Source organism: Stegodyphus dumicola, chromosome X1 (assembly GCF_044657685.1).
Source record: "Stegodyphus dumicola isolate Sdum_Otavi_A_Nest chromosome X1, ASM4465768v1".
NCBI classification, from domain to species: domain Eukaryota; kingdom Metazoa; phylum Arthropoda; class Arachnida; order Araneae; family Eresidae; genus Stegodyphus; species Stegodyphus dumicola.
The window spans coordinates 52321018-52381965 of NC_140780.1; the positions used below are offsets into that span (position 1 = coordinate 52321018).

The window sequence follows — 60948 nt, forward strand, 5'->3', positions numbered from 1 at the left end:
CTAACGCCGCTTTCAGTGGCTAAAATATAATTTCAAGAGAATAAAAATTCTTTGCGACATCTATTTAAATATCCTGACAAAGGTCAGAAAATACAAGCATTGCTCTGTTCATTTATTGAATAAGCATTTCTGTAATGGCTTGAGCAGTAAAGTTATATTTTTTATTAAATTTGTAAGGTTAGTATCATTATTTTCATTGACCGTTATTATGATTTAGACCTTTGAAAAAACTTTTCCTTTCACTTTCATCACCAGAATGCAAATCAGTTAGAGAGTATGTAAGTCGAGAGTTTTCGATTGTAAGATAGAGCGTGTTTCTGCCCCTCGAGGCCATATTACTAGATTTCGCTAGTTCGGATAAGATTGTAATTTTTGGGCTTTACATTATTGCTACGCCGGGGAGAAGTTTTGAGCCAATTTCACATTAAATCAAATGTGCAGTCTTTAACTACTAGGCTTAGTTTTAAACTTGTATTTAACTGTTACTTTAAGCTTCACCGCCCCAAGCAGTATGTGTTTTGTTAAACACGAGTCGTGCGTTTATGTTAAAATTCTGATTTAATAAAAGGGTTATAAGGTATTTCTCCCGCCTTTTTGGCATGCCTTCGTGGTGTGGTGGTCTGCACGCTGGGCGCGTATTCCAGAGATCTGCTATTCGATTCCCGGAGAAGGTGTTGCTAGTTTTTCACTTCTCCTGCTTCCAAAAAAATCCTAATATCTCTACAGGGTGTTTTAAAATTTTTCAAGACTATGTATTTCTTTTCAGACGAAGCGATAATTCAAGTCCAAGTCTCCAAGTCTTCGCTCCAAGTCTGTTAGGAGTTCGATGCTAGTTTACGCTACCAAAGAAAATTTTCAGAATTGTACAAATTTGAAATATCGAAAGCAATAAAATTTGCATTATATTTACTATACTTTCTTATTCGTAAGTGATGGAACCTAACTTTGCAGCAATTCTCATTAAAGTTACCGGCCAGATACAGTATTAACATTTTCTATCTTGAATATTTAGAAACGGTTATTAAAAGTTGATTAATGTAGTCTAAGGCTTTTAATAGCTTTTCTTTTCAAAATATAAACAGAGCTTAGGCATCTAATGTTAAAATTCAGAAAAACTATGACTTCAGTCTCATTAGCCTGATATTCAGTATCAAAGAAAACTACTTTTAAAGGCATAGCAAGTCATACTTTTAAAGTGCACCCTAAATGCATGCGATTTATTACATAATTAATTAAATGTAATTCATCATTAATTTCATCTGATTATTATGAAATAAGATTATCGTAAGTTTCTGCATGCTTCATTATGATTAATGTTTTATCATATTCCCCCATTCAAGTATTTTTAATCACAACACGTCTTAATGATTGAGACATGTACATTCACAGAAGATCGGTTCGCCACTTTAAGCTGGGCATCTTGATCTAATTATATCTTGTAGACAAGAAGATGTATACGGAAATAAATCCAGTCATTAGTACATTTCTGGTGATAAATAATAAACTCTTATTAAATAAAGTACTCTTAGTTTCGAAGAGTTACTCATTCGCATTGTATCTTAAAGAGGACAAAATGACAAACTTTCTAATATCTAAAAATAATATTAAAACTTTTGTCTCTAAAGAAAATTTTTAATTATATTTATTTCAAGAAAAATAAAGATATTAAAGGCGAGTCAAAAACAATGTCAAAGAATCGCTTCACAAGTATATTCTTAGCGTTCAAGCGTCTTCGTAAACAGGAGGAATAAACTAGAAATAAAATACCGAAGTTATACGGGAAACTGGTAAAACCATACGAGGGGACTTGAAGTCTTGAGAACTTCATGAAATCTTTTATCAAACCTTCTTATCAAAAGGTGTGAACAGTTTCCATAACTTATAAATTAAAAGTGACTTTATATTTTACAACAATGGTGGCCAAGTGAAAAGTTTTCTGCGAAGTTTCCTTTCCTAGAAAAAATAATGTCTCTTGTACCATCTTAGTGCCGCTCTTAATCTGCCACACTATAAGAAATTTTGCACTAATGCACCAAATCTAGCTCATTTGTAATATGTGTAACATTAAAGTGATTATCACTTTGACGTATGGCGACTTACGGAAAATACAAACTTTCTTCCTATTCCTCAGGGAAGAGTCTGAGCTGAAGGTAGGGTTGCAGAATTATTACAAAGAGCGGAAATGATGGAAATGAAAATATTAGAAATTTTCATGCAAACAGTTTTAAAGATATGCTTGTGTTCTTGCGTTAACCAAATTTTAGAGAATCAAAACGAGTAAATAATTTCAGAAATATCGACTAGCCTTTAATTTAACTAATTTTTAACAGTAAGTTAAATTTAAATTATACTTTTCTCACTTTTAATGACTAAGATTCTAAAAAAAATTATTTCTACGAATTTAAAATTATTTTCTAGAAGTTTGAAAGAAATCAAAGAATTTTGAGACCTTTGAACCTTAAGTCCTAACTGTAAAGTCAAAATGTAAGTACATAATCAATAAATGAGAAATTTTCTGAAGTATCTGCCTTTAATTTTCATTTTATAAATCATTTCGTAGCTCATATTTAAACATCTCTATAATATTCTCACCAACTAGTTATTTGCATTTAATAAGAATTCTATTAATTTTTTCAAGTTATTGCTGTCACAAAATCTCATTTGAAACGTTTTTTTACGTTTCTGAGAGCTTAGACCCTAAATTTCCCTTCCCTTGGTTTCAAATTTAACTTCGTAACTCTAATTTAAGTACTTCAGTGGCATGTGAAACACTGAATATTGTAGTAATTTTAAAACACAGTTGCTCCAGAAATGTAACAAATCATTTTTAGAAGTATTATAAATATATATATATTTTTTAAATCAAGCTCCCACTTCTGCTTCTGAGTGCTAAGTATAATGTGTAATTTGAATTTTTAGTCCAAAGGGGCTTTGTCTCTGAAGGACTATTGTTTTCGTTTTGCGATTTTGCGTTGAATCACTGTAAACAGCGAATCCCTTTTCAAACTGTTGCCACCAAATGTTAGAGTCCATAACTTATAACTTATAAATTAAAATCATTGCATATATATTGCATTATATTTGAAGAAATTAAATAATGAAAAATCTGCATAAATGTATGTATATTTCTCGCGTTGTGATAAAACAACGGTACATAGAGCCATCGAATTTTGAATGACGTAATCCTCCTACGAATAGGCGCATGTGACCAATTTTGAAATTTGGAATTTGTTTTATTATCGATTTCGTATTTTCTAAAACTTTAACGAATATTTGAGTAACAAACTCAACGATTTAAAAGAGAGCAATGGCAACACTCTACGGGGGGAAAAAACCTTTTTATCTCCAACGCGCGGAATTGTGTTTCGGAAATTCTAATGGTATACTCATTTTAAAATTATTTTGCGACATTGCTATTGAACTGAATTTTATGGTTTAAGTGCAAAGAACATGATATTTGATAAATAAAGGTAGCACATAAAACGTTAACAAAACGCCCCTTTAGACGTAATTTAAAATCTGAAACCTTTCAGATTTTTTTTCCAGTATTAAGTATTTGAAGAAAATAAAAGATTTCTGCTTTTCCGGCGGAAAGAAATTTCAAATCTTTATGAGAATGATAATATTAAAAAATTCTTACGTTAATAATTATCTGAGGCAATAAAGAACATTATCTAAGTTTTAAAATGGATGGAGTCGGGTAACTTGTTTCAGAGAATAAGCATTTCGAAGGAGTACATTAAACTTCAAGCGGAACTAAGATCCATGTATTTAAAAAAAAACTAAAATAAGCAATAACTCTTTTAAAAAGATCGCTTTTCGTGTTAGGTAGAGAAAGATACTATACCATAGATACAAATTTCGTATTTCATTGCGATTAACTGCGACATCACCAGTGTACTTTAAATGAGATTCGTTCAGTGAGAAGAAAATACAGCTATTTTATTCATCAAGTTACATTTTCTGTTATAACTCTTATTTTCCACTATCTGCATAAGTACATATTGATATAATTTTGTTAAGCAGATTTCAATTATTAATTTTAATTATTAATTTAGATTTAATTTATTAATCATAAGTAATTAAAATTTACTTATAATTAATAGCTTTCGTTTTATTAAACGGCAATAAACGTATTAATTAAGATTAGAATATTTTGATTGAGATCTCATAAGTGGTAAATTTAAGTTATATTTTTCTTATTTATAGAATAAAAGTCTGAAAACTGGCTTATGAGGGAGGTTTTAAAATGAATAAAGGAATTTCGAGACCTCTGAGTTGTAAGCCGAAACTATAAAGCTATAAGTAAATAACTAATTTTGACCATTTATTCTAATAATAAGCATATTATAAAGACGTTTGAAACATAGAATATGGTTAAGAAACTTCAATCTAGAAATATGCATTAGAAACCTCAACACAGAATATTCTCAATCAGACTAGTTTAATCCGCAGTTGGGCAAAATGTGATTGGAATTACAGTTACATTGTAGTTGTAAATGAAGAATGTAATCGCTATTACAGCTTCAGTTACATTGTAACTGTTAATTGGAGAAGAAATTGCAATTACATTGTAATTGTTATTAGGTGTCCAATTACTTTGTAATTGCAATTACAATGTAATTGTTTTTTTTTTTTCGAGTTACAAGTACAATGTTATTGCATTAAATTGTATTTATAATTACGTTGTAATTGTGAAATCTAATTACAATTAGAATGTAATTGCAATTATCATTACAAACTAATTTTATTTCTGTAATTACAATCGCAATGTAATTGCAATTACATTGTAATTGTAATATAATCTAATTACAATTTCATTGTAATTGTAATTGTTAAGGAAGAGCATGGTCTTTTTTTAATAATTAATAAGAAATAAAGCAGGAAATTTTTATTCCTCTCCGTTTAAACAAAGGTATTCGCAATAAGACTAAACTAAGTTACATAAACTCATCCAATTGAATCCCTGATCGCCTTACTAATAGAAAATTTATTCTGATCCATAATCACCATGCTTACTTTCTATGTGTACTGAAATTTTCTTTAATAGTATATATTACGAATTAGTTTATTATTAAATACAACACATATTTTCAATAAATAATTAAGCATTATTTACTTAAAATTGAATACACTTGTATGAATTATTTTCCACAGCTTCAGGTAAAAATAAATAAGCATAATTTTGCTAAGTGTCTATAGATTACCATTCCGGCAGAAGGTTAGGTTAAATGGGTTAGATTGTTGCACACAAATGCTCTCTGTCTAAGCAGAGAGATGCTTTTGTGGAAACTTGTGATGAGAGATGCTTTTGTGAAATTGGCTCGCATTCATATTTCATGTGGGGAAAATCACGAAAAAGCCCTTATAGTCTGCTCGGTTAGCCGAGATTTAAATCCGGGTCAAACTACTAATGTTAGCGATATTAGCGCTCTGTCGCTGGTGGCCGCTGAATACAGACTAATGGCCGTTTATTCCATCCGATATCGTCATATATAATTATTGAATGAACTCCCAACTACAGTAATGATACTTACCATAAAGTAAGCCTTTTTTAAATATAACTCATATTTTCAATAAATATTTAACATACGTAACAGTTTTACGAGTTGATGCACCTGCACGAACTATTTTCATAGCTTCCGGTAGAAGTAAACGAGTATGATATTAAGATTAAAAGTCTGAAGATGATAACTGCCGTCAGAGTAAAAGCATTATTTTCTATCCTATACGATCCTTCTTAATTATTATGTGAACTCTAACGTATAATAATGGTATTAACTACGAATTAAGCTTGTATTAAAATCAAAGCATATTTGCAATAAATAGCTGACGGAAGTTTTGCTTCGCAGAATAGCTGAAGGAAGTTCGCAGAACCACGGACCTCTGCAAGTCAAATCCCAGGGTTCCGAGAGTGAAGATAAAAGTTCGAAAGCTAAATTATACAGCACTTACACTAGCTGACTAGTGTTTCTGAACTAACAAATAAAAAATACATTTAGTTTGTAGAGTCATGAGGTTTTTTCTTATTCTGGAGACGTGAAAAATGCACAACGCCTTTGCTGGGATTCCAACTCCGGACTCCCGTATACGAGAAGAGTCAACACCTGTTAACAGAAGACAGCCAGGACACTGAAGCGACAGGAAGCTCTGACGTCACAGATAGTCGTCTGACCCACCTCGCTCCTTCCAACAAGCTGAAAGCCCCGTAATTGAGGGACGAACATGGAGCGATTATTTCCATAAGTGACAAAGTTTTAATACTGTCTCGTGCTTTTAGAATTTCATAGGATGCCTCACAAATGTGCTGTAGCTACATGTCGTGGGTTGCTGTTCAAGTTCCCAAATGAGCCTGAACTCGGGATAAAATGGATAAGAATTCTACGGCAAAAAGATGTCTTTCAACCTGCTAAACATATCAGAATAAGTTCGCTTTTGCTGCATTTTTTATGTTTTGATTCTTTATCAATTTTTTATTACTTTTATTGATAAGTATGTTATGTTTATGCTTTCGTTATTTTCAATAAATAATTAATAAAATATTGAAAATTAATTTTGATTTGTGGGAAAGAAGTTTATGGTTAAAAGATTTAAATCTTGTCTGTTTAAATCATTGCAAAGAAATATTTTTCTTCAAAGTTAAAAATTTTAATCATGAAAATTGTAATATTAACTTTCTCTTATTCTTCATTTAAATAAAGATAAACACGAATGAAATGAAGTTCTATATAACAGGAAGAATTATAAATTTAGTAGTTACATAAAAGCCAATAATTTGTAAATGCTTTCTAGTATACTGTGTAGGCAGATTTTTGTAATTATTCCAAATTCATCATAATTTTTATGACAAGGAGCTACCAAATAATGATAAAAGGTTTCATTTTAAAATTTTCATAATGATGTATATAAGTTTGGTATTATGTATTTAAGGTAATTAATTATATCCGATTATCAGTGTTTGTTATAACGATTTATCTCAATTATATAAATTTCTTTAAATATAAATAAAACTGTAATCATCAGGGTGAGCATTCTAGACATTACAAATTACTTAAAGAAATTATATATATAATTGAAGTCATATTACTGACTTTTTAATTGGTATTTAGTTACGAAAATACTCATTTAAATCATAGGGCTCATTGACAGCTGTTACTAAATATCAACATACATGTAACTATTGTAATCACAACAAGATAATTTTTGAATATTTTGTTTTATGGGTGTGTGAATTGCATTTTTGAGCGAATGAAATAATAACAGAAATCGAAATGTATGATGAGAAATTAGCAAAGTTAATTAAAGCCCCAATTTCTATGCCACGTCTGAAAAAAGGATGCTTACCTTCTCGATTTCCTGATGGGCCATCTTACATGCCATCAAATTCTGTATCGAGAATGTCACTAGAAAAGAAGAAAGCTGGTTTAGAAGAGAAATACCTGAAGAAAACAATAGAAAAAAGTTTGAAAACGAAAGAAAAGTATGATAATGAGGGATCATTTGAAGTTTAAATGAATTCAATAAGTGCCTAGAACATCAAATTTTAGAAACATTTTGGGCGACTATGTGTACGGAAAATTCAACTATGTTAATTGATATTTTAAGTGACCCAGCTCCAGAAATTCAGAAATCGGAAGTAATAAACGAAGATTTATTAGTATGTATTTATATTAAAAATATCGCTGTAAAGCCTATTTGTAAATTTGTTTTCCCTTTAAAAATTAGTAATATAAATATGTTTCTAGAAGTACTAAAGGAAGTTGAAAGTCTGTCTCATAACTATCAAAATGATGAATATATTAAGAATTCTATACAAATTGTGGATGCTATGCCTTCAAAATTGAAAAGAGTATTACCTGAAAAAGAATCTAAACTAAACTTCCTTTCAGAGCAAGTAAATATACTAAATGTAAACAAAGAGAAATATCGATATACTCCAGATTTACTTATTTTTTGTAGATTTTTAAACTCGATCTCACCACATGCATACAAGGTTTTACGAAATTCAGGTTACACTAGTGTTCCCCACCCTCGTACTATTCGTAGAATTTGTTCAAATTTTTCTGTTAATCCTATTAATGAGCAATTTAATGATGACTTTTTAGGATATGTTAAACAAAAATGCAAGGATTTAGGAGGAAAATGATAGAACTGTAATTATTATGCTGGATGAAGTACGTATGAATTCATGTTTCAATTTTAAAGGAGGAAATTTGTGTGGCATGGCCTGCAACTGTGAAAAAGCTACTACAAGTGCTTATATTTTTACGATTATTATCACCTTTCAAATTATGTGGCACATATATTTGGCCATATTACAAGTTAAATGATTAAATGCTGAGGATCTGTATCATTATCTTAAGTAGTTATTATAATTTTTTGATATGGGCGTGTACTGTTTTATATTCAGATCAATTGAAATATTCATTTCCTTGCATTTAATTTGTTGTTGTGTAAAAAAGTGTCTGGGTTGTGTTTTAAGTAGCCACTACGTTTATCATTTGGATATAATTTAGGTGTTAACACATGGTAAAATATTTTATGAAGGTAGCAATTATGTGTTTTAACATGCCGACAAAAATGACAGATTTGTAATAACTCTTACTATTACACTGGGAATTTGCTTGGATAAGGGGTGTCTCAAGTTACGAACACTCAATTCACAAACATGTATTTTGATATTACCTGTGTCCTATAATTAACACTCAAGGCTTTCTGAAAAAATCGTCTTGATTTTTGTTTTTTTTTCTTTCTTTCTTTGGATGATAGCTTAATAGCAAGTAACTTAGAAGACCCTGATTTTAGCTTGTAAAAATTACAACAAAATTGTGTTACAGGCAGTGACTAGATACTTTCAAATTGGATACTGGTGCATAGGTAAACGTTTTTATTTTTTTCTATATTTAAAACATTAACTGATAGTCCCTTACTTTACATAACATCAATAAATGTTTTTACATATACTGGTGATGCTGATGTCCACTTGCTGTTGAATGTACATCTTTATATGCTTCGTAGATAATACTAAATATAATTAAAATAAAAAAGCCTATAAAATTTATTATCATTTGTGCACCTGAAGGCAATGGACAGTCTTTTCAAGAATTTGACCGATATTTCTTCATATTATGGCAATATCATAATACATTGTGAAACTCTTAACGGCTGTAAGAAAACGTTAATAACGGTGTTTCAAATTGCAAGACAAAATGGATTGAAATTCCACAAATTGAAGCTTCAAGTTGCAGTACCAAAATTTAAATACACTCATGGAAAAAAAAATCAACGCACCAAGAAGGAGTCGTCAAAATGAAACGAAATTTTACATACGTAATGACTACTTTGATATAAGTAAATGATAAAAAAATCAAAGAAAAAGGATAATTTATTTCAGAGAAAAAGGCAAAAGAACGGAGGAGTTAATACTCCGTTGGACTCCCTCTAGCGCGAATGCACGATGCGATACGATCGGGCATTGAGTCATGCAAGTTCTGTATGATGTTTTGAGACATTTCGTTCCATATTTGCTGTAACCTTGCCTCTAGTTCGTTCAAACTCGTGGGATGCCCAACTCGTCGTCCCAAATGATCCCAGATATGCTCGATTGGAGACAAATCTCGGGATCGGGCAGGTCAGGGAAGGATAGTAACAGTGCGGAGACAGTCTTGTGACACCCTTGCCGAAGCCGAGCATTGTCTTGTTGAAAAATGGCTCCTGGGAGCCGTTGCATGAGTGGCAATACATGTGGTTGCAGGAATTCATGAACATACCGCTGGGCTGTTATGGTGCCACGGAACAATACTAGGGGTGACCGTGTATTGTAGGCAAGGGCACCCCATACCATCACACAGCTGTGGGAGCGATGTGTCGCTGTACAGCAAAGGCAGAATTGAGGCGTTCACCACGGGCTCTCCACACACGAACGCGATTGTCATCACTGCCGAGATTGAATCTGGATTCGTCGCTAAAGACGACCTGGTTCCATTCCGCCGCAGTCCAGGTTCATCGTCCTCGACACCACTCCAAACGGAGGCGTCGATGGGTGGGCATCAAGGGCAGCACACGTAATAGGAGCCGCGATACCAACTGTCCTTCAGCCAGGTGCCTTCGTATGGTTCGAGAAGACACAGGAGCCCCTAGTGAAGGTGAGACCTGTGCCCGGATGACGGCCGATGAAGCAGTTTGCTGTACGCGTGCATTTCTTACGATGTGGCGGTCTTCTCGACGACTGGTCTGTCGAGGGCGTCCTGAGCCTGGTCTTCGTGTACATGACATCTCTCGGGTCTACTAGTCCCAACACCTCCTCACAACGGCCTAATTGACGAGCTACTCGCCTAGCTGACCACCCAGTCTCAAACTGCGACAACTGCTCATATTGTCTTCAAACACGACGTAATGGCATGTCTACCTCAGATCTTCATTTGTAAATGATTCAGCACACTCAAACAAGCTTTGGTTACCTGTTTTATACTCCACAGAGTACGACGTTCAACGCCGTCTACCGGCTATACGTAATGCGCAATCATGCTGCATTTCTAATCATTTGCATATCTCCCCGATATGTACCTTCATTGCAAGTTTGGTTACGATCCCGCAATTATTTCTTGGTGCGCTAATTTTTTTGTCCATGAGTGTATTTAGGTCACGTAGTCTCATCTAATTGTTTCTGATGAGAGCCAGGCAACACAAGCAATTTCGAAATTTTCATACCTATTAATAAATAAGAATTGATGAGATTTCTGTGTATGGCAATATGCTTAATGAGATTTCTGTGTATGGCAATATGCTTAATGAGATTTCTGCTTCAATTTTGACAAAAAACTTTTAATAATTTATTGAAAGAAAGAGATCAGCTGATCCTGTTATTTGTATGGTATAACTTGGGTATTACATTGTTATTCTGACTGTTTGCACAAAACTGTAAATAAAAATTTAATATTTTTCACTTGTTAAGCTTTATTTTCAAAGTTCAGATATATAACCAACATAATATAATTAAGTACATATACAACTAATATTATTGGTTCTACGGATTTAAGAAATAATTTTAAATTGCACATTGAAATATTTGCTGAGGAAACCTCTAATACACTAATTTATTTGAAACTTGCAAGATACATAGCGCATTATAGTTAAAATTTAGTACATTTCTATACTATTTTCTTTTACAGAAAAATTACTGATTTGAAGAAAAATGAAATGATAAGTAGTAGTTTGTATGCAGATAATTTGTAAAACCTTTTTATACATGAATATTGGAAAAATATAGGGCAACTTTTAAGAAAGGCAACTTTAAATATTAAATTATGAGGAAAAAGTCAGAAATTCCTTTTTGAGTTAGTATGGTGGATCCTTATCATAGGTATTATAGCACATGGCTTAGCAACGTTTCCTATTTTGAAAAGAATTGAATTTTAACTTTCCTATTCGAGTATAAAGAGTAAGATCTACTTCCAAATGCTAAACAGCTGAAATGCAGAAATCATAACTTAAATTTACGGTGTCTTATAATTTACAGACACGCATTTTTTAATTTGCTTCCATTTTCTTTGTATTTTTCTTATATAGTTAATTTAGGCTTTTAATTCTATACGAAAATTTCATATTCATTTCTTTAATTGATGTCATGTCAGACATAGTAGCAGAGGAGGTTGGTTCGCCACGGACGAAATAATTTGGTGGCGCCATTTTCATGTGAAATAATATCTGATGGAGGTTAGCCCTGTGGTTCGTTCATAAAAGACAATACGATTCTGAATTACCATATGGAATTAAGTTAAGAAGAAAAATAGATTTTTCTGTAAATCAGGTATCCAAAGACATCACCGCGAGATTTCAACAGCTACGCACTTTTATACCAGTTTCATTCCTTCAAAACTTGAATAATGCGAATATCAACTAAATTGTGATCTCGGTGCATTAAACCTTCGAGGGTTGCGAGATTAAGCAATTCTTTCTTTCCAAATACGCGCGATATCTGTCAGACGTAAATTTGTAATACGAGCTGCGTTCGTTTGCGCCCACTGTGATGCGTAACTGGAATATAAGCTGAGCTCGTTGAGGACCTCCAAAAGGTTAATAAGAAAGAATTCCTCGGTTAAAGAGAAGTGTTTCAAAGTTTTATTTCCATTATTATTATTGCTAAAGAAAACGAAACAAGAATGTGGAAAGTGGGTCCTGTTGACGTTTTGCTATTTGTTCTAAAATACAGTTCTTCAGATAATGTAATACTGATGAGAAATTTTTCACAATTGCTGTGCTTCTAGGTATGATAGGAGGTTTTTAAATAAAAATCATTTTAGAAATGCAAATGTTTATTTTTCTACATTTAAGAAACAATCCTGTACTATCAGCACAGTTCTCTGTAATAGGTGGTTTTGCAAAAAAATACAATAATAATAATAATAACAATAATATACTTTTAAAATGATGGAATTAAAATTGCATTCGTGTTTCTCAAAACTTACTCTTATTAAATGCTGCTGTTAAGAGTAAGTTTTGAGAAACATGAATGCAGCCTTTTGTCAATAGATGACGCTGACCGTTGCACTGGATTTCTGACGTCAGAATTACGGTTTGCTACCTTTGGCAGGATCACGGAGTATAATGATATACTCCTTGGATCATTATACTCCGTGGGCAGGATTCTCGCATTTCTTTCCTGTTATTTACTTATGGGCCATTTCGTTTCTCGTTTCTGGAAGCTTGATCGCCCTCTAGCTTGAAGAATTTCGACTTTAATTAACAATTTACTATTTTTCCTTATTTCTTCTTACTTTTGTGGCCACATTTTAACATTTATTGAATTAGCCATTTTTTTCACCCGCGCTCAAATTTATTCAAACTCGTAGAGCAAGACGCCAGCTTGAACAGTTTTTGCATTCTTCAACACATTCCCCCCCCCCCATGTTGTACTAAGTCAGGTTTATGCCAACGGTCAGTCACTTTTCATTGGCTCTTTCCTCATGACGTTTCTTCCCCTTTTTACATCATACTGCCTAGTTGGTTAGCAGCTTACTTGCTCGAGGCTTTCAGCCCCTTTCTGAGTTTGCATTGTTACGGCAATGAAGACATCGACGATCCAGATCTGGTTTTTAAAAAATATTTCTTTCCCTTGTATTGATTTTTGGTCTTAGCAAGACCCTTACAAAAAATTTATTTGGTTTATTATAATTTTAAATTTTAAATTTAATTTTTGGTACTTTCACAAAGTTTAAACTCTATAAGCTAGTAGGTCTTCCCATAAAATCTTGCATATTTTGACTAATAGCAAATCGCTATTTATTTTATTTTGTACATTGGCATTACCAGTCCATTATCTATACTTATTATTACAACTTAACGTGTTTCTTCAAGCGGACGCGTCGGGAAATTGGAACAGAGAATTAAGACTAAAGTTTATGGCGAAGTTTTTTCAATTAATTTATAAAAAGTATTTCGTATACAGTTTAAATTGTCTGTTTCGGCGAAACGCGATATGGAGTTAGCTGGATTCGAAAATCATTTCCCCTGAAGAGCCATAATGAGATTCGAATTGGGCTAATCTACCATTTACCGCTTCTTTGTTTTTGTATTTTTGCTTAAGTCATTTGTCGCACTTAATTCTAATGTTTAAAATATGCCTTACTTTGATCAGCATATTGCTTACAATTAGTACTGAATTTTATTTGTAAATATTCAAGTGTTTATATTGTTTATTTAATCTTTATTACACATTTCATTGCGCTTTATTTTACTTATGTTAATATTTTCACGGAACCACAGTATCTAAGCAACTTTTTAGCGTACGAACTAGGAATTTTCTTTTAACTTTTTTCTAAATTATGTATATATACGTATATATATCACCTTCAATCTCTATACGTATATGTTATATATAAACGTATATATAATATATACGTATATATATACGTATATGTTACCGTCAATGTAAGAAATGCCAGCATTCTATAGAATGCCTGGCGTTTTTATTACCTAGGCATTCTATAGAATGACAAATGCGCTTTAGGTAAAGTATGAAAAAAAGGTCATGGTAAGCTACTATTTAAAAGACGTTCATTCCTGAAAAATACAAATGCTATTTTGGAAAAATAATGAAAGACTGCAATTAAAAAACTTTTACTCTAATTACATAAAAAAAAATTAGTAAGATAAATTTTTATTCTTTATCTTACTGGAAATCAATAATACCTGACTGGAAATCAATAAATCCTGATAACAGGAATTAAGTTCAGAAAAATCATAGGTTTCAGAATCATGCCCTTCTTAATACCTTTTTTTTTCTTGCAGGGCTTACAAAGGTGAGTGTACAGTTCAATATCATTCCGTATAACATTTTTGCATTTGATTTAAAGTTCCTTCAACATTCTGTCACGACCTCTGTGCCTAACAGCCAAATGAATTTCATGAAGTACGGGAAATAGCTGACGCCTCCTTTGACAAGACACATGAGTTTACTTTTGTTTTCCACAAACATCACATCATAGCGATTCTAACATCACATCATAGCGATTCTAACATTACATCATAGCGATTCTAACATCACATCATAGCGATTATTATTTATTTTATTATTTAATGATAATTACAAAGTATGAATGTTTACCCTTTATATTTGGCCAAAGAACTTATAGAAATATTATTTGTTTATTTTCTTAATATATTAAAGTACGAAAAACATAAATCGTACTGTTTATATACAACAAAATTATTGAATCTTTGAATAAAATCCAACCCAAGTATCTATATCAAATAGTGAAAGGAAGGTTAAGTACGGCACTAGCGCGTAGAGTATGGCCGATGCTATTCGCACCAGCGGTGCGATTAGCCGCTTGAGCTATTCGCACCAACATTAACCACGCATGCGCATTAAGTTGTTGGATCCGTCATTTGAACCCAATCGAAAAGAACAGATTCTACTTGCTTGCTTAAATGCTAATTGCTTATGCTTATATTAGCCCAGTTGAGCTTTAATAAGCTATATTGATCTAATCCCCTAAGGACAATCAGAGTGTCAACTATCAGCTAGTTCCCAGACTGAAAATAGGAGCAGGTAAGGAAAAGAAGACCCATCGGCCATAGTGAGAAAAAGTCCGATCATCAAAGTAACTTAACTCTCACCCCTGAAACAAGAGTAATAATCACGTGTAAACAGATTCTACGTACGCGAACTGCCTATAAAAAAGTGAACTGTAGTGAATCTTGTTTTTTTAAAGGTGGGTTATTACTTAACGTAGTTTATCATTTTTTAAGCGTTGGCGACTTTCAAAAGTTTAGAAAGGAAAATGGGTGTCTTTTCTTATATATATATATGTAATAATAAAAGCAAAGGAAATGACGGAACATTAGATGCGTGATTAGACCCATATTGAAGAAGATTTTGATTGCGTAGTATGCTAGTAATCAAACTTGGTAACATCTAAAGAACTTGGCAGTCGAGGCAGTTTTAATTCCATTTTTATTTCCAATTGATATTTGTGGCCACAATCACTTGGCACTCTAGTCGTGCCTTTCCACAGAAGATTTACATTTTTGATATTGTTGGGATAGAAAGCAAGCCAGCGAAATTACACTTTAGCACGGTAGGGAGCAAAAGCTGAAGTGCGTAGTTATGAAAGATGGAAGCACGCGAAGAGAAAAGTTTTGGTTTACAATTCGGTGATTGGTTGTCAAGAGGCATCTGGTATTAACGGTTACGTAAGATCTCATGATTAATTTGCATGACGCAATGCAGATAAGTTATTACGATTTTAGAATAGAAAGGAAGAATTAATGTTTATAGTTATATTATAATTCTGATTCATACATTTTTATCTTACATATTTCCCCCCTTCAAAAAGAAAAAGGCTTAGCGACAGGGAAGCCTTTTTAAAGAGAAAGAGTTAAAGCACTAGCAAATGTAAAAAAATAAAAATAAATCATAAAATTTTTGTCCTGTAAAGTATAATTTATAAATATCAATTTTTTTTAATAAATTTTTAATTTTTAGAATCCTATTGAATTTTTCAACATTTCAGTCCAAAAGTCTTTTTGTTTGAGAGTTCACATAATCATAATTCTTCAGGGAAGGTTCTTGTTATCGCAGAATATCACAAAATAAACTTTTATATAACCATTACTTATAATTAAATGTAATGCACATAAATATTTATGATACTTATTTCTATACTGATAAATTATAATTTAACATCAGATTTTCAGAATTTATGGTTTCACCGTTATCACAAAATAAACTTTTACATAATCATTACTTATAATTAAATGTAATGCACATAAATATTTAAGATACTTATTTCTATACTGATAAGTTATAATTTAACATCAGATTTTCAGAATTTATGGTTTCACCGTTATCATCTTTCATTTACAATTCCTTTATTTTACCATACTGGAAGGCCTCGCAATACTTCTAAACAAACATATCCATCAATAGGGCTGTCCTCTTGAGCCAACCAGTGTGTTCTAGGCACTCGTGGCCCAGGGTGCCTAGGCAGTTACTTGAAAAGGCCTCCGTTCCTTGCATTAAGGTAACTGGCCTTTGAGAACTGCACTAATACATTCCATAATAAAAAATATATAATAATAATAATAATAATAATAATAATATAAAAAATTTACATGCATTCATAAAATGAGAGCCTCCAACATTATCTTGCATGAAGAGGGTACAAGGAACAACTGTACAGAGGTAATTACAGGCCTCTGTTGAAGGAACCAGTACACTCTCATCATACTATACTTAACACACAATAACCCATAAATTTTAACATGCATTTACCATAACTTCATATTACATATTTGTAATAATTTCACTTATTTTTTACACCTTTATTTTTAGAATAATTATAAAATTGGTATTCAAAATTCTCAACAAAATTTCAAAAACATAAAAACTTATCTTAATATCCTTCCCTATGAATAATTTAAATAGCTTAAAATTCGTTACTTAATTTGCTCACACATAATTATGAAAAATTAGAAAAATTAATGAACAAGAATTTCAATAATAATTTTTGAGCTGTTGCAAAAGCGGAAGTGCAAATAATTTTCTGTCGCACATACTTGCAAACACTAACTCAGATCGACCTTGAACCCGCTGTAATGCTTAATTCCTAAACGGTAATTCACTGATGATTTCTTTTTCACTAGGCATTCGAACTTCTCAATTTATTGAGAGATTACTTTCAATCTGTAACCACTACGCGTGATTATTTTTTGAAGCACTTGCAAAACACCACAGCAGAAGAATGATCTGTTATTTTTTTTAAACACTGAAAAAACAAACTTGATGATTCAACTTCTTTCACATTATCTTGGATTTATCACAAAACGATGATTTGAAGAGCTGAATTAAATTTTCCATTGAGGTTTCAGGCTGCAGGAAACTATCCTTACCGGCTTAATTGTCATAATAATAGCAAAGGAAATGACGGAACACTGTAGATGCGTGATTAGACCCATATTGAAGAAGATTTTGATTGCGTAGTATGCTAGTAATCAAACTTGGTAACATCTAAAGAACTTGGCAGTCGAGGCAGTTTTAATTCCATTTTTATTTCCAATTGATATTTGTGGCCACAATCACTTGGCACTCTAGTCGTGCCTTTCCACAGAAGATTTACATTTTTGATATTGTTGGGATAGAAAGCAAGCCAGCGAAATTACACTTTAGCACGGTAGGGAGCAAAAGCTGAAGTGCGTAGTTATGAAAGATGGAAGCACGCGAAGAGAAAAGTTTTGGTTTACAATTCGGTGATTGGTTGTCAAGAGGCATCTGGTATTAACGGTTACGTAAGATCGCATGATTAATTTGCATGACGCAATGCAGATAAGTTATTACGATTTTAGAATAGAAAGAAAGAATTAATGTTTATAGTTATATTATAATTCTGATTCATACATTTTTATCTTACATATATATATATATATATATATATAAAGGAACACATTTCCTTTTATTAAAGTATATATCAAAAAGGGCAGATTTTTAAATTTGGATTGTTTATCGTTTTCCTGAACGGTTGGAATAGTTTAAATGACTGGTTTGGGGGGGGGGAACAAAATCTTGTTTACATTTTTCGTACTTCTTAGAATACATTCAGCTTCAAAGATGTGTTTTGCACAATCAAGACTTTAATTCATTCCTCTTTAAAAATTTTCGTTTGAGAAAAGATAATAAAAATTATACAGGGGATTTTTGTGTAGAAAATTTAGACATGAAATAAGTTAAAAGCGATTAAATCAACTATTAAATGAATAATTAATCATATAATATTGGTTATTAACCAATTTTGTATGCCTGTTTATTTTTTATGGAAATACTTGGCATTTTCAGGACACAAAAAGTATTTCAAAGAACTTTGAAATATTAGTACAAACACATTAATAAATTAAATTGAAATAAGTGATGGGAAATAATTTAATGTAAGAGATTTAGATTTAAAAATTTGCACACACAAATGATTTATCAGAGTTTAGGTTTTATTTCATAAATAACTTTGATTTTGAAATATGGCATTTGAACCTATAAACATGTGTGGATACTGAAAAAGTGATGAATATTATAATTTTCAGTAAGTTTTCTTATTGAATAATAAATTCTGACAGTCCTATGCTATAGACAGCATTAAATCCCTATTTTATCTAATCATTTCTTGAACATTATCATGTATAAAGATTGACCTCGTCTTTGTAGCTGATAATTATTACTTGCAACCCACATAGCACAAAAACATCCTTGGGATATCCTGAGGATGTTTCTCGCGGGATATGCACACATCCTCAGGGCATCCTGGAATATCCCTTGAACCTCCTAAACGCATCCTCCCGAGTGCTTAATGTCACATCCCAATATATCCTCAGGACATCCTAACAAAATCCCACGACAGCGTACGGGATATTATTAGGATCTGAACTCTTACTTATTATATCCTCAGGACATCCCGAGATATCCACTAACCTCCTAAACACATCCCTTTATATCCTAAGAACATCCTATCTATGTCCCATCGACAGCGTGTGAGATGTTATTAGAATTTAAAGTCCTACTTACTACATCCTCAGGACATCCCGTAATATCCCAGTTCCCTCCTAAACTCATCCTCCCGAGTGCTTAATGTCACATCCCAGTATATCCTTAGAACATCCTCTCTATGTCCAACCGACAGCAAATGGGATGTTATCAGTATCTGAGATATTAGTTACAATATCCCTTTAACCTCTTAAATACATACTCTCAACTACTTAATGTTACATCCCAGTATATCCCCAGGAATCTTCTTTATATTCCAGTGAAAGTGTGTGAAGGTGTTGTGATAACCTAAAATCTACTTATTTTCCAGAGACAGTCACAGATCCTCCCTCTATAGTTACTATGGAAAAATAAGAAATTTTAAGACTATTTATACAATTTATTTTTCGAATTTCAATTTCAATTTATTTAATAATTTGTAAATATATCTAAAACTGAGCAAGGGACTTGAAATGAATTATTAATACAAACATTATAAGAGCAAATTTTGCTTTAAAATATTAAAAATCTTACGATCATTTTTAACCATTCAATTGCCCAAAACTGAATTCTTCAATATATTCATAATTAAATCATTCCAGAATTCAGTTCTGATTTCAGTTAATTTGTATTCAAAACACAATAATAAAATTAAGCATTTCTAATAACCTTGAAGTAGTGGACCAGATGTGTGTAAATTTTGAAATTCTGAACTTAAGTCAGTTACGTTGATTGAATCATTATTGATGGCTACAATATGATTGAACAGTTCATGAGTTTGTCTTGCAATTTACTGTAATGGAGCAGAAGATTTTCGAATCATTTTTTATAGGAGACATAGCTTTCAAATTTAAATGCACTGTAATTATCTAACGGCCCAAACATTTTACATCTTCACAAATATGCAGTGGGCAGTGAACATTATGAGAAATATACTGTGTTCCATAATAAAGCACAAAATTTACTACGAAGATATTTAACTGAGACTGTGTGTATTCATGAATTGCCGTCTAATTCTGTATTTTGCATAAAAGTCTAATCGAAATATATGGTAGTAAAAAATGATTATATAGCTTAAAATTATATAGCTAAAAAATAAGTGGGCTAGTGTACAGTAAAAACTGACGGTATTCTGTAGCTTTTCAATGTTTCAATTTTTTTACAGTCCTTGGTTTTCTTGCAGATTCAATTGGTATATAAGGCTTTAAAAACTGGTCAATTTTTTAAAAATTAGTTCAACATTTTTATGTGGTAATTGTGCTTGTAAGCTGCCTCCGCCTATCCAAATAGTAATAATTTTTTGCACTACTCCTAAGCACACAAGAAGCATAAAGTCTAACGGAATATTTATTAGTCCTATATATGGAATATTCCTTAAAATGGGATAATCGTTGTGGCAATCGTCATAAGTCAGTTCTTCTTGAGACATAAACATCGGTATTTTGACGTAGTACACCAACGGATCCTGGAGAACGTATCCTATTGTTAACATACTTTAAAAGGTATTTCCCCCCACCTTCTTGGCATGCCTTCGTGGTGTGGTGGTCTGCACACTAGGCTGGTATTCCAGAGGTCCACAGTTCGATTCCCGGCGAAGGCGGTTGATAATTTTTCATCTTGCCTGCTTCCAAAATAAATCCTAGTGTCTTCATAGTGGCACTCGAACTAAAAGGGTGATGGATGATGATTTCTCCTCACCCAGGATTTGGTGATTGGGTACCCTAGAAACTCCAGTCGCTCTTTAAAAGGGGGTATATATGGTATTTCTCGCACCTTCTTGGTGTGGTGGTCTGCACACTGGGCCAGTATTCCAGAGGTCCGCGTTTCGATTCCCAACGAAGGCTTTGTTAATTTTTCATCTTTCCTGCTTCCAAAAAATGCCCTATGTCTCTAAAACTTAACAACAATATTGCACTTCGAACAACTTCAATATCAAGTATGACCTTTAGTACACAAAATATATGATTTTGCTGACGCGTCACATATAATATATTTCATAGAAAATTTTATTTTATTTTCATTTCCGAAGTTAATACCTTCATTAGATAATTTCACAATTTCCTCGGTAAATTCTTTTAAAAATTCATAATCTTTTGGTTTTGAACTGCTCTAATATGCACCCACGATAAATGCTTTTCTAGTAGAATTCACCAAAATCGGGCAAAGTAAACTATTATTTGATTTGAAAAATATGGATAAACCATCAATATTTATTGCTATTTCTATACACGATAACTGAGGCAAAATTTGAAGGCTACGCAATTTTTTAATTTGATTTTCTAAGCCGAATTTCATTTGCCTTTTCTGTTCGAATGAAATAGATTCAGTACCTGTCTTACCAACTTCAAAACAAGTGTTATAGCTCGAAGTGCAAGGTATATGAATTTCATATTCCGAATCACAGTTTGAAATCGAACTTAAGGAATATGTTCTAGTGCGAAAATTCGGCAAAGGCTTTTTTACATAATTAAATGCTACTTCATCTTCTGACGAATCCGATAATATACGTTGATTTATTCTCCTATAAATCCGTCTTTTAGATAGATAAGATAATTTTTTTTAGTTCTGATCATTTTTGTAGAATAAAGGAAAATTTTTAAACTTACTTTTCGAACTCTTTCAATGTAACGCTTGTTTGTGAAGTCAGTTCTTAACTGGAACAGAATTTGGAACAACGGCAATTCTTCAGCAGAATAGCTGAATTCTAAAAATCAGAAAGTAAGTACGTGTACTTTTCCACTTTGTGCGGTTCTTCAAGGATATCACTATTACGGAGCAGTTAACACCCTTGGTGGTATTCTGCGTCCCTTGTCGTAAAGGGATGTTTCCCTTGTAGGGGAATACGAAAAAGGGAAAGTCTGACACACAAATCTGCCACGTTAACAAAAGGCCCACCAGCGGCCGAGCGGTAACGTCGCTGAACACTGGTAGTTCGGTCCGAGGTTCGAATCCCGCGAACGGGCTGGCTGCATGGGCGCTTTCGTGGTTTTCCCCATGTGTAACGTGTATACGAGCCAGTTTCCTTTAGAAAGTACTCCACAAAGGCTATCCCTTCCTTAAGGCAAATAGCCCTCGAGTGCTTTGCCGTAATCTAATAAAACCGTTAACAAAAGAGAAATCTTCTTGGGGACTCGGCTACAGAAAAAGTGCTTAGAGGTGTTACATTCTGAGCAAAGCTCGGTTTCTCAAAAGCAAAGAAAAGTTGTGTCGCAGTTTTAAGAAAATTGATAGTAATTTGGAAACAAAGATTTAAGATTTTCAACTTCAATTGTTATTTATAGTACAAAATAAAGTAATAAAATTGCTGAGTTTAAAGAATGCGTTTAATTTAAAAATTAAATCTTTTTAATTTAAAGTTTGAACACCTATTTAATCCGTTATCTAATTTTGAGTTTTCATAACAACATTTTACTTTGTGTTATTTCCCTTGAAGAAATGTGTTTACTGCTTCTTCTGGATGTCACAAATAAATTAATAAAGTAGTAATTATTGTTAAATTATGAGGAGTCATGTGCGTAACGTATAAGATTGAAGAGTACTGGATATATTTTTTCGCGCTTTGTTTAGCAAAGACCGGATATTTGTATGGTTAAAGAGCTCTCTGAGTTTTGTGAGGTTTGCAGGGGCGTAACTAGAGGGGGGCAAGGGGGGCACCTGTCCCCGGGCGCAGAATCCAAGGGGCGCCAAACTGATATTACGACATTTTAGAATTAAATATTTTCCATCCTTGGCAAGCAGTAGGGGGCGCGAAATCTTCAGTTGTCCCTGGTCGCTGAAAAGCCTAGCTACGACTCTGGAGGTTTGAGAAGGGTAAGAACTTATTTATATTATATATAGGGTTATTTCTTCCCATTCTTAACCCTCATTCTATTACCTAGAGGTAAAAAATAAGTTACTTCTTACCTCAGTCGCTTTGAAAGACTAATTCTCATTAGAACTTACCAGAAAATGAACGAAGAAACTGCAATGAATTTTTTTGTCCAATAAAATTATTCTTCTATTTATAAATTCAAATTAAAGCAAGTTAAACCTCGTACGGATTAGTTTTTAACTGCGTCTGTAAACAAAAATTTCGTGGATTAAATAAAATTCTTGTTACTATTACTGCACAGAAATAAACATCATTCATTACTAATATAATAGTGTAAGCGATCAAAAAGTATTTTTTTATTTTGCAGTTTCAAACTATAGTTATTTCTATGTCAAGAACTAGCTAATGGGATTATTTTTGGATCTAAACCCTTTCAGTAATAAGTTTTGCTCTAAAATCTTCGATGAATTTAATAGAATACTTTTATAACTTGATTAAATAAGTGCATGGTTCAGCCATGCCTTAATACCCCACATTGCGCCATATTTCCAAGCAACTTAATGCGGCATTATTTCTAATTAGTGCCGCAGAGACGGGAAAGTGGTTAGTGACTGATTGCCGTACCGAAGGGCCCAAGTTCGAATGCCGGAGAAGGCATGGATGTAAATTGTCGATACCCTCATAGGAGACAACGATGGCCCATCTATTACTCTCATAATAAAGTGATCACCGCTTCCGGCCTAAGTGGCCTTTGCCTCTAACGGCTAGTACCGGTCATCGGAATTTTTTTTTTTTTAAATTGATTATCCTGATTTAAGGATCTGTGGCAAAACACTAGAGGGCAGTCTAACAAAGGAAATGAATGTCTTTACTAACGACTTTACTTATCTTTAGTAACTACTTTAAGAGAGATTGGCTCGTTTATACGCTATACATGAAAACTCTCATGCAGCCTGTTCATTTCCCAGGATCTGAATCCTGTCGAACTACCAGAGTTTAGCGGTTTAATTCTCTGCAGCCTAAAGAATTATTTACTTAAAGCATAGTACATCATGCCCCTCTGTTCATAGGATAAATGTCTTCGTGAAAGATTTTCTGAGCGAACCTGTAACGTAAATAATATTTGGATTCAAAGATATTAGCAAAATATCTAAAATAATGTTTGCAAAATATATTATGTAGCAATTAGAATTTAATCTTAAACACACTTTGAATATGAAACTCAAAGCGATTGAAAACGCGTCCCTATTATTTGTAAGAAAGTGCTCTGATCACTAGGCATTGTGAAAGAACAACAAAAATTTGAAAATATTTTGAGTTTTACTTACAGCCAACATATACAAGACAAAAATAAGTGTAAGCATAACAATTAAATTCTTATATGCAGAATATCCATAGCGTAAGATTTCGATTCTTATAATTTGACTTGCGTGTGGTACAAGGTTACTTCACTATAATATTTTCAGATATCACCTTCCATAAGAAGTAAGTGCTGAAGACATCTGAGAAACAACATCCTCAGGAGATCTTATATCCCGGGACATTACAACTTGAACAGGACAATCTTAAGATGTTGATTTACGAAGTCCTCAGGATATCTGAAAATCAACATCCTCAGGAAATCTTCGTATATCCCGGGACACTGAGACTTGAACAAGATATCCTCAGGATGTTGACTTAAGAAGTCCTCAGGATATCTGAGAATCAATATCCTTGGGATATCCTAAGTGTTTCCCGAGACATTGGGACTTAAATAGGATATCCTGAGGATGTCTTGTGTTATGGGGGGCTTGCTGAGTTAGGGTTAACAACCTTCGCTCTCGCTATACTGCCTGCCTTACGGAAATCGGAGTAAAATGCTAATACCTGGGCTGATTGTGCGCATGCGCGAACGTAGGTGGTGTGTCAAGGAGTGAATCAAAGTGGTGTGAATCAAGAACCTCCTTGGTGTGAATAGCCTTTTATCTATTCGCACCTTCGGTGCGATTAGCCACTTCGCGTAGCGTATTTTGTTTTGTTGCTTAGTCGGGGTTTCGACTCAGACAACTACTCGTGACGTCACAAACCAGTGCCCTGGTTCGTTTTCTTCTGTTAAGAGATATTTTCTGGTTGCTCTTTTTCCTAGCGCACTGTCTCTACCTACTAGTAAGGCTCCCGTTGTTGTAAAGGTTACAAATATTAAATATTTTGATGTCGTAAAAAGACACTTACTCTCTTGCAAATGATAACCACAGTTTTCAAGCTATAGTCTCCGTACTTTTCTAGAGACATAACAAGGCATTTTTAATCAGAAGGATAATAAGAACGAAGACAAGCAAATGTGCTCATATTTCTGATTTAGGGTTACAGGTTATGAAGAATAATTTACAGCTGATTAGTAAACAAGCATATTTAAGCATTTATTACGAACAGAACAAAAATTATATGTTTGTGAAAACAACAAGGATGTCAGAAAGACTGAGCTCCTAAAAAAACAGTTCTATTTATTGTTCACCTCAAGAAGGAATGTGTAAATCAGTTTATTTATTAATGCACGATTCTCCTCTTCACATTCTTCGTGAAAAGGTTGACGGATAAATTCTTAGAGTAATTTGGCAACAGTTTACCGCTAATGAAATCAATTTTTTGAGCGCGCAACTGTTATGAGTTATATATTCGGTTTAATAATAATAATGAATTTTAAAGTCCGAAAAGGAACTTCTATGGAGTCTGTAATATCAGTAAATTACTAACTATTCCTGAATATTTCATTTTCCCTTAAATGTAACAATTTTATCATGCACAAATTTTTCGTTGCTATGGTAACGATGCTTGTAACCGATCGAGGACTGAATAATCAGTGAAGGGGAAACGATGTCAAAATTTTGCCCAAACCGGCTTAGAGATAGTTATGGTTATTCTAAATTTCGTAGACGATTGTATGATGTATCATAGAAAATCATCATGTCTAGTCAAAATTTAAAAGTGAAAGGCAAACTTGTAACTCGGTCGTCAAAAAGTCGCATTAGTCATCTGAAAAACAATGATTATGTGCATCAGAATGGAAATATGATGAATTTTCCTGAAGCTAAATGGATTCAGATTTTTGTCAACGGAGACGAACATTTTTCTGGTTATAGATGCCTTGTAAATACTAAGTACTATCGTAATTTTGAAATGTTCTTGAACTATCTAACAGAACGTCTCCAACCTAGTTTTGGTGCTGTTCGAAATATTTACACGCCTGTGAATGGACATTCAATTCTCAGCTTAGATGATCTGGTTCCTAAACAAAAGTATGTTGTTGCTGGTAATGAACGATTCAAAAAATTAGAATCCGGGTAAGATAATGTTTTCAGAGATTATAATAAAAATTTAAATTAAGTTATTTTATTTCAGCTTGCTATTTAGATCAGTTTTTATTTAAAGTCTTTATATTTACTGGAATCCAAGCTGATCATCTTACATAGTAGTATAGTATCATGATACTACTATGTAACATTACGGATACTACATTACGGATAACAGTGCTATGATCTATAGTCAGATCATAGCACTGTTATCCGTAATGTAGTTAGTAATACTGGGTACAGATCATAGTAATATTTCCGTAGTATCTATTTATTTTTATATAAATTCAATTTACATATATGGAGTTGTGTTAATGCTGCTACTTACAGGAGTGCAGATTTGCCACTAGAATATTCTAAGTTTCGTATATTAGCATTAAAAAACTATATTTTCTCGTAGTCTTATACATATATTTATGAATTATTAAATCATCACTTCAGAAGAGGCTATATTGTGTATAAATGTTTCATAGTATATGTAGTTGACTGCCGTAGTCGTGCTGATGGAAATAAGAATTTTTGTATTATCCGTAGCGTGGGGGTTCAGTTCCTTCACACATGTTACTGTCGATCGATGCATAGATGACACCTTTTTATTGTTTGGTTTAACAATAAACTTTAATAAGTAAATTCTTGATTATTATACATTATAGGTACAAGCATGAATAGATAAGTCTCCGCCAGATGAAAAAATAATCTGTGCATAACAAAAAAAAATGGCGATGGCCCTTCAGCCACAAAAAAAAAAAAAAAAAATCGGACCGTCCAGTCCGACATCCAGGGTCAAGAGTTCCCTTTGCCCCACTGGTCTTCTCGTTCCTCCTCTCTACTTTTTTCTTTTTTTTTTTTTTTTTTAATTACTTCTGTCCAGCAAACCACCTGGCATTTTCCTTCTCCTTCTTGGGCTATGTGCATTACAGAAATCATACCCCTTATTGAGACTCATTTGTATCTGAGAAAACACATTTTTTGTTTATTTGTATAATATGCATAAATTATACATTTTTTGTTTACCAACACATTTCGACCAAAAAAAAAAATAATTATTCCTTGTTCATTGCTCCTTTTTCTTTTCTTATATCTTACAACACCTATACATAATATATTGATCACCAAAACATTTCCTCATCCACAGTTATATCCAAAAATATAATATCCTCTAACTGTTTTGAGCAAAATATTTCAACCTATAGTTCGGTTCCATTAAAGACTGTATAATAAAATTCACTTAAGTTTTTACAATTCTTTTCAAGATCATTATCAACATTATTCTTGTTTAATAAATTTTCAGTGTTCAATAAATATCCAAATTTGGAATTAAGATCACTTAGTTGTCTAAATCTTATACTTATTTCCTGCTGCAGATGATCAAGAATGCTTTTCATAACGCAAGAAATTTCACTTTCTGTGGAAAGGCCAATAACTCTAGCCTATTCTCTGAGCATATTTTGTTGTCTTCTAACACAGATTGTTTCATCAATACCCAATTTTTTGCAAAGAGATATTATCTTTTCAAAGATCTTGTCTCGAATTTCTGCAAGTTCAGTTGTTAATAATTCATGGTCATGCAGTGCTTCTCTAAAACTCATTTTAGGATCTTTTAATCTGAGCTGCGTAGGATTAGTTCTCCTCAAGATTTCATGCCAGAAATGGACTTAAATTATGAAATTTAATTTCAGTGTATTTTGCAATAAAATTGTAGCTTCACTTCTGGTATCACTTGGGCAGAACTGGCCTCTGCTAATTTTTTTAGTAGTTTTACTAGTTCTTCTGGTCCATTGAGAGTAACACTAACCGCTTGTGCTCTGGCACTCTGTTTTGTTTCAGATTCATGTTTAACAGTTTTCTTTAAAGCATTTTTTAATTCCCATTGTAATGTCTGTTAATGAAATCTGATCAGAATTTAATTTTTCTAAATTATATTTTCAATTGAGGCTGCATCTGTAGCATGTACCTCAATAAATCCCCCAAAAGATCCTTTGATAGAAACTATTTTAGTACTTTTCCGTTTCGCCAGCACAAATCTTGCAAAGCACACTTTGTTGGCGACAGCATACAGTATAAACATAGAAAAATTTTAGCTCTAAGAATTTTTTATTTTGAAGGCATAAACATATTAATATGATTTAAAATTTTGAAAAAAAAAAAGCCAATAAATTTGTAAAAAGACATTAATTTAAGAATTTACTATGCTTTCATAGTTCAACATCCTGATTCGCCAGTTTGTATCACGTGACCCAAAGAGATCACATCTCACGTAAACTAGGCTACAAAAATATAATTCTCTCAGTAATTATCTACATTAATTTTCAGTTAAATCTTAATTTTGAATACAAGTTTAAATGCAAGAATTATTTCAATTCATACGAATAGCTTACTCAGAAATTATGTAAAACTGCAGTGCTTTACTTCGCTAGTGCATTCTCATTAGAATTGACTAATTTAACCCTTAATTTTGCCTTTCCTATACTTTTGCCTTCGGGTGAGCGGTGTGATTGCATCCTAATTGACTTAATTACCGCAAATGGTCTTAGGTTATAAAATTTAACTATCTTTTGTAAAAATTCTTTGTAATTGTATGCCAGTATTGAAAGAAACACTCAATCTGATAAGAAATGGCTGCGACTTCTTTCGAAAATGAAGCGTAAAAGGTTACCAGTGAAGATATTTCGTTTGGCGTCAGTTGTACCATTATTGCCGACTTTATCGTTTGCGCCGGCAAAACGGAAAAGTATCACTTTTTTGCTTGTAAATTCAATATTTACATACCTAAAGACTTGCAACATTTGTTCTTGATGATTGATATCAGGAGTCAAGCCAAATAAAAGTCCATAATATTAATTTCTTTTGATGTGACTTACTACAGTCAAAAGTCGTTAATTCGGACACCCATAATCCGGACCTCAAAGCTACAAACTTTCTGTGCATGCGTCGTGTTGACGCATGCGCGTAAGACCTTTACGGCTGCAAATATGCTTGGGCACATGCACAAAATATGTTTACGAATGCGCTTTTAATGTATAATGGATGGTATAAGCTAAGCTAAAATTATCTAATTCAGTTAATGTTGCAGATTGCGTTGTTCCTTAATCTTCGAATTGGATCCGGCTTATTATTTTTTGCAGACTGTTAGAGCAATTTTATGAAAGTAAGCTTGAACTTTCGATTATGTCAAATAGAATTTCTGATATATATTTACTAATATGTAAAGGATCTACAAAGCGAAAGTATGTTTCGAAGTTCATTAAACAAAAAGTGGAATTGCTGCAAAAAATGGATAAAGGATAATGGGTTTGTTTATCTAACCATTCCGAAATCTGTTTATCAATTCTGTGGGGGGGGGGGAATGTCGCGGCGCACAATGAACTGGAAGTTGATCTGTCAGCACTATCCTTATCTTCAGGGCAGATGTTTTATTTTATTTGGCATATAATTCCTTACTAAATGTAGTATTTCATCTCAATGTACTCCGTCTTTGATATGATTTAAATCAAATTCCTCGTCATTATAATTCGCTTCCCATAGCGAAGAAAGTGACATAACGAAAGAATTTCAATTGACAAATTAGTCGGTATTTTCGACACAGCAATTATAGGACTTGAACAGCGGAACTTTGTAACTGAACAAGAAATTATGTCTTTTTATAGAATTAAAGAGAAAGTATTATCACATAAAAAACGAAGCAACTTAAACAACTTACATTGAAAGAAATTTTAATAAAGTAAACAAATAAATATTAAGCTTTTTTTTTTTTTTGTAAATTTTGATACCCTTTAGATCATAATTGTTCTTTATTTCATAAATTACGGTTTCATATTTTTAATTTTATAATTTCTGTATGCCATCTTACCAGATTTAAACTGATGATCTATAATCCGGAATCGCTAAAGTCCCGACGAGTCTGGATTAACGACTTTTGACTGTATTTGATTAATATAGTTTAGTGGCCAAATAAATAATATTTCAAGATCGAAGGGCATATAATGTAATAAAAGACTGCAGTGCATTATTTGTCATCATTTTGAAATAAAAAGTTTGAGCTGTGCTTGCATTTCATTTAAAAAAATAAAAATATTTCACTATTTTAGAAAAATAAAGTATTCAGAAAGAAAGAACGTTTTACATAGGGAAATATTTGATATATAAATGTAAACATATATCATAATACTGTAAACATATATCATATAAACATACATTCTTTTGCAAAAAATTAGAAGCACCAAGAAGGACTTTTGAAATCGTGACAAAATTTGGTATGCAAAAACATCTTGATCGAACATGCAAATGATCAAAAGTTTCAAGGTAAATGAACAGGAATTGTGATCATAGTGCACATTTCTAGTGCACAATTTGCAAAGTATAAAACCAGTAACAAAGGCGTAAAATTTATCTTTTTTTGTTGCTGCCATTGTAATTCCGTAAAGAAGCAACTAAAGATGCCATTACAACAATATCAAAAACCTTACAAACAACTAAATGACTTCGAACGTGGTCACATTGTAGGGTTGCGTGAAGCTGGGTGGTCATATCGAGCAATAGGCCGCCACCTGCAGCGTACAGACATTGCTGTGCAAAGATGTTGGCAATAATGGATGCAACAAGGAAATTGCCAATGAAATAAAGTCTCTGGAAGTCCAAGGAGTACAAATGGGAAGCAAGATAGGATGATTGTTCAAAGATGTTGGCAATAGTGGTTGCAACAAGGAAATTGCCAATGAAATAAAGGCTCTGGAAGGCCAAGGAGTACAAATGGGAAGCAAGATAGGATGATTGTTCACCAGGCCCAAACCGCCCCAACGGTATCATTGTTGACTATTCAACGCACTACAGCCACGTCTATATCTCCCATGGTACCGTCCACCATCTCATGACGCTTGTCTGAGGCAATGTTATGCTCACAGAGGCCTTTAAGATGTTTGCCTTTGACCCCACAACATCAGCGGAGTCGTCTGGAGTGGTGTCGCAGCCGATCATCATGGCTGCCATCAGACTGGCTTCGTATAGTGTTCAGCGATGAATCCTGCTTCACTCTTGAAGCAGATGACCACTGTGTTCGTGTCTGGAGAGGATAGAGCCAGCAATCCCATTCAGGCTTTGTATAGGCATACAGGCAATAAACTTCGGTGTGATGGTGTGGGGTGCTATTTCTTATGAGAGCAGGTCATCTTTAGTTGTCCTCCGTACAATTTTAACAGCTCAACAATATGTCGATACCATCCTGCGGCCAGTTGCGTTACGCTTCATGGCACGTCATCCTGGGGCCATTTTCCTACAAGATAATGCCAGGTCAAATACCACCCACATATCTCTGGACTATCTCCATGTGGTTGATACGCTTCTTTGGCCAGCAAGGTCACCAAACCTTTCACCACTCGAGCATGTCTGGGACATGGTGGGCACCACAAAATATCGCAGATCTGGAGCGACAACTGATGAATGCCTGGCAGAATGTGTCACAGGATGACATTAGGAACCTCTACCACTCCTTGGCTGGACGAATTCGAGCATATATTGCTGCCAGGGGCGGTTAGACCAACTATTAATTTGAACACTCATGGGTGATTGTGAGCCGTGAACAGGTACTATGACCTTGATTTTTTTATTTTATTATCTGTATATGAGCTATACACATGTTCAATTTCATCAAAAACAACCACTTCCTTCATGGTGCTTCAATTTTTTTGCAAAAGAGTGTATATAAAATATTTCATCAGACAAACCAAGAAAGGAAATAATTAGTTATATTACAATAATCATTGATTTAAAACATATTTCCCAGAAAGCAATCAAAATAAAAATTGAAATTTTCTGGAAAATTTTGTTAGTCTTGAGGACCATTTGGCATTTGGACTCTGCAATTGGCGCAGGGGCATGACAGATCCCTTGTCCCCCTCTCGCTATGCCACTGACCTGTTTTTCATGTTATTTTTTCAAATCATTATTCATGCATCTATTTAATACTTATTCCAATTTATATTGCATTTTTTAAGGTATATTGATTTTGGAGGGAAAAAAACTAAAAGAACTGGAGTAAAACCCAAAGTAAGTTGTTTTTAAATGCTAATGTAATGCTTATTTCAGGTATAAATTAATTCAAAAATCTTATAGTTATATAAAAGTTGATTTTTAAACTACCTGTTATTTTCTAGTTGCTGCATCAACCAATGATTAAAAAATACATTTTATTTTAACAGAACAAATCCAAGGTATCAAAAGCCAAATCATTGTGCCATACCACTTTATCCATCAAGTAAATAGTTTATATTTTATTATCAATATATCAGTTATTAATGTTTATGAACTGGTAATATTAGATGCTCTGTTTATGATAAGACATTTATTACCTTTCTTGCACATCTATGTAAAAGCAAAGTAATTTTTTATTACTTTTTGGGGGAAGAGTTATTTTTTATTATTATTTATTTAAAGTATTTTTCCATGTTTCTTCAGTAATGATTATGGTATTAAGTTTTCTGCTGCTGATTTCTTTCTTTTCAATTAATTCATATTCAGATTAGCATAGTTATACTTATTTCTGTTTTATAATTAACTTCTTTTATATCATTATATTCTTTCTATATTTTTAATGTAAAAGGAATAAATTTTTTTGTAAAACTGATGTATATCTTTAATTTGAATGAAATGGATATTTATAACGTGCATAAGGTAAAGGACTGTGTTTAATCAAAATTAAAATAACCGAAGCAGAAAATGCTTGCAGTATCAGTGAAACATCTAGTGTATTTTATAACAAAAAGGCATTTTTGCACCAACAGAATTGTTGTGCATTTGGAGAGAATTAAGAAAAAATGAATTTCTTGTAGAAAGTTATGTGAAAGAAAAAGAACACAATATTAACATCTTTATACTTAGGTCAACAAAAGTTATGTGATGAAGATGCAGTGGCATATGCTTTTCTGCAGTTCAAACTGGATCATAAGGAAGCATCCACATAATAGTCATCATTATTGTCATAGATCTAAGGCATAAAAATCATTAACACTGTTCATACCTGTGGAACAGGGTTTAAAGCATAGCCAGTCAGGGATATTTAATTTCATGTGTGAATGTGCATGTAACTCATCAACTGAATGCCAATTGTATTTCCTTCACTGTTATTGGTTGTTTCTTATACCAGGTTGACATAAAGTTAGTTGAACAGTTAAAACATTTGGATAAAATCCTTATACCAGTTTCTGTGATGTAGCAAATGTTTGATTGCTTAGCAACAAAGCTTGACTTATGCCATTTGTGGCTCACAAAGTGCTTGTCCTGACACTGCTTTATAGCTCATTTACTTATTGCTATTATTTCCACTGATATGGTCATGATATTCTTTGCATTTAGGAAGAGAAACTAAAATGCTGTGGGCTTGAAGTAAATTTTGATGCCTTGTTCCAAATATTTTTCTTGCAGAATCCAGCCATTACTGAAAGTATATGTGCAGAAATTTAGCAATCTTTGTATTCTGAGTTGAACAGATTAACAAAAGTAAATTTTAATTATTCCTTTCTTCTGTTAAAATTTCGTTAAATTATTTCTAATAAGTAAAGTTTTTTCTGCTAAAATATTTTTATGGCATATATTACTTGGTGAATGAACATTGCTTGTTAATTCCTTCCATATTTACTTTAATTTTGGACATAATGATGTGAATTTTTGAGTAAAGACTACTATATAGCTTGATAGCTGGAAAATATTCTTTCGACTCACAAAATGATTAGATCGTTCAAAGTATTTAGATACTTGATATATCAGCTTGATATTTGGTAGTGTTGACGGTAATAAATGAAGGCAAATTTAACTACCTTTTTATGTTAAAGTATATACCATAATGTAATACATCATTACAAATTTAGCAGCTCTGTATTGCTTGAAAAATATTTGTTATTGAAATGTGTAGTAAGTGGACTGATTTTGCTTTAACTGAATATGAAATTAAGGAAATGCTTCTTTCTTGCATTGGAAAAATATTGTGAATAAGGAGTTTAATTATCTCTTTTTGTACTAACTGATGCTTTTGTAACCTATCAAAAATTTTTAAGTAAAATGTTCTGTTTATTGTTAGCTTGAGATGTTAATATGTGTCATCATTTAATAGCAATGAAGATTATTCTAAATTATTGTGTAAAGTTGTAAAATAGTCAAATTAAATTTTAAAAAATTAGTGATAATCTGGCTGTGCCTATATTTTACTATTTCTTTGTGTTATATATACACAATTATATTCTGCATATGTCATTTTAGATTTGATGAAGGGTAATAGCTTGCATGCAAAGACTATTTCCTGATGCTGAACAAATTTTATTTTGTATGTCCGTAGCTCACCGGCTTGTTAAATTAAGTGTGCAGTATACATGCAGAAGTTTTAAGTTGCTAGAGGGCAGTTGAACGTATGTTATCAAATAACCCAGGAAAATGTATTAGTGCATCTTAACTGTTCTTTGTAGGTGTATTAAACTAATTTCTTCTTACATTTTTCAGTTATCTCTTGTGGGATACCTTTCCAAAGGTCACCATGTATCCCTTTAAATAATTTTTCATTATATAAATGCAAGCCCTTTCCTTATTAACACCAGAAAAATAGAAATAAAAAATTCTGCTGTTAGAAACGTGTGTTCCAAGTTTTCTGTATAAAGTGAACAGTTTGTGAAACATGAAATGAAGTTAATAATTTCTGTTTGGCCTTTGCTAAATAGCATACTCAGATAATTTACTCTGAAACATTTTTATATTTTTAGAATTCATCTGTCAACAATTACATTGTAATAATGGATAATTTCATTTGTGTTTTTAATGCATTGTAAAATTTGATGCCCATAATTTGTAAGTTTTTCTCATTGTTTTCTACTTTTGCTCTCCTATATGCTCTAATTACTTAATAATTATTGTTTGCTATGACTTAATATGAACAAATACTGATGTTGTTAAGACAGTGAGTTATAGATTATTTTTAAAGTAATTTTATGATCACGGAAATATTAATAAAAGCCTGTATAATCTCTTTTTAAAAAATTTGAAATAATTTTCAGATTTAAAGGCTATGGAAAACTAATTTTTTTTCTCTTTATCCTTCAAGTTTATACCTGAATGGTAATTTCAAAATGCAGGCGAATAAAGTGAGTTTTTCTGTGCAAGACCTTGAAACCTGGGATTCTGTATATAAGAAAATTAGCAATGATATGAACTGTAATTCTGTGAAGAGGTATGGTGCATTCTTTTAAAAGTTAAGTAATAATGTTTCTTGCAAATAGAAAGTCTGTTGAAAATGTTTCTGAATATGTTTTTAGAACTTGTTACTTTCAAAATTCAGTAGAACTTTAGTTATTCAGGATAACTGTGACCTAAGCTGAATACTACTGTAATGCAAGTGATAATTATTTAATGCAAATCATAATTCAAAATATTATACTTTATACTGAGGGGGGGGGAATAACAGTTGATCCTGAAAAATAAAAATTTGTACATGCAAGAGAAAACAGAAAACATGACGCCAGGGAAATATGTTTGTTTCCATTTTAGTGGAAACTTTTCAATGAAAAACAAAGTATCTGGGAGTAGTATTATCATGTTTGGAGGAAGAAGGATTTACATCTACACTGTTGTGACTTTTTTCTCTGGACTATTTCTGACAGACATCGCAGCACTTCCAAGATGTATGACCTATTCATTGTCCATACATATGATAAAAATTTCCAATGAAATTCCTCTTGATGCTTAAAAAGATTTATTAATATGAAAATTTTAACCTAAGTTGTTGCATCTTTTACGATCTTAGAAAATTATTTAGTTCATTGTGAAGACTGCACATGCAGCTACTCTTGTTTTGCAGTCTAAAAGTTTTTACAGACAGCAATACAGTAGTCTTTTTTATCTTGAATCCACAAACATAGGATAATCTGCAGTGCAGTTTTATGCATTTTAACTTTACGATTAAAATTATGATTACAGTGTCCAACTGAAATGTCACAATGGTTAATAAAATCTTGATCAATTTTTAGTAAACATTTTGAACGTACTGTTTTGCAGACATAGGCTATATAAGTGTGTGTAGCTTCCATTGAATTTCATCCTGAACTAGCTTCATCAGTCATCTTTAAATTACTTAAATCATTCATTATGCTGCATACTTCCTTAGCAATGCTTTCTGCAAACGTGTTTCATCATTTCGCAAGTGTCATGAAGATGTTTTGAATTTATTGCAGAATTTGATGTTAACTTAGTGTTCATTAAACTCTATGTGAAAATCACAAACTCACGCAATAAGCTTTCAAATAAAAAAATACAATGCAAGACTAATTATAGTAAGAATAAAATCGTAAATGAGAAGTTTCTTACTAAATTCACTCACATCCATGTGTATTAATGTTCATGCTTCGGTAAAATTTGGAAATAATTTTAACGAGCTTTGTACTATTGTCAATCCTCACTTCACTTCTAATAAACGATATTTAATATCATTTTTCATTAGTCTAATCACAAACTTTGTTTATTATGATCTTTAGTGTTTATCCTCATATAATATTTACCAGTAATTAATTTAATCATCTGAGTTCAAGTGTTATTCAATGGTGTGAAGACTTCTGAAGAGCTTGTATTCTATTTTAGTTTTGGTAAATTCCATTGCAGCAGCATAGCAAGCACATAATCCATGGCCAGTACTTACACACTGTTGGCAACGAAGTATAGCTAATAGTAAAACTGATCATTTTCCACTCTTGCTTATTCTGTGATCAAATTTTATCTGGTAGCAAAATATGTGCATGGCCTGTCACATTTTCTTATTTGTTAATTTTATTTTTTCATTTACATCTGTTTATTTTATTTCTGCGTTTGTTACTGCTATTTTGATTATACAATTGCTGTATCCAGTCATGTACTGCTGTTTTGATAAAAGTATACGATTGAAGATTTTTATTGCTTTCTAAGATTGATATGTTTAAGCATTTATTTCTGATATATTGTGTGATGTATGTGCATACTACCAACATATGTTCTATAAAGGAAAATAATTTTAAGTGCAATTAGTTATTGCATTTTTCATACCTGCCACTTCTACAGTTCAAATAATTATTGCACTTACCTGATTGTGATTTTTGTTCTGTAATTATATAGGCATTCGCAGTGTAAACAAACTTTACAAGTTACTGAATTATAATTTTTCAATATGTAAATTAAAAATATTTTGGTCTCAAAAGTTAAGTATTTGAAAATCATTATAACTATTTTTTAATACTATTGGCAAGCACTGTATGTCAAAAATGAATTCTAAGAATTCAAACACAAGATGAAATTTCCTTCACTTAGGAAATGCATAGCAGAGAATAACTAAATAAAACATAGCATAATTTATCTGTCTACTGTTAATATATTAGTTATAATTTTCTGTAATTCTTTAAACTGTTACTTCTAATGTAATACCTCCAAAGTTATGTCAGGTATTTATTTTCCCAAAAACTGAATGAAAATATTAAAAATATATATTATTGCACTTAAACAGATGCATTGTAATTGTCATATTCTAATTGTACTGCAGCATCCCTTTAAGTTGAATCGAACAATAAGCATTTTTGTAAAAATACAACTCATGTTTATTGCTGTGTATAGTATCTGATCCTAATTAAGTGGAAACTGTCTCAATTTTCATAAAGATTGATTCTTAAATAGATGTTTCAACTATTCATATGTTATTGCAGCATTCACTTTGATATCATGTTGGAATTTTTATGTTGCTTATTGGGATCTTTAATAAGCATGAGGTGGGTTTACAGCAAACTAAAATTTTTGGTCACTTTCCTGGATGAAGTAATTTCAAAAGAATAAAATGACTTTATGACAAAGGCCAATAAATTGGTTCCAAATAGTTTCGAGAAAGAAGTTATAGGAAGGGAACATCTTATTTTAATGTACAAAGGAGCAAGCTGCAGTTTCTAAGTATTCTAAAATGGTCATGAATGCTAAAAATGTAACAAACAATCAAAAGAGGCTGATTTAAACATGAAACATTATTTGTACCTAAAATTTTTGCAGACATGGACCAAAATTTAAGCTAGCGAGTGGCTAAAACTATAACTAGACTGTATAATGAAATCATAGTCATATGTATTTTAGAAAACAATATATCAAATTTTATTTTCAGTTCTTCACTGCAATGCAGTGAAATTGCTATACAGTACAAAGTCCAAAATCCGGACGTCCATTATCTGGAATGATCTAAATTCCGGACCTCAAAACCATCAACAACGTTTTTCTGGTAGGCTTTACCCATGCACATTTTATTTTCCCCTCCTCCGCGCATAATAAAACATCTGGAGAGTCCCGATTCTTAATTTCACTTCGACACTAAATATAATAAATATAATAAATAACTAAACTAAAACAATTCAAGCTTAATTGTCTCAATGTGCGATAGAAGCAAGATAAATGTTAACAGAACAACTTGTCGTTAGTCGCCAAGCTCATGATGCATAGCCAAATATGTATAGTGAATAATAGCTAAATTTGATGATGATAGCCGCACATTTTAAAGAATTTCGGATATATCAAAACAAAGGTGAAATTTTCCAATTAATGGATTTTGTAAAAAAATGTGGAGAAGCAGTAATAGATGAAGATGATATAAAAGAAGTTTTCCGTTGTGATGACAATGCATCTCAATCATCAATCAATTAATGAATGGCAAAATCTGTAGTATGGTTCTAGATCCAGAAAAGACCGATAGTGAAGAAAGTGACAGTGAAGTTACTGAAAACGAAAAAATTTCGGCTGAGAAGTTAGTCAGAGTTCACGATACAGCAGTTGCAGGACTTCAACAATGTAACTGAACAAGAGATTATGTCTGTCTAAATAGTATAGTAGAATTAAAGTATTAGCACCAAAAAACGATGTAACTTTAACAACTTATATTGAAAGAAATGTTTAATAAGGTAAACAAATAATAAATATTAAGCTTTTTTTTGTAAATTTTGATACCCTGTAGATCATAAATACTTCATTATTTCATAAATCACGATTTCATATTTTTAATTTTGTAATTTTTACATGCCATCTTACTAGATTTAAACTGATGATCTAATATCCGGACAAATCCCAAATCCGAAATTGCCGAAGTCCCAACGAGTGCGGATTTTGGACTTTGTACTGTATAACTGGATTATAGTCATTTTTTAGAAGACAATAAATCAAATTTTGGTTTTGTTCATAACCATACCCAGATATCAAACTGGCTTATCAGAAATACATGCCATTTGTTCCATGCCTAAGTGTCTCCAAACTAGCAAACAAATTTTATTAAAGTTATGTTTCATTATGTTATTTTAAGGTTTTAAATCAAATTGAAGTTTCACTTAACATAAAAATAAAAAATGGTGGAATTATTATATTAAAGCTGTGTATTCAGCTTTTCTTGTGGCTGCTGCATTATGATCTTTATGTATCTTCCTTAACCCTTTGACGCACACGATATTATTTTTATAATTTTTTTAACTTAAAAACTCTAGAAATTGAATATTATGATCCTAGAGACAAATAATATATGAATTAAAAAAATCTACTCTTGCTCATTGTTTTGTGGGTGGTGGTCGTACTGTGAAACCACTGCGCGTCTAGAACTTTGAAACTTACCTAGGTAGTAGGGGGAAAAACTTACCTTTTCCCGTGCATGTTTTTAATAAATGACGAAATTTATGAATTTTTTAAAACAAATGCATGTAAGAATTGCATAATATATATATTTTACATTATTTTACAAACTAAATCGTCAGAAAAAATTTAAAAATAAACGTTTATGTAATTTTTCTGTAGCAGTGAAAATATAAGTATCTACATAGTAAGGACGTTTGGCTACATGGATTAAAAAACTCAGTAAAATAAGGATTAAAAAAAAGACTCAGTGTTTTTTTTTTTTTTTTTTTTTTTTTTTTTAATTTCAAAGAACAAATATTTTTTGTGACACTATTCAAAGCATGTTTTGTCTTTTTAGTACATGCATAGACCCACATTGCATGTTTCGCACATGTATCTTCCATGATGTTTCTTCCTTGTGCTACAAAATGTACACTGATTGGATCTAAATTTCCCCGGTTTATGTCCAGCGTTATTTAGTTTCTCTTCATCTGGCACATGACATTTGTGGTTTTTTTATGTTAATGAGGGGGGGATGGCTTGGTCTTTTTGGCTTTGGTACGGATCATTCATTTCCCATTCATACTTATTTTATTCGTATTTCATCTCAAAATATTCAGAAAATATTTTTAATTTAAATAAAACTTTACGCGATTTCTATTTTTAATTATAGCAAAGTATATTTACATTAAATTTAAACCACAGGAAATAATTTATAAAATCACAATACTAGCTTGGGGAGCAAGTGTGTTGAGGTCAGAGAAAAGTTTCCGGAAAAGAAAGACCTTTTTACTGGGCAGGTGCGTGTATTGTTTAGTAATAAAATAATTACTAAACATAATTACTAAACTTATATATGTTTAGTAATAAAATAATTACTAAACATATATAAGTAATATATAAGATATAGATAAGGGATTTCAAAACCCCTTATCTATATCCGGGTAAAAATAAACATTCCTATTTGAGAAGCAAGCAAATGCCATTGTAAAGAGCAGTAGTTTCAAGGCACGACCACCAAGTTTCTAGAGCATTGTGACACAATGCTCTAGTGGGGCTGTGGTCGCGCCCTGAAACCACAAAGCAAATGCCATACATATAGAGGGGTTTTTTTATATATGCAGTTTAATTATTGCTATTTTTTATTGTTTATGATAGAAATCATGATGTGCAATGAATAACTTTTGAAATTTAAAGTTGTTTATATTAATAAAAGTAAGTTATTTTGTCTCATTGAAAATGAATTTTAAAAGGTATCCGATTTGTAGTACTAAGACCTAAAACATGTATGATTCTGTAGTCATTTTGTGTTATTTAGAGATCAAAGATCAATAATCAATTTATTTTCACTCATAAATTTCCGAAGTAAGAGGAGAAAAAAATTCGAAAATTGGTGGTTCCAGGGCGCGACCACCGCACGTCAAAGGGTTAAAATGTATGTTTGTTCTTTAGTGACTTAAATTTGAAGTTCACCTAAGGATTAAGGATTACTACATACTGAGCTCTGTTTCAGTTCTGACTTAACAATCTAATTATATTTAAAAAAAAGGTATAATGTAATTGAAAAGGGGTAAAAAATAATCAGCCATTTAGGAAGAAAGAAACAGAATTTTTTATGAATATGAAGCTTTTTATTTAATGATTTTAATGGAAGAAGTTATATCAAAGGAACAATCATGAGTAAAAGTGAATAATTGCTAGTAAAGTAAGAACAAAATAAGAAGTAAATACGAATTCCGTTTAGAAAATCTTCACATGAAGTATGCCTGTCTTGGCAGGTACCTTGCAAATGGTTTATCATTCATTATTAGTTTACGGACTAATGACCAAAGGTTTGATAGCTTAAATAGCCGAAAATGGAATGCAATCCAAGTTTATTAAAAACAGACAACTCTTAGATTTTTTTCTTAAAATTTATAGGTAATAGATAAAGTAATTTTTAAAATACTGAGTAAGACGCAAACAGAAAGGAATGTAGAAGGTCATTATGCGCATGTGTAAACGCTACGCATGCACAGAAAGTTTCTAGCTTTGAGGTCCGGATTATAGATCATTCTGTATTAAAGACTTTGTACTGTGTAATAATCTTAAAATTAATTTCATTGGTCTTCTTTTATATGCTTTCATGATAAGAGCTTTTTTCTAGCTTGGCATATTCAAAGGTGCATCAGTTTTCTTCATAAAATTCCCTTTTCTTCTCTGATTATTTTTTTTTTTTTTTTTTTTTTTTACCAAAAATATTCTGGTTTTTTGCTCTTACAAAATTGGAAGAGATTTTTCCTTTTGGATTTTAGACCTTAATTTAGAGGCAAGATTTGTAGATCTGTGGTTCCAGATAATTCCAGAAAAATATGACAAAATGAAAAATGTCATCATGTAACAAATAATGGATGTATTTTGCAGGAAATTTGATGAATTATTTATTTTTTCGGAAATTTTTGAAGAATAATGAAAACATAATTATTTGAATTTTTTACTATTGATCATAAAAGTGTTTATTTTAACATATTTAGCTTTTTTTCATTTTCTCTTCTTTTCACTGTCACTAGCATTGAAAATTGCAAAAATGGTTCTAATCCAGTTACATGGGCAGATAGAATTTTTCCATTATTAGGGAAATTGAAAACTGACAATTTAAAATATTCAATTGCATGCCTCAGTGCACTAAACACAAGGCACATTTTGCCACCTGATACAATCTCTGTAGATCCTAAATTCTGCTGTGCCACTGTAAATTCTAAAATTTTTGTTGCCCCCAAATTATGCTGCCCAGTGCCTGTTATAAAGTCTAAAAATTTTGCCATCCCTAGATTTTATTGCTCAGTGCTTCAATAAATTCTAAAAATTCTCCACATTGGCTCAAGCAGCTGTTCTCACCATATATAATTTCATATTTCTTCTCACTGCTAATATTACTAAAGAAATAAAATTAGCAGTTTGCTCTATGCATTCTAAATGCATGCAGTTTTTTGAATGACAATAATCTTTTATTAAATCCAAAAATTCTGAAGTGAAGAGGAAACTTATTCAAGAAGAAACTGGGTACTTAAAGAGAAAGAAATTGTTCTTCAAAAGTATATTGTTGAAACATTAACAAGTTTTGAAATGGAGCAGAAACTAGTGAGAATATTAGTTTCTTTATTAATAATTACAAATAAACAAAAAATTATTATTACAAATCAACTTAAAAAAGATTTTAAATTGGAGGAAATTGATATAAATTAGCTAAAATGTCTAAATAATTTTCAAATTATAAAAGCCGCATACATATTATCTTGCTATGAAGTGTTGTTTGTTTTTTTGCTGTAAAACATACATTGTTTTGCAGCTTTTAATGTATAAATCTGCATACTATTAGCTAAACTTCTGGACTACAGGAGAGTAGCACATGACAAAACGAGACATATAAAAAAGAATCAACATAAAGCTGTTAGTGAAACCAAAATAAGATGTCTCTAGTCTTTAAAATATATGGGACTGTTATTAGTATGAAATGTAAATGTTTTTTAAAGAAATTAATAGTGACCATGTAAATCTGTAACAGCTAAGGTTATCTAACTACCTAATTTAATTATTTGTAACTAACTATTCATCCTTATGTGTTATCTTTGGTTGTTAAGGCAAGTTATACTCTTTCATAAATTCTTACTGTGGACACAAGATACAACACAAAAATGTAAAAATTAATGTATTCCTTACAGCTATTGGGACTTATAATAGTACAAAACAACTACTGAGTGTTAATTTTTAGAAATTTTTAGTCCTTCTTCAGTCGCAGGAGTAAAAATGACAAGAGATAAGCTTGTGCTCATGCAATACCAGTGAATAAAATATATCTTTGAAGTTCTAATAATTGTTATCTGGTACATTGCTTTTACACAATACTAGTTTTTCTGCATGTAGCCACCTTTTGATCTATTTGGCAGTTATCATACTTCGTTACTTTTCATGCCATTCTTTTCATTGCTGCATTTTCAATAGTGATTTTTAATTAGGATTTAACTATTATTTTACTTTCTAGTAATAAGATGGTTGAATTACTTTTGTTTAGGTATGATATTAATTCTGTCTTCAGTAGCCTAAAGGCTATTAGTTGCAGCCGAAGAGCCTAGTCTCAAAGATGTGAATCAAACTGCAAATTATTCACCTAATTTTGTGAATCCTACATGAACACATAAAAATTCTATTAAATTAGACTCATAGCTTATGATTATCAAATTATTCAACAGTAGAGTGTATGAAAAAACATTCAGTTGATCATGTACATATTTGTTTACACACTAAATAAGACAAAACAGCAGTTTTCCATTCGCTGAAATTCTAAATTCTGTCAGAGTCATTTTTTAATGAGGTAAAGTCATCTTTAACAATTTTCTATAGACAGCCTTCTCAATTTATGTACTTATTTATTTATTTATTTCAAAATGCCTGTTTCATTTCAGATGGCGTGAAAAAAAATTGTGCTTAAATTTATTTCCTTATAAAAATGCACAAAGCTCGAATTCACATCTTTTTAAATAAGCAGGTTAAAGCCCCCTTCTGATTTATTTTAATTCTTGACACTGCATGTTTTAAATGAGCTTAGTTTATTTGTACTTGTTGAATATTATAAACTAATATCCAGACTACATCACAACAAAATTTTCTGTCAGTTATATTTGTATCATTCTTTTAAAAAGATAACATTAAAGTTACTTACACTGAAATCATCAGAATTTGACTAACTTTCTACTGTTGTATTGAACTGCTAAACAGCTATTTTTATACATTTGAAATGTAATGGAAGGGAAAAGTTAAAAATGTTATTTTTATAATATTGCTGGCAAAATGACGAATGTTATAATAATTAAGGTTTTGTTGCAAATGGAAGAAGAAATCCCATTTTCTGTTTCAAAGGGAGGAAGCAATTGCCTTAGTAATGGTGTATGTGAAATATCATATCGGCTGTTAAACATTAACATTGTCATCTGAAGGAAACTTTTGAAGCTTCAAAATTTATTTCAAATTAGCATGTATTTCTAAAAAATACTATTAGGAAGACCGGTATTACAGAATTAGCATTTGGCAAATAGAAACTGAAGTACCACCAACAGGTTCTTTGTGAATCCTGTATTGGTTCTTAGCAAAAGTCTACCGTAATCTAATTTTAAAATGTAAGTTTTAGAAAAATTGTAAAGTTTACTTATTTTGCTGAAGAAGAAGTTTATATTTCTTCCTTAGCAAAAATTAATTTAATAAGTAATAAATCTTTCATTATCTGTTCTTGCTGCACATTATAGTTACAGCTATTTTGCTACTAGTAAGAGCACAAAACAGTAAGCTCAAATGTATACTAACTCATGACATGGTGGACTACTGTTATTTTATGAGAAAGGATAATTATTTCCTTACTAAGTTTTGAGAAAATAAGTACATTGGGAAAACAAAGCTTAGCATTTTATAAGTATGACTACTGATAAGTCTGCCATCTCAGAAAGCATGAAAATGCCATTGTAAATGCTTTGTTTTGTATATGTGTGTTGGCCTCATAATTCAAATAATCAATTTACTATATAGTTCAATATTTATATTTATTATTGGAACAAAAATTGCTTCTTGGTATTTATTCAATTAAGTTTCATTATCTTAAAATATTAAACAAGGCCTGATAGTTACTTTGTACTTCAAGTCCCAGAAATGAGTGATTGTCTACTAAACATGATAGCTCCCATTTGTTCCCAAGTGCTCAAAATTAAGAGCGTCTTGTGATTGGTCAACAATTCTTTAAAAAGTTTCATCATAGTAACATTGTCTAGCCTGATACTGTCTCTAATATTTGGAAGACAAGGGCGACAAAGTTGCTTTCGTATGGAATATTGATTAGAAATAGCACAAGCTTTTTTTTAATGCCTCTTACTTATTCAAAGGTCAATTTGATTCAACTCCTGTAAAATTTATATGTATTTTTATATCTTGAAATTTTATTGAGTTGTAAGCATAACCCCTTTACCTCTTTTAAAACAAAAATGATAAAAATATGTTAATTATGTGATTTGCTGCAATATTCTTCTAATATATCATGTTATATTTCAAATACTACAACAGATTTCTTCAGTGATCATATGACTTCACTTTGAAATAGCATGATGCTATCTTATTTAATATGTTAAATGGTTTTATTTTGTTTTGTATTTGTTATGTATTAAGGTATCTTCATTTCCACTTCCCTGTACCTTAAATCTCACCGTTTTTATTATTGTCTCCAGTACTCCTTAAGGCAGAAATACTTGCTGAATAATTAGGAAGGTGAAATTACAGCTAATTCATTGGAATTGTAGATTAAATTTTAGTTACTGTTTGCTTTACTATAATTGTTTGATTTTTGTATTAGGCTGGCATAAAGTTCACCCGTTAAAAGGAAAAGTTTAGCATGATCTTAGCAAGTAGTTTACGAAGAATTTTCTTTGTTCTTTAAGACAAAAACAAGCACTACATGAATGAATTCGTTTTAAAAGGCAGGGGGAGCTCATTCTCTGAAGATGCTGAGAAATGGGAAAATGCGTGAGGATGTACAATAAAAAAATTAAGAATCTCTATGTAAAATTCATTGTATTAAAAAAAATTTTAAGCATGAAAACATTTTTTTTTTTTTTCAATACAATTAAAATTAGGAATTTCTTTATAAAATCTGTTAAAATGTCAATTTCCGATTAGTTAGGGTAATGCAGTATCCACGATAAACTTAAAAACATGGTTAATCAGAAAGCGGAAGCTCAAGAAAAAGTAATAAACCATTTTATAATTAACAGAAAAATATTATTCATAATTTTCCTCTATTTTCAAGCTGCTTAATCTGGAGAATAAAATTATTTGGTTAAATAAATTAAACCAGTATTCAAAACAAAAGAAATACTTTGTAAACAATGGAAGAATAAGCATTACTGCAAATGAAAAAAGTAAGTTGTAAATGGCATTAAAGAACAATATTTGCTAGAAAAAAAATTTGAAAGAAGTCATTAGAGTTCAGATTCGCATAAAAAAATGTTTGATAGATCATTTTATCTTTTGGCAGCATTCATTTGATAGACATGATCTTCAGTCACTGCTGTTGTCCCATACAATTTTCTTTTCCTTACAGTATTTTTCATATTTTTTTAATACTGCTGATGGTGTCTAACAGTAACTGTCCCATTTATTTGCACATGATAAACAAACTTTTATCTTAGACAATGCTTGGTTAATTTGCAACCACACTCGCTTAATTGGGAGTTGTCTGCATACGTAAGCACTTAAATTTACAATAAAAAAATAAATGTTAATTTTATTTTTTGCAAACTTTTCAGAATCTGTTTATTAAATGGGAAGCCAGTAAGATCACTTGAAGAACTAACAAATAGTCAGTCATATGTTGTGATATGCAAGCATGAAGTTTTTAAATTTGGTACTTATGGTAACAACCCACAAAAAAAGCCTCGCTCATCTTCACGAGAAAAATATCGGTAAGTAATTATATAAATTTATGTAATTCCCAGTTTGAATTTCTAACTTAGATAGTAGTGTAAACTTCATAGCTTGAACCTATATGCCTTTTTATATTAAATGAAATCACTAATATTTTTGCTAGATAATAATACAAGAATTATAGCATTTTTAAATTTTGTACCATATATATTATATATATTTTTTTCCACCATCAAATTCAAATTTTCTATTTCAGTATATTTTTTACTCATAATAAGTATTCATCATTTCTTTGATACATAATAAATGTTGCTCTCAGAAAAGACAGAAGCTGATAGGAAATAGCCTAAATAAAATTACAAATCAATATGTAAAACTGAGTTTGTCATATAACTCCTTTCAATTAATTCACTTTCGTCAAATGTGAGACTTGTATCATTTACTTTGTAAAATTTAAACATACCCCCATATTTTTTTCTGTCAAAGTAATTTCTGGAAAATCAAAGACTTTTTGTTCTTATTATATTCAGTGGGTTAGATTCTGACTTGTATAAGAAATAGTATGAGAAATTTCAAATGGCAGCTGTATTGAAATAAAAAAAAAGGTTATATTTATAATTCTTGTAACAAAATACTAATTTTTTTGTTCTAAATGCATATTGTATAAGAATGTACTATATTTTTCATAATAAGCAATTAATTTATCTGTTCTTGTTTTAGAATTGTATTTGTATATTCTTTTGCTGTTCCTGAAAAATATACAAAGGTTGGACAATGAAACATTTGCATTCTGGAGTGTGCCTCTTTATTAGTATGGTACTCTAGTAAAAAAAAGTTTTAGTCATCCTTTTTTCAAAATAATGGTTAATTCATTTTGTGGTAGTGGAGGAGGCAAATACTTTCTATCTGTCAGCATATATTAAACAGGCTCAGAGGTGTCCAAATCAGGTTATGCAGCTCACGGATAATGTTTATGCTCCATTTTATGTTCTTCAAACCACTCCATTATCAGTTTCACTGTGTGAAATGGTGCTTTGTCATCTTAATGTACATTTCTTTTGGAATACAATGTTTGAATTGCTAGGCTTATATAGTCTTCTAGAATATATCACTAGTCTGTAATGATAAGGCTCGAAAGTGGCCAGATAGTTAAGACTACTGAACATTGGCAGGTCTGCCTGTGTTCGAATCATGGTGAATAGATAGACTACATGAATGTTTCCTTGGTATTCCCAATATGTAACATGGATATCAGCGAGTTTTTCTTAGAAATTCCTCCACAAAGGCATCGGAAGGGTTTGATTTACCTTTGCCTTGAGAGGATGAACAGGGACCCTAAGGAAAAGTGAACTATTACACACAGTCTGCTGGAGGGTAACATGCTGTTTCTAATGTAAAGGAACTTTGTGACAAAGTATGTAGGGAAACTAGTCTAAGACAAGTCGTAGCCATATCTCAACTGCTGGCCCAAAACATTCCTGCCCACAGATGCAAAGGAATGGCAGGATGCATGCCGTTTTTAAAAACTAGGACATAAGAAAAAACAAATTCATTTCTGAATTGAACTGAGTGCATTGAATGCATGAATGAATAAATCCATCATATTTGCTGTGGAATTGTTGTGATAGCCAAACTCTTGACCCCTCTACAGCTGACCTTCCCCTTAGACAGGTAGCCCTCATGTACTTTGCCATTTAAATAACCTAACTCGATAATGAGGTAAATATCAAGAACAAGCAGTGTTTCCATAGACTTCCACAACAGTGCATCACTGATCCACTCTGAATACTAGCAGCTCAGATCATGAAAAAGTTCTTTACACACTGTACACAATATGATTATTTTAATTGTTAATATCTGACTCCATAAATCCCACTATTGGTTGAGAGGTTAAGATTGCTGAATACTAATAGTTCAATCTGGGTTCAAACCTAAGCAAATGGGCTGACTGCATGGGTGATTTTTCATTTTTTTTAGGGAGGGTAATGCAAATATGAGCCAGTTTCCCTTAGGAAGGCCTTCCACATAGCCATACCTTCCCTTAGACAAATAGCTCTTATGTATGTTTCTGCATTCAAATAACCTGACTCTGTAAAGACTGCCAGGCAACTTATCGCTATATCCTAATCCTTCAGTAAAATAGTCAGAATAGTCAGAAGAAAGAAGAAGTTCCGAGTCAAAAGAAAATTTAAAAGAAACCTTTTTATTTTATCTTCCAAACAATTTATACAGCTCATGTAATAAATAATAGAAATGCTTCTGCTCTTTAAAAATTAACTGAACAAACGTTAAAGTAAAACTTGAGCATATTAGAATATGAAATACATGAGATAAAGTCTATATACAGGTTTTGACTCACACAAGCAAACATGGTTGGAACATACATAGCAAACATACATCGGCTGGAGCCGATTCAAGTGAATTTAGAAGCCTGGATGAAAATATTATTAAGATGGTGAGTAGTTGCTACGAAAAGCTCAGTAAAAATCAAGAACTCTGTGTTTATATGCATGAATAAATTTGCAGCCTAGTAGGAGCCAATGAAAGTAGAAATGATAATAATACAAGCAAAAATAATAAGATAAGTTTTTAAAGCCTACAAATATGAGAATTTAATTAATTTGAAGAGAAAGAGCTTAATAGCATTGGTAGAGAATTTTAAATTCTGAAACTCTGATTCAGTCAAAATATTTATAGTGCTTTCAAAAGTTATAGACTTATTCGTGACATTTATTACCTAAACTGGATTTGCAATTACATCTAAACTGGATAGTTAATGTCTATCTCTTATCCTTAGAGTTTCTTGGAAGGAAGCATATTTGGAACCAAAAATAAATACTTTTAATTATGTGGATAGTACATATAAGCATGACTTAATAATTTACTTTAAGAATTTGCTTTAATGCACTTTAATTTTTTTTTCTCTTCAGCCTCTGTTAAGTGAACAGGTATGTGCCTTGTATCAAAGCAACTTCTACCTCCCATAACAAATCCTACATTGTTACTATGCTTGACCTACTAGACCTAAAAAAATACCCCGTATTTTAATTTAATATGAGAGCAAAGTATTTCTCAAGAGCATTCCCCTAACTTTCTCAAAACTTTTCCTTCTCATTAACACTAAATTTCTGCTACATTTTCATTTATCGTAACAGTAAATTTCAAATAAATTTTCATTTTTTTATAGTAAATCTCTAATCTACTTCAGTATCATCAAGTTCTTTATTACATTCATTCAGTTTTTAATTTTGCATATAGAGTGCATAAACACATGCAGTAAACTGCTAATATTCATGCAGTTATAAAATGTTTGACTGCTTGTATTCTTTCTGAACTAAGAAAACTCATGACTGACCTTAACCTCTGACTTTTGTTACAATTATAATTGTGGCAGTATGGTTTTGGATGTGGTTTGATTTCTAGTAAAGAATAAATGTTTATGAAAAGTGTAATCTTTTTCTAGGTAGGCAGTAGTCTATGAATTTTGTCTTTAATTTAATTTCTTTTCCTTCGTCTACAAGAAATGTATCATATTTTTCAGGACCAAAAATTCCTATTATATTAAGAAAAGTATTAATGCTCACCTTCTCTTCTTTATTATGTAATCTACTGGCTACTTCATAATTTTAAAATGATTTCAGCCATCTTTGCCAGTTTGAAGCAAGATTTCCGTCGAATTTCATTGGCTGTGGTGGCTTCAAACTTTCCATTTTTAAAGCTAAAGACTCCTGACACATATAAAATAAACAGCATGTACTTTTAGCTATCTAAACTATTTTATTTATAAGCATGGGATATTAAATGTTATTACGAAGAACTACACTACTAACATAGTTCTATTTTTACATACATCCAAACTTCACAATTACTAAAGCCATTGACAAGTTACTAAATACTAAATGTTATGCATGGATGACACAAACATTAGTGTATGACTGGTTTGAAGATTGTTTCATACCCAAGGCTCAACAGAATTTGGAATTGTTTGGTTTACTACATCATATAAAAACTATCCTGATTATAGACATCTGTTCTGCTCATGCTTCACTAAAAGTTTGAGTAAAAGATAACTTCGTCTTATTCTTTTCTCTAAATTTTACATCCATCATTCAGCCAATGGATGTTAAAGAGCTGAAATGCAGATCCAAAGTTGCATTTTTAAAATCTATGCTAAATTTTCTCAATAATGGCAAGACTGTTCAAGAATTTTTGAGTTATTTGGACATAAAATGTGCTATATCATTGCAGGGTCATGAGAGGGCATGTCTGCAAAGCCAGCTACTATATTTCATAGTGATGATGATGATAGCTGTAATTTTGCAACTTTTTGGATATAACAAGCAAAAAGCGAAATTTTCCACATAATGGAATTTGTGCAGAAATAGGGAGAAGTAATAACTGAAGATGATGTAACAGAAGCTTTCATAGCAATGACAAAGCTTCAATCATCTAAGGACAGCAAAATCAGCAGTATGATTTTAAATATAGAATATATCATTATAGATAGTGAAAATAAGTACAGAGAGGTTATTGAGAATTAAAAGATTTTTTGACTGCCAATTTAGTGAGAATTCTTGACATGACAATTACACGACTTGAACAGTGGAAATTTGTAACTGAACAAGAAATTATGTGTAACTGTAAGATTTTAAAAAATGTATTAAGAGCATAAACAACTTATGTTAAAAGATATGTTTTATACAATAAATTAAATTAAGCCTTTTTTTTTTTATTATTTTCATAATTTTTTTCATGTTATCTTACTGATGATCTAACATACGGAAATTTCCGGAATCGCCGAAGTCCTGATGATCGGGATCTTTTTGTTGTGTAGTACTTGAGCAGTTAAAGCCACACATAGCAAATGTATGGCCTGCGGGAAGTTTTCGTAGATTTTCTTATGTATAATGTGCATGTGAGCCAGTTTCCCATGAAAAAAGCATTCATCATTTGGTAAAGCCGTCACTAGCATTACCTTAATTAAATCAACCAAGGAATTACTCATTATCATGTAAAATCTAAATTTTTTTAAGCAATTTGAGTGCCATGTATATGAAATTAAAGTTTATGACTTTAGTCATTCTTCTGGTAAAACTCTTGACAACACAATGTTCAGTTGCTCAAGTAAAAGACACACTAATTTATTTCCCAATCAAAAAGTTACATATCACAAAACTGTAATTTTGTTACATGTTACTTTTCAATGAGATGCATCTGCTGGAGTTAATTTTAAAAAAATATGTGTATATTTGTTTGAGTATGTGTAATTTAATACTTATTTTCTTCTTCTTTGCAGTTTCCACAGAAAGCCTCAAAGAGCTTCATCTGTTTTTACGACAAGATCATCTGCTCAATCTTTGAAACTGAACTCTTCCTTATCTAGTTCTAGAAGTAACACACATACACCAGCTGTACACTCTGCAGTTGTTAGGCAAGAAAATGAGAGTCCTAGCAATAAGAATAGCATTAAGGATGAGTATCCATGTTTTACTCCTGTTCAAAAGGATATAATCCAAGATCAGTCTTTTAAAGAAAATTTTATGGACAAATTGAGCCTAGATTTTGACATTGGTTAGTTATTTTTCTAATAATGTAGAGTCTAATTTAATGTTGTATTTGTTAATTTACTAAAACTAAAGTCATATATTATGAGTTTATTTAATCTAGTTAAATTTTAACAATCATTTTTAGTAAATAGCTGTTCCTGATTAAATTTTGGTCATAAAGAAATAATTTTAATTTAGATGTTTAAAAGAAATGATTGCTAAAATGATTTAGTTTTATCCAAGGTACATGCATTAAATGGCGGCAATTTAATCAAAATTTTGTTAAAAACAGATGTATAATGCTGGAATCATTTCAGTTATGACCCTAGAACATGTATGTTATCTATGTTGAAAAGCATGTTTTCTAAATTAAACTTAAAGTTGCCAAACATCAGATTATTCTGCAAAAACTGAATATAAAAGTCTTTTATGAGCTTCCTATAGTTGAGATTAATAAAGATAAAACTGTTGAATAAATATGTGCAAATGGAACCAGGAATAGAAATTAAAAAAAGATAATTAAAATTTTTGCAGGAATAGAAACTTTTTATGCCTGTTGCAATTTTAAATGAAAACTAAATCAGTGGCTTGATGTTTATTGTAAATTACTTTACTTATAAATAATGTAAAAGAAGCTACAATCTTTCTTTTGCAAATAACTGTGAAATTTTTTATGGTTATGCATACAGTTAAACACCAAACATCTGTTTTATTTTAATTGCATTGAAACTGTAAGTTACCACTGAAACTCTGTTTTTAAGGAAATCAAATGGGTTATAATTACCATTTTTATTGCTTTACTGGGCATTAAGTTCTAATAGAGGATTGTGGGATGTGATTTAATCTACAACCATTTTCAATAAAAGCATCTAATTCTTTAATTGCTGTTGTCAGTTTTGAATTATAAGCTGTTGTTGTCATGCTTATGTACTTTCAACAATTCTGAAGTCTCATAAATGTTTTTGCATTTAACTAAAAAAAAAAAAAAATCTGTTTGGCAGCTCTCTACAAAAATTTTAATGCAGAAAAATTCTTATGGACAGTGGAATAATGTTATCTTTTTCAAAGTCATAAATTATGATAATTAAGTAACTTCTTTGTTATTTAACCAAAAACATTGTTGTGTTCATTAAATGATTTGCAGCATCTGATGTGAAAATATGCCTTTAGAGAGTTTGAATAATCACTTTGTTCTTAAATTTTCAAGAGGTTAATTATTTTATGCTGTATTAGAAACAAAATATCTCTTCACAATGTCTGTTATATAGAGTATGAAAAAATATAATCTTTTTCATAGCAAGAAAGGCAGAACCTTGCGCAACTAATGCATTTTCAGTTTTATAAACAAGACAGTGTGTGTGAAAGGGCTGAGAACACCAAAACTTGAATCATACGAGTCTGAAAAACTGACAGAATCACTGGTCAAATAAGAAAATATGCAGGAACAGATAATTTATAGGATGCTAGAATTTAGTCTGTTGTAGAAATTTTTTTTTTTTTTTTTTTTTTTTTTTTACAAGTGTAATGTACAATTTACATTTGTAGAAATGTATGCACATGGTGGAGACATGAATATAGTTGGTATTAAATGTTTTACATTTTAGTAGTAACTCATCATTTTCCAAACTCATCTTTTTCCAACAAAGATAAAGTTATTTATTATGTTTCACTGTCTTTTTTTCTTAATGATCTATGTAACTATGTATAGTATGTGCTTACAGATTTCTCTATACCTTTAGATTACAGTGGAGTGTTTCGTTCAAAGGAAAAAAATGATTTAACTCATGGAGCTGTGGAGGTGGAAGACAGTCCTGAAACACTTGTTGATTTGCCTGTTGATTTACTGGATGCTGAAGAAGTTGAGGTAATGTAATTTTTATTCTTGGATACTTCAACATTGTATTCTTACTTTGCTGCAGTGTCATATGCCCATACTTTACATTTGTTAAGTTGTAATAAAATTTTTTAATAAAAATTTGCAATGAAAAGATTTCTTAAAGTACTAATGCTGTTAAATTTTAAGGTAATCTTCATTTCCATAATATGCTTTAACACAAAAGTATGGGCCCCTTCATTAAACATCAGTTTCTTTTTGCAAAAACAATAAATCTACTTCTAAACATGACTAGTTTTATTCATTTTGTCTACATGCTCTTAGTGTATATTGATAAAGTTAAAATAAACACTTTAATAAAGTATTAATCCTGTCAAATGATTGATAAAAATCTAAGATTTGGAATCTCTACTGATAGTTTCCTGTATGAGCAATATTTTGTTCTTTGCCATCTATAATTTTTTGTTTCTTTTTGGCACTGAATGTATGCTGGAATATTTTTTATGAAAAATAATAGTTCTATAAGGAAATATTTCAAAATTATCTGTATGAATTTCTTCATAGTTTGTTTTCAAAATTTTGGCACTTCATTTTAAGATCTGTGTTTGAAAGATTTTTATTTTTTGAAAGAAAGGAATATTAATGTTATATTAGTGTTAATTCTATGATGCTGAAGCATGTAGAATCTAATTCCCATATTATATAACATAAACAGTCTTCTATTTTCAGAGACTTGCAACTTTAAGGTTTTTCTTGTAAAAGAAATCGCTTTCATATATCAGATCATAAGCACTAGGCACAAAGATGTGTTCACAAAATATTTTTCAAATCTTGCATTGCATTCTTGCTTACTTGTAAAGCACAAAGTCTGCACCCATAAATGTTTAGCTTGTGCAATAAAAACGGTAAATATGCATGTGCATTATCTCTCTTATTTAGTATAACTCATCTTATAATTTCAGTCCATAAAAAGTTGTTTTGGAAGGATGGTGCTAATGATCAAAATAACAGCAGGCAAAAGAAGCAAAATTAGCTTTTTTCTTAAAACATGAAAGGAAAAAGAAAGCCTTAACATTGAAATTTCTTTTAAAGAACAGTTTTAGCATAAGGGAAAGTTCTAAATGGAGATTACTGTTCACTTTTCCTGTAAGACCATTCTGTATAATATATGCTGTAATTGCTTTTAACAAAGTTCATTTTAAGTCATTATATATACTGAGTGATTAGTTTATTATGACAACTCACTCCGTAAATTGTTGGGTCATCTTTTTTCATCAACACTGTTCCAGTTTTCATTTATATGGGCTCTGTGAAATATTAGCAAATGGAATGAAAAATTTGATGCCATATTTAATTAACTCCATATTCCAAATCTAAAATTTGATGGCCCTGAATTCTGCTGCAGGATGCCTCTTGCAGCATGAACTACAATTTACAAGTTTGGTTGAGATTCAGTGATATTTTAGGCTAAGCAGGGTAAAATTGTTTCCGTGCTTTCCATGCTATCTAAGAATAATAATTAGCTTTGTAACATGAAGCATAATTCTGCTAGAAGTATCCACCTCCAGTAAGGTGACCATTTAGCATAACTGGATCTACTTTGATGGCAACTATAATTAAATACTTTTGAATATTTTAATATTGTTTCATGTGAATTAAAGTCTACACAATGTCAGCAGAACATTCTCTAAATATGCCTTTGCCAACTGGAAGTGTTGTCATAATGCACTTAAGAATTTCTTTTAATATTGCTTCTTTTAAAATTCTATTAACATAATTCTTGGTTATTATTTTTGCCGATAGATGGCGTTGCCTCCTTGCGCATGGTTCTACCAGAGGGTATAAAAAGCCGTTGCAGAGGTTGCTTTCCCTTTCTAGTAATTTTGTTCTCCTGATGAGGAGGGACCTGTAGCTGCCCTCGAAATCGATTGAGTGTTTTAATAAATGTACGCAGAATACAAGGTTGTTATTGTGATTTAGATTGAAGTCAGAATGTTCTTCATATATTTGAAATTAACTAAAGATCTTAAACTGCATCTAGGAAATGAGAAGGAAAACAACTCTCTATTATGCTATGTAGAAGCAGATTGGAAAAGCCATGCAACCAATAGGAAATCTAACATTGGAAATTCCTTTGCATATCTGCATAACAAGGCAGTGTTTTTAGATGGAACTGCAGAGTATAACCATGTGATACTACTATGTCCATTCACTGAAGCAGACTATATAGCTTTTGCCAGGACAACAAAAGGAGGCAGTTTGGCTTAAAGGCTTTTGCAAGATATTGATGAAAACAAAACTGTTTGCATTTTCTATGAGAATAACCGAAGTTGCATTAGTATGTTAAATAGAAACAAAGGCAGTGAGATAACTAAACAGTTAGACATTAAATATCATTTTGTGAAATATTTTATTAAAGATAAAAACTACAAACTCCAATATCTGCCCACTGAAGAAATGACTACAGCTATTTTAACAAAGGCATTAGGAACAAACGAAAAATTTTTACACTAAATGTTATTGTATTAATGTGTAATACCATGTTTTCTGTTAATTTATTGCATGCAGGCATCTCAAGGCAAGTTATTTTCTTGTATTAAGGATTAAACATTGAGGGGAGCTGTTAATTTTTTATAGCTCCAAATGTCATGAGATGCAATGATTAATGTGATTTCTTTTCTTTAGTAGCTTTTTTGCTAACTTATTAGAATGTTATGTAATGTGTTAATGCAGGTTTTCAGCAGTGTACCAGGGTTAACTCTGAATGGTTGTAGTTTAAATGTTAATTGCTGTAGAGTGAACATTTTCTTTTTCGTTCTCCAAAGAAATGCTTTATTAGCCCACTCTGCATGAAACTAATTACATCACCTTTATCCTTTGAGACACGCCTAAGAATTCATTGTCAATTCACATCTGACAGTTAGTGCTGCTGTCATTTTTGCATGTAAATAATACATGTAAACCATATCTTTTATCATGACATCATGCAATTAATACGCGTAAATCGCATCTTTTATCAAAATATCATGCAGTTAATGCATGTAAACCACATCTTTTATTGGGATGCACAATAAGAAGGCTTTTTATCAGTGAGGGATGAGTTGTTAATAAGCTTCTTTTTTATATTCATTCATGTTGTTCCTTTAAATGAATGTCTCTCTCATCTTATATTAGTATAATTTTATTTATTTTAATTATTAATTTATTTTCTTTTAATCATGCATTTGAAAAATTAACTAATTTCATTCAGTTCTTCTATGTGTAACGTGTATACAAGTCAGTTTCCCTTAGAAAGTCCTCCACGAAGGCATCCCTCCCCTTAGACAGATAGCCCTAGCATGCTTTGCCATAATTAAATAAACCAAACCAAACCAAAATCATTCAGTTCTTACAAAATATACCTTTATCTAAAAATTGGTAAGGCTAATGCCAGCTTTTTTTAAGGTATTTTTAATTATTTTATGAGGAATTAGGTTATTTTTCAAAATAGTCACGAGGTAAAGTATTTCTTCTTGAAGGTGTTCTGTTGTGTTGCATATTCTTTTTATTCTAAGTAGCATTGAATAAATTGTGTTTAGGATGATCCTTTTGGAAATATTTGAATTCCAGTTGGTTAACTTTAGAAAAATTGAATTCTCTTCTCTTGTCGTAAACTCTTATAAAATTGTATTCAATAATATTTAAGTCAAGGTAGACTACATTATTTTGCATCGTATTTGTATTATTTAGTTTTAAGCAAGTGGGGTAGATATTAGAGCTTCTGTTTAGTTGTGGTTGTTAAAGGCTATGATATCATCGATTAACTATATATGTGTTGGAAAAATTTATGTTCTTCTTTACTGAGTGAACGGACAAAGGTCAATTCTTTTGTAAAAAGGAAAAATTCACATACAGAACTGGAAAAATTCACACAAGAGCTTCAATTGTCTGTTTCAGCGAAACGCGTAATGGTGTTAGCTTGGTTCCACTCTTAACTGAAATTTCCCTTGAAAAGCCAGATTGGAAGTCTAATTGGGCTAATTTACCATTTTCCGCTTTGTAATTTTTATAATTTTTTGTATTTTTATGTTTTTCATATGTTTTAATTTTGTTTTAACTTGTTCCGTCGTTCAGTTTTTTATATGTTTTAACTTTTCGCTTATCACATTGATAGGTTTTAGTGTATTTTTTGCCATTCACATGTTTCCAACGATTGATTTTAACAGTCTTATTTTCTGAATTTTATTTCGCGTGTAGGCTATTTTTTCACCCTTCAATGTTATTTTTTTTAAAAATACTGCGTTGAACTATTTCTTGGAGCCACAGCTCCTGGTAACTTTTTGGTGAGCTCACTACAATATTTCTTCTTAATATTTCATAATTTTTGCAGCATATTGCACAAAAAATTTTTGAGACCAAATAGGTCTTACCACACAATACTTATTAGCTTTTCAATTTAAATTTTATATGTCAAATAAAGGTACATTTACCTATATATCAAATATAGGTATATATGTCAAATATAGGTATATTAAAAATAGTTTTTATATGCAGATATTTCATTTTTAGGATGAAATAACACCTGATATGGAACGCTCATTAGAACATCTAAGCCTTGATGTGCCAGAAGAAATAGTTGCTTTTCTGCCTACAATGCAGAAGAAATCTGGTGATGAACGACAAGTATCAGCTAATAAATATAATTTATCACATTCTCAAACATTAGATATACATAACATATTTGTTTAAGATATTGTTAACAGCTCTTGATTAATTTTTTATTTCCAGTTTGAGTAGAGCATTTTTTTAGTTTCTTTGTGTGCATATTTATTCCCCCCTTGAAGATTAATGTTGCATGCATAACTGTCAAGCATCATAATTTTCTTTTCAAAGTTTCTGCATTATGCATTTCAATTAAGTTTATAAACAGAACTTTAGTAGCTACAAAATGCCCAAATTACATTTTCTATTAACTAAATTCTGTTGTCTAGTATTAAAGGCAAGAAATGTTCATCATTTTAGTAAATGCAAATTTCAATATATATTTTAGATTAATTGCAATAATGAAATTTGTCCTGTGCATCATGGGACACTCCATCCTAAATAAATGTTCATCTTCATTAAGAAATTTTCTTTTACAGTGAGAATTTGTATTTTTAAAAAAGAATACATTTTCCTTCTTTCTGATCTCATCTGCCCTTTGAAATGCATTGAACTTCCTTTCTACTTTAAATAATCATCAGAAGTTAAATTGTATATTTTTTTTTTTCAATCCTTTAAAATCATTCTGATTTTGTTATCTAAATTTTCTGTTGAGTAATCTAAATTATTTTGGGCTTTAAGTAATTGTGTATTTTGAAATGAAAATCATGTTCACCTAAGACAGGTATGAGCAGAAATCTGTCATAAATGAATTTATGTGTCTTATCATCTAGTCTACAATTCTTAGACAAACAATTCTTTAGCATGTGTGCCATTAACTTCCTGTACTGCTCAAATACATGTAAATATGGTTGAAATGACTAATTTTTTATTGAATAAACACTGGTTTTTATTACCTGTTTGTATTCGTTCTTTGTGCATTTTTTCATGTAACCCTAGAAGGAAAAATTGTGAAGCAAGTTTTTTAATTCCTTTCGTTTTCCTAAATCATTTGAATGCAAGAAATGTGATTTAAATTAATTGTACAGAATATATTAATATATATTTATGAAATGCTGTAGAAGGGGATATACATATTGCATTTCCTTTCATTTGTTAGCAAAATGAAATCTGTATAGTACTTTTTTTTTTCACTTTCAAAAATGAATTGATATCTTAACTTCCCCAAAACTGCAGTATCAATTATTTTTTTTAAAGTGCAGTAATTTCTAATGCCTGCAAGTCTAGAAGATAGCCTCCTTTCTCTAGAAACATTTTATTTAATATCATTTTCATGCCAGACTGCTGTATGTTCTCAATACAAATAGCATGAGGGCATTGTAATGATGTAGCAAGTGACGTCACACATGACATTGCAAAGACATCACATTATATCATCTTCAATATGCCTAAATATCTGTAAAATTCCACTTTGTTGCAAATGTAACAAAAATGTGTATTTTAGGTCTTTATCTGTACCTATTTTGACCAAAAGATGCTGTTTTTGCTTCTTTATCAACCACTTTTTGTCACAAAAACATTAAGTTATAATGTCACATTGCAACGCCTTAGTGAAACTCTAGTGTCTGCAGGAATCTGCCTTTTTCAAGACTATCTTGAAGACGTTATTATGATGCCTTTTGGTAAATAAAATTCTAATTTAACAGAAGATCTTATAGCAGTTCTTATAAAACATCTGAAACATGTATATCATTGAATAACTTATTATTCTTGAT

General features: G+C 31.4%; 1 protein-coding gene and 1 pseudogene across 1 annotated transcript; one reads left to right on the top strand and one right to left on the bottom strand.

The window, feature by feature from the left end:
- Positions 1-19799: 19799 nt before the first annotated feature.
- Positions 19800-21007, bottom strand: LOC146993148 (uncharacterized; annotated as a pseudogene).
- Positions 21008-25404: 4397 nt separating this feature from the next.
- Positions 25405-60128, top strand: LOC118197176 (doublecortin domain-containing protein 2-like). Its single transcript, XM_085807344.1, has 8 exons — positions 25405-26140; positions 32140-32191; positions 32344-32399; positions 35229-35354; positions 47095-47250; positions 52509-52783; positions 54498-54622; positions 59141-60128. The coding sequence occupies exons 1-8, from the start codon at positions 25764-25766 to the stop codon at positions 59318-59320; spliced, it is 1347 nt and encodes a 448-aa protein (XP_085663470.1). The 5' UTR covers positions 25405-25763; the 3' UTR covers positions 59321-60128.
- The last annotated feature ends 820 nt before the right edge of the window (positions 60129-60948 follow it).

Bases quoted from the DNA above. Each gene is read 5' to 3' on its own strand.
- LOC118197176 (XM_085807344.1), top strand. From the start codon at position 25,764: ATGTCTAGTCAAAATTTAAAAGTGAAAGGCAAACTTGTAACTCGGTCG. The intron at 32,400-35,228 runs GTAAATAGTTTA...TTATCCTTCAAG, and splicing joins CATACCACTTTATCCATCAA to TTTATACCTGAATGGTAATT. The intron at 35,355-47,094 runs GTATGGTGCATT...CAAACTTTTCAG, and splicing joins AACTGTAATTCTGTGAAGAG to AATCTGTTTATTAAATGGGA.